The 54,728-nt window shown below is 52.7% G+C and overlaps 1 protein-coding gene across 2 annotated transcripts; it reads right to left on the bottom strand.

The window, feature by feature from the left end:
- Positions 1 to 15,850: 15,850 nt before the first annotated feature.
- On the bottom strand, positions 15,851 to 46,123 carry PRKCD (protein kinase C delta). Of its 2 annotated transcripts, XM_028518342.2 has the most exons (19): positions 45,849 to 46,096; positions 42,419 to 42,534; positions 28,364 to 28,485; positions 27,026 to 27,225; positions 25,696 to 25,756; positions 25,364 to 25,526; positions 25,238 to 25,269; positions 24,006 to 24,091; positions 23,612 to 23,741; positions 22,876 to 22,976; positions 22,169 to 22,262; positions 21,852 to 21,952; positions 21,566 to 21,739; positions 21,275 to 21,366; positions 20,644 to 20,706; positions 19,475 to 19,613; positions 19,111 to 19,299; positions 18,408 to 18,536; positions 15,851 to 16,552 (listed from the first exon to the last, which is right to left on the bottom strand). In XM_028518342.2, the coding sequence occupies exons 3-19, from the start codon at positions 28,476 to 28,478 to the stop codon at positions 16,394 to 16,396; spliced, it is 2,028 nt and encodes a 675-aa protein (XP_028374143.1). In that variant the 5' UTR covers positions 28,479 to 28,485; positions 42,419 to 42,534; positions 45,849 to 46,096; the 3' UTR covers positions 15,851 to 16,393. The 2 variants fall into 2 exon arrangements, with proteins under 2 accessions (XP_028374143.1, XP_028374144.1); XM_028518343.2 differs by lacking the exon at positions 42,419 to 42,534 and having other exon boundaries at positions 45,849 to 46,123.
- Between the last annotated feature and the right edge of the window lie 8,605 nt (positions 46,124 to 54,728).

Raw genomic sequence — 54,728 nt, 5'->3', positions numbered from 1 at the left:
TTGTCTCTTGAGCTCTCCTATCAGGCTGACTCTTAGTGTCCTACATTCTCTGAGTTTAAACAAATGTATAATACCATGTATCCATAATTATATTCCCACTGCATGATACAGAGTTATATATTCTGTATGACACAGAATAAGTTCACTGCCCTAAAAATCCTGTGCTCCAGTTAGTCATCCTCTACTTAACTTTTTTAGAAAAATATATTTTATTAAATATGCTGTTACAGTTGTCCCATTTTTCTCCCCTTTATTTTTTTTCTCCACTCTGCACCCCCACCCCACCAGCATTCCTCCACCTTAGCTCATGTCCATGGTTCATACATACAAGTTCTTTGGTTTCTCCATTTCCTATACTATAACCTCCCCCTGTCTATTTTGTACCTACTATTTATGCTTCTTATGCTCTGTACCTTTTCCCCCATTCTCCCCACACACCCCCTCCCCACTGATAACTCTCCATGTGATTTCCATTTCTGTGATTCTGTTCCTGCTCTAGTTGTTTGCTTAGTTCGTTGTTGTTGTTGTTGTTGCTGTTTTTTAGGTTCAGTAATTGATAGTTGTGAGTTTGTTGTCATTTTACAGTTCAGAGTTTTGATCTTCTTTTTCATAGATAAGTCCCTTTAACATCTCATATAATAAGGGCTTGGTGATGATGAACTCTTTTAACTTGACCTTATCTGAGAAGCACTTTATCTGCCCTTATAATCTAAATGATAGCTTTGCTGGATAGAGTAATCTTAGATGTAGGTCCTTTCCTTTCATTACTTGGAATACTTCTTTCCAGCCCCTTCTTGCCTACAAGATTTCTTTGGAGAAATTAGCTGACAGTCTTATGGGCACTCCTTGGTAGGTAACTGTCTCCTTTTCTCTTCCTGCTTTTAAGATTCTCTCCCTCTCTTTAATCTTGGCTAATGTGATTATGATGTGCCTTGGTGTGTTCCTCCTTGGGGCCAACTTCCTTTTTTTAAAAATATATTTTATTGATTGATTATGCTATTACATTTGTCCCATTTCCCCCTTCACTCCCCGCCACCCTGCACACCCTCTCCCACCCACATTCCCCCACTTTAGTTCATGTCCATGTGTCATACTTGTAAGTTCTTTAGCTTCTACATTTCTCATACTATTCTTACCCTCCCCCCCTGTCTTTTTTCTACATACAATCTATGCTACTTATTCTCTGTACCCTTTCCCCCTCTCTCCTCCTCCCACTCCCCTGTTGCTAACCCTCCACGTGATCTCTATTTCTGTGGTTCTGTTCCTGTTCTAGTTGTTTGCTTAGTTTCTTTTGGTTTTGCTTTAGGTATGGTTGTTAATAATTGTGAGTTTGCTGTCCTTTTACTATACATTTTTTTTATCTTCTTTTCTTAGATAAGTCCCTTTAACATTTCATAAAATAAGGGCTTGTTGATGATGAACTTCTTTAACTTGACCTTATCTGAGAAGTACTTTATCTGCTCTTCCATTCTAAATGAAAGCTTTGCTGGATAGAGTAATCTGGGATATAGGTCCTTGTCTTTCATGACTTGGAATACTTCTTTCCAGCACCTTCTTGCCTGTAAGGTCTCTTTTGAGAAATCAGCTGACAGTCTGATGGGAACTCCTTTGTAGGTTACTGTCCCCTTATCTCTTGCTGCTTCTAGGATTCTCTCCTTCATTTTTACCTTGGGTAATGTAATGATGATGTGCCTTGGTGTGTTTCTTCTTGGGTCCAACTTCTTTGGGACTCTCTGAGCTTCCTGGACTTCCTGGAAGTCTATTTCCTTTGCCAGAATGGGAAAGTTCTCCTTTATTATTTGTTCAAATTCATTTTCAGTCTGTTGTTCTACCTCTTCCCCTTCTGGTACCCCTATAATTCGGATGTTGGAATGTTTAAAAATGTCCTGGAGGTTCCTAAGCTTCTCCTCGTTTTTTTTTTTTTGAATTCTTATTTCTCCATTCTTTCCTGTTTGGTTGTTTCTTTCTTCCTTCTGGTCCACTCTTGTTTTGAGTCCCAGTTTCCTTCCCATCACTATTGGTTCCCTGTGCATTGTCCTTCATTTCTTTTATGGTAACCTGCATTTGTTTATCTAATTTGTAACCAAAATCAACCAATTCTGTGAGCTTCCTGATCACCATTGTTTTGAACTGTGCATCTGATAGGTTAGCTATCTCTTGGTCGCTCAAAAGGATGAGTTCTGGGGCACTGATTTGTTCTTCTGTTTGAGACATCTCTCTCTCTCTCTCTCTCTCTCTCTCTCTCTCTCTCTCTCTCTCTCTCTTTGGTCTGGTTGCTCCTGTTATGGTAAGGGGCAGATCCTTAGGTGTTCACCAGGATTGGGCACCTCAGTCGCTAGATTGTGACATTGTATGTGAGAGCAGGGTTGAGAGGGAACAATGGCGGTAGCTCCGTTCCGTGGGACCTCAGTCCCTTCCCTGGGATCCTGGGTTGCACGCTGTGCCCTGTTCCACAATCGCTGCCTCACTGGGTCTGCCAGCTGCCGCTTGCGTACTCAGGGTCCACCCACTGCGATCTTGCACGCCCCAGATGCCTTACGCGCCCAACTCTCCCTGCTCTCCATGCCGCACCCTGTGCCCTGCTGCTTGTCTCCGCCCCTCCTACCGGTCTGGATGAACAGGTCTATTTCAACTTCTTGGCTAGCTGACTTTCATTCAGATAAATTTTCTGTCAGTTCTGGGTGTTATTCTGCCTCTAAATTGTTGTTGTTCCAATCTTGGTTGTGCATGGAGGTATGGTGCACCCACCTATGCCTCCATCTTGGCCGGAAGCTGGGGTCCAACTTCTTTGGGACTCTCTGAGCTTCCTGGACTTCTTAGAAGTCCATTTCCTTTGCCAGATTGGAGAAGTTCTCCTTCATTATGTTTTCAAATAAGTTTTCAATTTCTTGCTCTTCTTCTTCTCCTTCGGGAACCCCTATGATTCAGATGTTGGAATGTTTAAAGTTGTCCTGGAGGTTCCTGAGCCTGTCCTCATTTTTTTGAATTCTTGTTTCTTCATTCTGTTCTGGTTGAGTGTTTATTTCCTCCTTCTGCTCCAAATCATTGATCTGAGTCCCAGTTTCCTTCCCTTCACTGTTGGTTCCCTGTACATTTTCCTTTACTTCACTTATCATAGCCTTCACTTCTTCCTCTATTTTGAAACCATGCTCAACCATTTCTGTGAGCATTCTGATTACCAATGTTTTGAACTGTGCATCTGATAGGCTGGCTGTCTCCTAATCACTTAGTTCTATTTTTGGAGCTCTGATCTGTTCTTTTATTTGGGCGATATTTTTTGGTCTCACTGCATCTGGTACACAGTAAAGGGCAGAGCCTTAGGTGTTCAGCAGGGTAGGGCAACCCACTTGGCTGCATTGTGGTGCTGTATGTGAGGGAGGGGTCCAAGAAAGAACAGTGTCACTTGCTTGGCTCTTGGCTGGCTTTCAGTCACTTTCTCCACTATCCACAAGCAAATTGGGCCCTTCTGGTGCTGATTCCCAGGTGGGTGGGTTTGTATATGTTCTAGAATCCTGTGGATCTCTCCAACGAACTCTCCTGTGAGGCTGGGTGTTTCTCCTGCTGCCACAACTCCCATAGGTTTTTTCAGTCAGAGGTTTCGAGGCTTTATTTCCACACTGGAACCCTGGGTTTTGCAGTCTGTCTCACTCCCCAGTTGTTCCTCCTGGTTTATCTGTGCCCAAATGTGGGACCACCGGGTCCACCAGCTGCTGCCTCACCTGTTTTGGTCCACCAGCCACCACCTTGCCATGCATCCTCTCTGCCCCGGCTACCCATCTCAGCCCCTCCTACTGGTCTGGATGAATGTTTTTCTTTAACTCCTTGGTTGTCAGACTTCCATACAGTTCAATTTTCTGGAAGTTATGATTGTTTTTTGTTTTTAAATTTGTTGTTGTCCTTCTTTTGGTTGTGTGAAGAGGTAGCATGTGACTTCCAGCCAAGATGGAGGTGTAGGTAGACACACTGTGCCTCCTCACACAACAAAAAATTGAACTGTATGGAAGTCTGATAACCAGGGAGTTAAATAGACACATTCATCCAGACTGGTAGGAGGGGTGGAGTTGGGAGGCTGGGCAGAAAGAGGTCACAGCAAAAAAGCAGTGTCTGGCAGACCCCAGGCATGCAGGAGGCAGCATCGGGCGGACTCAGTGAGGTGGTGGATTGTGAAGGGGCACGGCATGCAAGGTGGCTGGCAGACCAGCAGGTCCCACATTCCAGTGCAGATAAACCAGGTGAAATTGGGGAGTAAGACAGGCTGTGCAATCCAGGGTTCCAGCTCAGGGAAATAAAGCCTCAAAACACCGATTGAAAATACCTGTGGGGGTTGAGGGCCAGAAGAGACTCCCAGCCTCATAGGAGAGTTCATTGGAGAGACTCACAGGGTCCTAGAATGTACACAAACTCACCCACCCAGGAATCAGCACCAGAAGGGCCCACTTTGCTTGGGGGAAGTGGCGGAAGTGAATGAAATCTGGCAGAGAGTGGAGCAAGCGCCATTGTTCCCTCTCTGACCCCTATCCCACATACAGCGTCACAACCTAGCCACTGGGTTGCCCCGCCCTAGTGAACACCTAAGGCTCCACCCCTCATACATAACAGGTGCAACAAGACAAAAAAAAAAAGGCCCAAATGAAAGAACAGATCAAAGCTCCCGAACAAATTAAGCAACAAAGAGATAGCCAACCTATCAAATGCACAGTTCAAAGCACTGGTGATCAGGATGCTCACAGAATTGGTTAAATTTGGTTGCAAGTTAGATGAAAAAATGAAGGCTACACTAAGTTAATAAAGGAAATGTACAGGGAGCTAATAGTGATGGGAAGGAAAATGGGACTCAAATCAATGCAGTAGACCAGAAGGAAGAAAGAAACATCCAATCAGAAACAAATGAAGAAACAAGAATTCAAAAAAATGAGGAGAGGCTTAGGAACCTCCAGGTCATCTTGAAACGTTCCAACATCTGAATTAGGGGAACCAGAAGGGGAAGAGGAAGAGCAACAAGTGGAAAAGTTATTGGAACAAATAGCAAAGGAGAACTTCCCCAATCTGGCAAAGTAAATAGACTTCCAGGAAGCTCAAGGAGTCCCAAAGAAGTTGGACCTAAGGAGGAACACACCAAGGCACATCATAATTGCATTAGCCAAGATTAAAATGAAGAAGAGAATCCTAGAGGCAGCAAGAGACAAGGAGATAGTTACCTACAAAGGAGTTCCCATCAGACTGTCAGCTGATTTCTCAAAAGAGACCTTACAGGCAAGAAGGGGCTGGAAAGAAGTATTCCAAGTCATGAAAGGCAAGGACCTACATCCAAGATTGCTCTATCCAGCAAAGCTATCATTTAGAATGGAAGGGCAGATAAAGTGTTTCCCAGGTAAGGTCAAGTTAAAGGAGTTCATCACCATCAAACCCTTATTATATGAAATGTTAAAGGGACTTATCTAAGAAAAAGATGATCAAAAATATGAACAGTAAAATGACCGCAAACTCAGAATTATTAACAACCACACTTAAACCAAAAACAAAAGCAAACTCAGCAGACAACTAGCACAGGAACAGAACCACAAAATGGAGATCACGTGAAGGGTTAGCAACAGGGAGTAGGAGGAGGAGAGAGGGGGAAAAGGTACAGAGAATAAGTAGCATAGATGGTAGGTAGAAAATAGACAGGGGAGGTTAAGAATAGTATGGGAAATGTAGAACCTAAACAACTTACAAGTATGACACATGGACATGAACTAAAGTGGGGGAATGTGGGTGGGAGAGGGTATGCAGGGTGGAGGGAAGTGAAGGAGGAAAATGGGACAAATGTAATAGCATAATCAATAAAATATATTTTTAAAAAGATTTAAAAATGAATCTATCTATATGCATTCTGTATTGGTTCTCTTTTCCTGCAGAACACTGGCTAATACACTTACTTTATGGGAAACATTAAATAAAATGCTATTTGCAATGTTTATATTCTAAGTTAAATACTTGTTCTCTAACTTTATTAATGATGTAGAAATATAGTTAAAATATACAATTTATGATGGAGTATTTTAAAATTAGAATATGTCAGAATGAACTTAAGAAAATATAACATCTATAGAGTTAATCAATTTATCAATAAATTTAAAAAATAAAATAAAAAGGTAGCATGTATCTACCTACGCGTCCATCTTGGCTGGAAGCTGCCCTCTCCTTAACTGTTTGAACGTATGGGATACAGTGATAATAACTTTTGATGTCCTTGTCTACTAATTTTAGTACGTGTGTTGGTTCTTGGTCAGTTTTAATTGATTGATATTTCTCCAGTTTCTTTTCATGCCTAGTAATTTTTTATTTGATATAAGACATTGTGAATTTTACCTGACTGAGCATGGGATATCTTTTGTCTTTCCATAAATATTCTTGGGCTTTGTTGTAGGATGCCGTACCCTCTGGGTGTTCTTCATGATGACCCTGAATCATGAGGTTTTCCAGTCTGGCTTCTGAGAACAGGCACTGTTCCTAACTCTGTGAGTTCTGAGGATTGTTCCCTCTCATCCATTCAGATGGTTCTTTCCCTTAGCCTTGGACCTCATCACAGGCATGCACTAATGAGTACTCAGCTGAGTACTCAAGGAGGACCCTCTCTTGCTCTACCATCTCCAATGGGCTGCATTGTGAATTCTACCACCCTGGCTTCCTCAAACTCTTACAGCTCCACTGGCTCCACCTCCTTGTGCCTCAGAGTGGAGACTGTCTCCAGGCAGCAAAGCTGGACAGTCAGAGGGCTCACCTCCTTCATTTCCCATCTCTCAGAGAACACTGCCCTTTTATTGCCCGAGGTCCAGCATCTTGAGAACTGTTGTTTTATCAGTTTTCTCCCTCTCTCTCTCTCTCTCTCTCTCTCTCTCTCTCTCTCTTAGTTTCTTTCAGGCAGGAAGGTAAATATAGTCCCTTTTACTCTATCTTGGTTGAAAGCAGGATTCCAGATAATCCATCTGGAAAAATAAATTATGGTAAGTGTATGTGATGGAACATCATACAACCACAAAAAAGAATGCCTTAACCTGTCACAAAAGACTACATATTGTATGATTCTGTTTATATGAAGTGTCCTGAATAGGTAAATCTATACAGTCAGAAACAGAAGCTGCAGGGGAATTGGGGGGGGGTGATAGCTAAAGGGTGTGGGGTTTCATTTTGGGTGATAAACCAGTTCCAAAACTGTGGCAATGGTTGTACAACTCTATGAGCATACTGAAAACCACTGAACTGTACACTTTAAAGGGGTGAAAAAGAAAAGAAATGCACTTGAGCTACAGGGCTTTGCAAAAGTCAATTTCAGAAGCATGCCAGGAGGAAATCTGGTGGCAGAAGGGTTCTCTGAGCACAGCTGTTTACATAAAACTGTAAAACAAGCACAGCATTTCTCTGGGTGTGTTCAGGGATGCCTCCAGCCTGTGGTGCAGAGAAATGCTCCCCACACTGCAAGGTGGAGCTGGTTCTTTCTGGAAGAACATAGACGAAATCAGGGCTGTGTGCTGGGGAGGGGGATAAGAGGGTGGCGATTTTATCTCTAATGTTTTATTTCTTGGTCTGGGGCAGCCTCTGCCTGTACATTTTTCTTTACGTCTACATTTTCTTAATAAGATTCCTTGTCAGATAAATCGCTCAGCCTTTCCGCTGATGCCAGGGTCCCCTCCTTCCCTGTGCCCTCACAGCACCCCATGGAGAATGCCAGCACCATGCTGAGGGGCTGGTTTCCCATTGCTGATGCAGAAAGAACACCTGAGAGTTTTAGGAACAACTTCTTGAAGCATGTTTTTTACTTCCCCCAGAAAAACACAACTTTCCCATCACCCTTGCCCATGCTGCATATCCCCCAATCTTCAAAAGTCCCGAAAAACCTATGGAGCTCATGAACGCAGCTTCCTCTGGGCCTCAGCCCAGGCTCACTCCACTCTCTCCCTCCACCCAGGCTGTGGCCATCACACTGCTGCTGCCCTGATTCCCCCTTTAGCCCAGATGCCCCTGCCACTTCCAGCAACAAATGCCCGGCTCATGGTAGCCCCCATTTGCAAGACGCGCCTGACCCCCAGGTGACAGGATGGAGAGCCTGACCCCACACAGCCCTGTGAGCAGGGCTGCCCCTCAGGGACCACCATCCTTGGGCCCAGCCTCCCAGGTCTGGCACATTCGGGGCTCTGCCCAGCCTCCAGGGCCTTGGCTCCTGCTGGTTCCTCTGCCTAGGGCTGTTTCTCTGACCCCAGACTCTCACCCACTCGCCTTTTAACTTTTGAAAACTGTGAAATGTTACCTGCATAAAGAAAAGCACGTAGAACAAGCAGACAGTATAACAAACCATTTTAAAGGGATACCTGGATACCCCGCAGTCAGGTCAAGAGACAGAACGCCTACCTGTTCTTTAAAAAACCACCTTTTAAAAATTATGAAACATTTTGAACATAAAACAGATGAAAATAAGTATCCCCAGGACTTCCACTAAGCCCCATGGACCGCTAATGGATTTCCTTAGATTCTTCAGATTTTTTCAAAGAGGCAAATCATTCCAGAAGGGGCCCCACGACTCTTCCTCCCACTTCGGCCTCCCCACTCCCCCCCACCCCCCACCCTGAAGAAGCCAGTGCCCTGGCCGGGTGTTCTCACTCCCGAAGTCTGTGCGAGTCACAGAAGTCTGAATCCTGAGCTCCCAGCCTCTCTGCCCTGCCCGGTGTCCTTGCCCGCACACGTCCTTTTGTAGCATGCGGCTTCTGATGTCATGGCCACGGCTTTCCCCAGCAGTAAAAATGTGGGTCTTCAGCACACCCAAAGGGTGACAAATTGTCCTCTGGGGGGAAGGGGGCTGGTGTACATTTCCATCCTTGCTAAGAGGGACCCACAGCTTCGCCTCTCAGCAATACTTGGTATTAGCAGACTCTAAAAACGTCTCGGGTCTGACGATAAGACCTACTCATTTTTGGATCTCAGGATTACATGTCTCCTCTTCCAGGAGGCCTTCCTCAGTCTCTGCTGCTCTCCCAGGAAGAGCCAGCGCCTCCTGTGTGCGCCCACCATGCCCTGCACTGGAATACGTTGTCTGCTCATAGACCCCCATGAGACCATGCATGGGGCCTGCTCCTGGTTTGCAGCAGCTTCCCCCCATTCTGCAGAGTCCCCAGCATGCAGTCAGCACTCACGAAATGCTCACAGAGTGAATTAAGGAGTCCAGCCTTCATTTCCGGGTCATGACCACAAATGTACTAGAAAAGCCTACAGCTCAGGCTCCGACCCTAGTAGCTGATCAAGAAACATCGGCACAAACTGCATATCCCCATCCTGATGCTACCAGCAGGGGCTACGCCCTTGGCCGTTCTCCACTCTGCCTCTGGAACAGGCTGGGGAAGGTCATGAGGGCTGAGGCAGAGGTAGCATGTGGGCCATGGGACCAAACAAGAGGGAACAGAGAGGGAACATGCTCTAGGCATCAGTAGCTCTGTTGCTGCCACAACTGTCAACAGAATTTCATGAATAAATTATTAAAAATTTTTTTCAATCCTCACTCAAGAACATGCTCATTGATCCTAGAGAGAGAGGAAGGGAGGGAGAAAGAAAGGAAGAGAAACATCGATGTGAGAGGGAAACACTGATTGGTTGCCTCCCATATGCACCCTGACCGGGGATCAAACCTGCAACATAGGCATATGCCCTGACCCGGAGTCACACAGGCAGGCTTTTAGTTTACTGGACGATGTTCCAACCAACTGAGCTGCACTAGCCAGGGCTCATGAATAAGTGATTAAAGGCAACTTCCTATTTGTATTTGAAATCCACATCTCTGTTTCTGCCCGTGGAATGAGCCCAAGGTTCTTGTTTCGCTGCCAAAAGTCTGTGTGATGTTAGGCAAATTGCTTGAACTTTCTGAGCCTTGGTGTTCTTATCTATAAAAATGTAGTAATTTTTCTGGCCTTACCTCTCTCACACAATTGTTGCCAAGATAAATAAAATGGCAAATGTTTTTTAAACTGTAAAAAATACAAAGAATTTTATGACAGTGATAATTACTGCTTTTCATATTATTTGATTTTAATTTATGCCAAGAACTGGGACATTTGACATTCAAATGTTCTTTATCATAATTAAAAACCACCTGAGACCCACTCGCCTTTCATATCAGCCTTAGACACTCATTTTCTTGTTGTTGAGCTGGCTGAGGGCCCAAAAGCCCCCACTGAGAGAGGGAGGGACCCTGTGGCCGAGTCTGGAACCTACTCCTGACTCACAATCCAGAGCTCTTCACTCCACTCCTATCCCAGGAGAAAGGGGACACAATTCCCCTTTTTACAGGATTCCCTGATGCTACTAACCTGGGCCCAGCCAAGCCTTACACATACAGCATTGTTAAGGACAACATGCACGAAGACATAGAAAATGTTCATGGAGTCCTGTGGTGTGGCTCAATGGATTGAGAGCCGGCCTGCAAACCAAAATGTCGCTGGTTTGATTCCCAGTCAGGGTTCATATGTAGGTTTCGAGCCTGGTATGGCAGTTGGAGGCACGTGAGAGGCAACTGATTGATGTTTCTCTCACACATTGATGTCTCTCTCCCTCTCTTCCTTCCTTTGCCTCTGCTAAAAGTAAATAAAATCTTGGAAAAAAAAAAAAGAAGATGTTCATGGAGTTAAGAGTGATAGTCTTAGATTTTCTGAGTTCTTGCTATGTGCTGGGCTACACCAACAGTTTTTTTGCTTTGGCCTGACAAACTCTATAAAGCTGGTACTATTATGCACAAGCTACAGGCAAGGAAACAGAGGGCCAGAGGCTGAGCAGCAGCTGGGGAAGGGACAGGCAGCTGCAGACTCAGATCTGTCTTCAAGTCTGTGTCCTGTGGTTTGGCCTGTGACCATGAGCACTGCCACTCTTGGCGCAGAGTGGGCTGAGTACAAGTATGGGTCCAGTATAAACAGGGGCATATGATATCCATCTACAGCAAACCTAGGACAGGGGTTAAAGACAATTTTTTTAAAGATTTTATTTAGTTTTAGAGAGAGGGGAAGGGAAAGAGAGAGGGAGAGAAACATCAATATGTGGTTGCCTCTTGCAGGCCCCCTACTGGAGACCTGGCCCACAACCCAGGCATGTGCCCTGACTAGGAATCAAACTGGCAACGCTTTGGTTCACAGGCTGGCACTCAGTTACTGAGCCACATCAGCCAGGGCAGAGACATTTGTTTTTAACATACCTTATGTCCAAGCAGGACATTCAAGAACAATTAAGCTAACAAGATCCATTTTTAATTCAATGCAAGCATTTTGTAAAGTGTGTTTTTAACTTAATTATTAATACAAAGTGTGTCTAAGTGGCTTAATTGTCTCTGAACTGATGATTTAAAACTCAGGAAGTGGCTCCAAGAGGCCTTGCCAATACAATTGATGGCAGGTTCCTAATGGACTGCAGCCAACTGCATCTGCCTCGCTGTTGAACTGGGTCCCAACCCCCAGCTGGGGCTGTGGGCCTCCACCACCCACCAGCTGGTGGACATCGATTTCTGAGGTCCCTGGCTTTTAGTCACCTGCTGCTGCTAATGCCCTGAGGCAGGACTGGCAGCCTCCCCTTCTTGCCCTTGCCCCTCCCATACCAGAACAGGGGGGAGAGGGCAGAGTGAGAGGCAGGGCTGTGCTGGGAGTGCAGAAAGTGCTCAGTGTACATTTGCAGTTCACTCACCCACCTATGCTCATTCATCAACACTTACTGACTGCTCACGGTGTGCCCAGCTCAGTGCGAGCCTGCAGTGGGCAGCAAGGAGCAGGAGCCAGGCTTCTGCACTGTAGGAGAAAGAAGGTTGTGAACACACCTGGCTACTCTGAGGGTTTTCCTGTATGACCCTTCCCATTTCTAGCCTCAGGTTTCCACTACGGGTCCATGGAGATCTCCACTGAATATCCATGACCTCCAAGGGTCCTTCCAGCTCCAAGTCAGCCTGCCTTTGCCTCATCCCAGCTACCCTCTGCTGTCCCTGCCTGCCACCAGGCTCACCTTCCTTCTTCCTGGTGCTTCCAAGCACCAGGACAAGAGACCCTGTGTTCTCTCTGCTAGCTCCTGAGCAGGTCCAGGAGACTGTGCTCATCTCTGTGGGGAACAACACAACACAGTCCCCAACCCAGAGCTACCGGACAAATTCCTCAACCTCTCAGAGCCTCTGTTGCTGAGGGAGACTAACAGGCATTTCCTCACAGGTTTGTTGTGAGGATTAATTGCTGTCAACAATGCAGAGAGAGCATCAAGCACAGTGCTGGACCCAGAACGTCACTGTCATAAGCTCTTGAGCTGCACACAGTGAGTCTAGCACTAGAACACGCTGTTGAGTGACAGCTCCAAGGGACGCCCATCAGACTGCTGGTGAGGAGCAGGCACTTGTGCCATCTGCGAATGCTTGAAGTCAGGGAGGGAGCCCAACGCTGCTGCCCAACCCACAGCGTGTGTGTCTGCCATCGCAGGTGAAATCAACAGAAAACTAAATTCTCCTCTCCGGAAAAAAAATGGAAAACACCATCTGAGCAGCAAATATGAGGGCCTTCAGAGCATGTGTTTCACAGCAGGGAAAGAGAATTTGGGGGTCTTCTAAGGCCACTGAAGAAGCCTGACTTGGTGGCTGGCATTAACCTTGTTGAGGCTACAGCTAGTGAGAGTTGAATTCAACCATGGGAAAGACCCAGGGAGTGCCTCAGGGTCCCAGATCTCATGGGTCTGGCCTAACCTGGGCCACACTGACTTGGGGACTTGGGCCCGGCTCACACTTTTGGGGGGCTGTCTTTTACCCTTCTTGCCCTTCTTTGCTACTAGGTTCCATGTTTTCAGTTGTGTGAATCTCCTTCCTCCCCAGCCTCAAGGAAATAAAGGGCCTGGGAGAGTGGTCAGGACTCAGAGGAACCAAAACCAGCTCTGCAGACTCTAACCCCACACAGAGCACTCGGGGGTCACATGCAGGGCACAGCCAGCATGGAGAAGGGAGCCAGAGGTCCCAGACAGCTTGAAGGGGGCTGAGGAGGAGGAGGCAGGGGCACGGTGGGCAGCAGAGGTGTGAACCCCCAGCCTGCTGGAATGAGGCCAAAGGCATTAGCTGGAAGTCCTGAGCCCACTACCCCCGCACCCTGGCAAAAGCCGCACACCCCCTTATTTCCTGCTATTAAAACCTGCAGAAAACAGGAACCTCCCAGCTCATATCAGTTACTCACATTTTTTATTTAATCTTTACTGGTTTTTTTCCATTACCATTTAGTCCCTTTCTACCCCCCACCCTCTGTTCACATCTTAAGAATAAATTGAGGAAATGTGACTATAATGTTGGGTGGATGCCAGAGAATGGGGTTAAGACATGAATTATCCCAGAGAGACTTTTAAATTTTAGGAGAACTGTCTAGATGTGTAACCTTCATGTCTCTGAGTCTGCAAAGTGGTCCTCCAGCAATTTCCCTGGAGACACGTGGGTTAAGAACACAGCGGCATACCTATGCAAAGCCGGTCCTACCGGGTCTGCGTCCGAGCACCACCAGAGGGCGCTGAAGCCCGATCGAGGCGGTGGCCTCTCTCCCCCTCGCTAATTTTTGACTAGTGGTTGGTAATCAGGCGGGGGTCGGGGGAGCACAGGGCCTGGACGGTGATTTCGCCTTCCAGGCTGTGGCCTGCTCTGAGCAGGATTTCCTGGTTTCATCTTGATAAGTGGGAAAAATGCAGATTCCCGGATCTCACCCAACCGGCCCCCTATCCTAACGCAGACCGGACCCTCCTCGGAGCTTTAAAAGTACTGGCGCCTGGCCCCCTCCAGAGATCACCATTTGATTAGACCTAGGCAATTTGGCAGCGGCTTCCCAAGAATAGTCGGGGCTGAGACCTGCTGTGAAGAAGCTGGCCTAGTGGACACGTCTGTGTTACTCTGCCCAGCACTGAGCACGAGGCCCCACACACATTTCAGATGGGGTGTGTAGCTCCCACCAACCCTGCAGTGGGCCAAGCTGACTTCTCTGTTCACACACCTACTTGGCAGGTGGGGTGGGGCAGCCTGCCTGTTTCCGGACCCCCAGATCCCAGTGAAAGTGTGGCTCTGGGCCAAGCCACGAGAAGCATTTCCTGAGGCAGCTGGGTCTGGCCTGGCGCCTACCCAACCCTAGGAACAGGCCTGCTTCCCAGGCAATTTGTCTGGGTCTCCGACAGCTGCTTCCCATCCCAGGCTGCTCTAAGTGGGCCCCTCAGTCCCAGCCTCTGTCCTTTCCTGGGCTTTGCCTAGTACCATAACGTGCCCAGCATCAATCCTTACAGGGCTCCCCAGAGCTGAGCACTTCACAAGGAAGCCGTGATTAATGATCCCATTTTACAGGTGAGAAAACCAAGGCCCGATGAAGAAACTCATGGAGGTTCCACAGTGGGTGGGTGTTAGAATGGAACTCAAACCCCAAGCTCCTGATTCTAGGCAACATGATCTTCCTACCACCCTCCACTGTCTCTAGCTGCTCAACTTCTTACTCTCCACTTTCTCATGGGAGGAAACTGGAGGTCTGTGTGCAAAGCTCTGCCTTAGAGCTGCAAGGAGTGGGTGAGAGGCTGTGAATTCAAACACCCACCATATTTCTGTTCTGAACTCACTCCAGACAGCCTCAGTGGGGTTGGCGGGGGGAGGGGGTTTGGGGGCCTGTGTGTGTTGCAGCACAGGAAGAACAGGGGTCCCCAGGCATCTCCTCTTGGCTCCCACAGCCCCAGCACCCCCCAGCACAGCCCATGCCATGCTGTCTGTCTTCGCTGGGGTTTGTACTGCTCTATGCAGAGCAGGGATTCAACTGATGTTTCCTGGGAGGACAGAGGGTGGAGAGGACAGATGGACATTTGGTGTCTGGGTTTGGCTCCCTTAACCCCACCGTCCCCTCCCCTGGCCCGCACCAGCCTCACCTTACCCTGCTTCTCTCCAGCTGTAGAAACTTATACCTCTGTCCAGAAAAGAAGTCAGCTGATTGGCTGCCGGGACCAGCCAATCAGGCTGGGGGCACCTCACCCACCTCTAAGGACAAAGAAAGGGCTAAGGGCTGGACCAGAGAAGGTGGAGGGCAGGCCCTGCCACAAGGCCTGTGCCCCAGAAACAGAAAGAGGGGGCCGAAGGGAGAGAGGTGAAGAGGAAGAAATAGGAAGCAGGAGAGGGGGAGACACTGAAGTGGGGGGAGGGAGGTTTGCACAGCTCAGGGCACACTGGAGCATGGCTGTCAACCTGGACCCTGTCACCTGGCACTTTCTCATCTTTTTCTCCTACTCTGTTCCCCCTCCTCTTCTCCAGGTAGGCAAGGGCTCCTGAGAAGTAGATTCTGGAACTCAGACACAGACTCTCTGTGGCAAGAACAGGGATAAATAGTAATGAGATAGGAGTTACACCTAGCATTAACTTGCCTTCTCCCCAGTTTACAGATGAGGAAATGGACGCTTAACATAATTGACATGAGCATGTTTTTGGCCACTCTGCAATTAGAATCCAGTCTTCCCAAAGCCTGAGCTGTGGTTAACTTTCTCTTCCCTTCCTTCTTTCCAGCCCGGGCCAGCCTCTAGGCCTTAGCTCATGCCTTCTGGCCAGGTCATCGCCGCTCTGCTTTTTCCAGACTGGCCCCTCACTCTGCTGAGACAGACTGTCTGCAGCTGGAACCACCTCCTCTCACCACCCCACAGAGCCTCTGGGCTCTGTAAGTTACCCAGAAAAACCCAGGGCCCCCAAGCCAGAGGAAACCCATAAATACAAACACATTTGCATGAAATCGCAGGGGTCTGTACCTGCAGCTAACAGTTCAGTCAGCTTCCAGGACACAGCTGCCACCAGCTTCCTGGGACAAACACGTCCCAACAGCCAGGTTGGTACCATTTGGCGTTTATTTCGATACACAAATAAAAGAACCTGGTGGTTCACACAGCATGTGCTCCTCTTTTTCCTTGTCATATACACATATTTTAAAAGATCAACATATTACCAGTCCCCCATGTTTTTTCCTCTACTGAGCAATATATACAGCCTGTTACATATGTGTGTGTGTGTGTGTGTGTGTGTATACATATATATGCATATATATAATACATTTTTCAATAGATAACTACATTCAAGTAATGAAACACAGGATTTACAGTTTCCCTCTGAGGGCAGAGGAAAAGCAAATTCACACTCAGTTCACAGAGGAAGTACCATGAAGAGCCCCATCAGACAGGAGCCGAGGCCCCTCCTGGGGGTCACAGGGGTGGGCAGCAGCAGAAATCACGGTAGTCACACTGTTGCTTATCGCAGGGGGCAGGTAGGTGCACATGCAGGCTGGCTGAGCCTGCCCTATCTGGGCTGGGCAGGCACGCCGTGCTGGCCCACCCAGGCTCCTTGGCTGCGATGGGTTGGGGGGCACATCTGGGAACCTCACTTTTCCAGGAGCCTCTCAAAATTGGGATTCACAAAAGAGAAGCCAGCGAATGCTCTCTGGTCCATGGAGTCAATGAGGTTCTTGTCGCTGTAGGAGAGGCGCGCCTTCTCATTCAGGAACTCCTGGTCAAAATTGCTGTAGTCGCCAGAGGACTTCTGCGGGCACAGGTTGGAAATGGGTGAGTAGAACCCAAAGGGCAGCCTCCCAGGCTCCCAAACACCTGGGGAGTCTCTGTCAGGCTGGGCCAGACCAGAGCTGTCCTTAGTAAGACCGGAAAAGGGAGTCTTCCCCACAGCCTGACAGGAGCCCAGCCAGAGGTGCATGCTGTTTTCCCAAGGGGATGAGGGAAGCCAGCAGGGAGCTCTGAGCCTGGATTAGGAAAGGTGAGCAGGCCCGTGGGCCACACCCCACCATCATCTGCTTTTGTTACTCCCATAAGCTAGGAATGGTTTTTACAGTTTTCAATGTTTAGGAAAAAATCAAAAGGAGAATACTATTTCATGACATGAAAATTAAATGAAATTCACATTTCAGCATCCATAAATAAAGTTTTATTAGTACATGACTACACCCAGGGACTGATGTATCATCTATGGCTTCTTTGAGAACCTCTGGCCTGCAAAGCCTAAACCAGTTACTATTATTGGGCTATTCAAAGGAAAGCCTGCAGCTCTGCTTCTGAGGATACAGTGAAATGGTAATGGAGAGCTCAAGCTGGTGGCTCTCAGGCCAAATTGAGCTGGCAAGTACAGAATTTTGACTAGCAGTGGTTTTTAATGGCATACGAGCCCATATTTTAAAACTGAGCAATTTGACATAAAAACCCAGATTTCTGGCTTCTTTTGAAAACAGGTGGAGCAAAGCAGCCTTGGGCTCATTTCCTAGCCCATCCTCTCCTGGTGCTGAAGCGCCCTTGGGCCGCTTGCCATAGGCCCCACGCCTTCCCACTGACAGGCTGGCAATCACCACTCCCGCCTTGTGTTTCTTAGTGCAGAGAAATCAGTTTATCACTCTTTCTATCATAACTGAGACTGAGAGCAGGCTGCATGATTTTCCTGCAGCCGGTCTGGCCTGAGGTGGCATGTGCAGCCCCAAGAGGCATCGAGTTTGAGGTCCCTGGAGCAAGAAAAGTGCTCTATGATTTCTAGGTACACAGGCTGACTAGCAGGAGGAGGGGAAGGAGAGGAGGGAAAAGGAGTAGAAAGGAGGAACTATGAACAGAGAAGAGCCATAAAACTTCCAACTTCTGAGGTGTTTGTGATGCTCCCAATGTTCTGGCCCCAACCTGCCTCTGCTCTCCTGCTGGCCTGTTGGTGGCCTCTCTGAATTCTGGGCCTTCGTGTGAACCATCCCTTCTTTACCTGGACAAACCTCCCAGATGCTCCCAGCCTGGCCTGTGCCCCACTTCCTCTCAGACTCACGGTGTTCTGTGGTTCTGGGTTCCTGCTGATAGACCTGCCTGATGACAAGTGATTGCGTGTGGCCTTGTGACAGCTCTCATACTGTTGTGTTATATCATGAGTGAGGATCTATGTCCAAGTTTCTTATCTCTGTTTAGCTGGGGTTCCTCTAGCTCTGGGACTGGGCTTCCAACTGTGCTGAGCAGCTCAGTACAGTGCTCTGCGCCCAACAGGCACTCAGCATTTCCAATATTTATGGAAAATGGATTCGACGGATAAAGGGAGAGAGGCCTTAAATTCTGATTCCCAATCAGAATTTGGGATGTGTAAAGAGAACATGCAGCATACAGCAGGTGCTAAAAAAATGTAGGTGAAGAGGTGGCTGGATCCACAGTTCCCAGTGTTCATTGAATGACTGAGTGAGGGGAGAGAGGGTGAGACTATCAGGGTAGAGGCTGTGACTGAATGTACTGGGGGGGTCGGGGAGGCAGGTTTGCTGAAAGGAGGGAGAGGAGAAAGCATGTAAATGATGCAGGAGAGAGGTGCCCACCCTGAAGGCAGCAGGGGCAACAACACTGCGCAGGTAGCCCCACTAAGTTGGATCACATACCACTTTGGGCCTGAAGGGCGGCTCCACCAGACGTTTCTCCAGCAGAGTCCAGTTAATGGTCTTGAAGAAGGGGTGGATTTTGATGTTGCCAGTCACTCCCAGTCTCTTGGTTGGGTCCCTTTCAAGCAGCTGCAACCCAGCAGGGGCCCTGGTTAGCACCCAAGGACTGTAGGAAATCAGAGCCTCAGCAAACCCCCAAGCAGACCCAGGGCATCCCAGAGGCCTGGCCCAGCCCAGTGGTGCAGCCCAGGGCTGCTGGGGCTAAGAGATCTTCTCTGTCCGGCTACACTCCCAGGTCCCCAGAGACAGCAGGTTGTGGGTGGGGCCTGCTGGGACTTGAGTAAAAGCCATAGCTGTTTACTGAATGTTTGCTATCTGCCTGACACAAACCTAAGCTTCACACACTTATGTTTTCCCAGCAACTCGGGCTTTCATAGCTTCATTGTGTAGATAAGGAGACAGACTCAGCGTTTAGCCTCAGGTCTATCTCCTGGCCTAAGCTTATAATCAGATCACAGCACCAGGCCAGAGCAGTGGTACAGGGTACTCAGACAGGACCTCCTACCAATGTGGCGAGAGAGCAATACCCCCCATGTTAGGACTGGAGCATCAGCGAAGCTGCCGTCCCAGAGGCTTTTGGCATTCCCGTGACCTCATGTTTACCGCTTCTGGCCCCTAGCCAGCCTAGCCCAGGGCTTCCCACCTTCTCCAGGATATCCTTGGACTCCTTGGTGATCCAGCGGGGATAGTGCGGTGTGTCCACCCGGATGGACTCGAAGAGCTCGTCCTCATCGTCACCATGGAAGGGGGACTGCCCAATGAGCATCTCATAGAGAAGGACTCCGAAGGACCACCAGTCCACAGAAAACGAGTACTTCAGACCCTGCAGGATCTGGGGCAGGAGTGCCAGAGCTGAGAGGGATCCTGGAGCACAAGCCTGGCCAGCCTTCCTCACCCTCCTGGCCTGGTGCAGACATCACTGCCTGGGGGGAAGTGATGCCTTCCTGGCTCCACCCTGTTATGACTTTTGTCTGACTGCGCTGGAGGCAGGGTGGGTGGAAGCTCACCTCAGGGGCAATGTAGTCAGGGGTGCCGCAGAAGGTGCTGGCCTGCTTCTCCCCAAATATGTTCTCTTTGCACATCCCAAAGTCAGCTATCTTGATGTGGCCAGTCCTGTCCAGCATCACGTTGTCCAGCTTCAGATCCCTGAGGGGAAAGGGCAGGAGAGGGGGTCAGCAGGGGCCAAGTCCACCCTGTCCCTCAGCCCCCATGTTCAGCCCTGTAAGCCTATTACTCTTCCCAAGGGGACAAGGGAAGAAGCAAAAGGAAGCAGGAGGGAAGGAGGCTTCAAAACAGGTGCTTCCCGCAAGCCACCCACCGTGTGTCATATGCTGGACACACACCGTCCCACTTTCCAGAACCCAGAATGAGACTGAGAGGTGATGTCACTTGCTCAGAGTCACCTAGTCGGTCAGCAGTGAAAGTGGCCCTCGGTTCAAGTTTGTGTAACTCCACAAGGGTAAGGGGCATGTCTATTTTTATGTAGTTGGTTGTTGGAGTAGGTAATTTGTGCACACAATAACAAGCACCAGAAAAGAGTAAAGAGCATATGCAAAGTGCACCTTCTACTAACCTCAAAGGCCAGGCCTTCCCTAGGGTGATTCTAGGTATGGACAAGCACATTTCAATATGCATTTCACCTCATCTTTTAAAGCGTGCACCTTAATATTTAATATACACTGTCCCATGGGTTGGTTTTCCACTTGACCACCCATCTTGGCATCATCCCGTATCAGGACATAGGACATAGCCTCAGCCTTTTTGACGAGTGCACCGTAATACTGTCAGATGGGACTGTCACTTACTGGGTGGGAGTTTTATGGGACCAGTTCCTACTGGTGGAGGCTGAGAATGTGCAGATGGGGCTTCAGATGGGACTAATTGCACTGAGGAAGGAAGACACCATACCAATCAGTGCTGCGCTCCCACCAATGGCGCTGAGTATGGGCAATGAGTTCCCAGTTCCTGGAGCTGTGCCAGCCTCGGCTGAGGGGCCGCCCGGAATTCTAGCAATGGAGTAGGAGGGTTAGGCAAATACCCAACTAAACACTGACTCTAGGCGGAGATGGGGTGAGAGCCGGGCCGGGCTCCTCTCAGAGCGTTTCAGAGGATATGATGGGGTTGGAGCTTCCCTTCCTGAAATCTCCCCCAAGCCCCAACTCCCCACCACCTGTACCTGTAAATGACCCCTTTGCTGTGTAGAAACTGTAGTCCACAGATTATCTCAGCAGCATAAAACCTGGATGTGAGAGAGAGAGAGAGAAAGTGAAAGTGTTTCTGCTGATAGGCCCTTGCTCCTCCTGGTCCCGCATCCCCACCTCCAGGGGCAGGCAGTGCTGCAAATAACTCCACGCACTACCCGGGCCTGATCAAGTACATCTTGTGTCAGGCTAGGGGAAGCTAGCGGCCAAGGCAGAAAAGAAAATTATGAAGGAAAAGCTCCAAATAAGGCAATTTTCTGTCACAAGAGTATATGCATTTATACTGATACACATATGTATGTACACACACACACAGTTTGGGGGTGCATACTAGTCTGGGGGTCACACACCAGGGTCCTGTGTTCTGCAGATCCCCATGTGCGAGGCTGCCCTGACTGAGGCCCAAGGAGGGGACAGAACCCAGCACGCCTGTGCTGTGCACCCAGCCACAGCTCACCCACCACCCAGGCTTCCCGTACGGTGGGGGCAGCCCCAGATACCCCCACTCCCTTCAACCCCAGCTCCAGCTCAAGGTAGCTTCTCCAGGGAGAGCAAAAATGGAGGGCAGACTGGCAGTGGGCTTCTACCGACAGGGCCCTCACATACATGGCGCGGTACAGCTCGAAGCGGCCTTTGTCCTGGATGTGGTACATCAGGTCGCCACCACTGAGGAACTCCATCACGAAGAACAGGTGATCCTGGGGTGGGGAGGGTGGTGAGCAAAGGGAAAAGGAACAAGAAGGCCACTGCTGCAGCAGCAGGGACAACTCTGCCCTGGGGAGTAGGAGGAGGGGGACACAGCCCTGCCTTAAGTGACCTGAGTGTTAGACACAGTCTGGAGTGGGAGGCGAGGGGACCTGTAGCTCCTGAGGTGACAACAGTGGGAGGGTCGGACACCTTGGTCTGGAAGGTGCAGTAGAGATGGGTGAGAAAGGGATTTTCCCAGGCGAGTGCCAGCACCCGCTTCTCCACCATGGTGCACTCCACATCGTCGTCGATCAGAACCACATCCTTCTTGAGGGCCTTGATAGCGAAGAACAGCTTTTTGCCCTTCAGCTCTGCAAGCAGCACCTGAAGGGTGAGTGGGGTGCTGAGCAGGAGAGGCCCTGGGCCACAGGCCAGGGCACCACAGCCCCACCCAGCCAGGTCCCTTTGGCTGCCTCAGGGCCACGTGGCCCCTCACCTTCCCGAAGCTGCCTTTGCCCAGGACCTTGTGGAAGGTGAAGTTCTCAATGTTGCACCTGCTGCTGCCCTCCCAGATCTTGCCGTAGGTCTCACTGTCGGCTGGAGAGATGGTACTTCAGACTCGGGTCTCTGTCCACAGAGTCCCCTCCCCTGGGGCCTGGGATGAGCTGGGGTGAGCGGCCTCAGAGAGGAAGGGGCTCCTTCTCCATGGTGGTGCCTCCTTTCAGGTCTCACTTGACCATGGAGGGAGGTCAGGCCCCATCCTGGGCCCTGGTGGGAATTAAGGGCTTTCCTGGGGAAATAGGCCCAGCTTACTTGTTTCATCTCCAGAGTCCACTGACTTCTTCTCAAAATCCTGGTAGATCCCAACAGGCTCTGCAGCCTCTGTCTCTGACTTCCGGGTGGGTTTCTGGAGAAGGTGGCCAGATGGTCGGTCAGACCATGGCCAGAACTCCCAGCCCAGAGAGGCGACCGTAACTCAACATTGATACCATGGGAGGGCAGCACAGGCTAGGCCCAGGACCCCCAAGTGCTATGGTACACACACACACACTCTCTTGCATACTCTTCCAGTGGCGCAGGGGTGCCCAGTAGTCTGGAAGGCAGGCATTACAAACAGAAGTTTCATAAATTGGACACTACCTTCCCAACTGCCTCAGATTTTTGTGTTGCCTTCACTTGTGAGTGATTCTAGAGTTTTACCTTAAAATTTTGTGTTATCCCTTGAACCCTACCATACCCAACATATACAAAACCACACACACACACACACAGGCTTTTAGTTCTGAGTGTTTCACCTTGCACCCCCACCTCCATTCCACCTGCAATATGGAACTGTTAGAACAACTCATTTCTAATGGGAATACACTCACCGCCCTCTCCTGCTTAACTCTCAAACTGGATCTTCCAGAAGTGGGGTCTTGGAATATAAAGTCCCCCACTGTGGTCCCCAGAAGTGGGAGTGAGCCCTGACTGCCCCAACCCCACGACCCTCTTTCCTGGGGCCCCACGGTGCTGCCCACCTGGCTGACTTGGTTCAGTGCCTCAGCCAAGAGCTTCTGGTTGATGCCGCAGAGGTTGGCAACCTTCTTCTGGCACTTATGATGCACGTTCATGCCACAGTCTGGGGTGAGGGAGAAGCAGGCCCATGAGGGTCCGTGCCCAGGCAGGATAGCCGGCAGGCCCGACCAAGGGCAGGGAGGGTGGAGGAGAGGATGGGAGCAAGGAGGGCTTTGTGGGGTCTGCTGGGTTTCCTGTCTTCAGAAAAAATGTATCTGAAGTCATCACGAGCACTTCCCATCTTTCATTGCTTAAAGAAGGAAAACAAAAAGCAGAAGACATGGGACCTAACTCTAACCCTTCAAAGGCTGTGTGGGATAACCTAGACGAGTCCCTTTTCCTGTAAGAGGCCCTTGTTTCTCTTCTATCGGTAGAGCGGGACGGGGGAGGCGTGAGGTGCGTGTGGGGAACACCTGCTGCGGTGCAGCAGTGACTCTGGGTCCTGCTCCACGCTGACCCCTGCGTTACTCTGGAGGATGCAGAGCGCAGAGGCACGCCTCCTGTCTGGTGCTCACATAGCGGGTTAATGGCAGAGCTGGTGGGGAGGGCTCTCCAAGGCCTCCCCAAGTGAAACCCCCCAGGGAGAGGGCAAAGGCAGCATCAGTTAGGTGGAGTTTATGAGGTCCGGGTGGGTGGGTACAGCGGGGAGTCCCCCTCCCCAGCACCTCCACCCCAGCCCTGGTGCTGGGTGGCACGCACCTTCGCATTTCAATCCCTGCTTCACCAGCCCCCAGAGCAGGCTGCCACAGTGGTCACAGAAGGTGGGGCTCATGTAGTTGTAAACCTTGAACCGGTGCGGCATGTCAATGTTGAACCGTTCTTTCTGGAACTGGGGTGGGGTGGGGGTGGGGATCACAGGTCAAGGTCACATGGCAGCTCCAGTCCCCTTTTCAACCCCTAGCTCTCCCCCAACCCAATGCATGGCAAGATGCCAACAGGGCTCCACTGGGTACAGGGATATATGCAGATCCAAGAACCAAGAAAAATGGGGAGGAAGGGTGAGCCCCACAGGGAAGGGGGAGGGAAAGCCCAAATCCCTCCCACTTGGCCAAGCCCCCAGATCCCCAGGGCCCTGCCCTGGACCCAGCCTCACTATGGTGTCCCGGCTGTTGGTTGCAGTGCCTGTGCACCGGCCGATGATCTTGTCGATGCATTTCTTATGGATGGCAGCATTGCATTCTTGAGGAGGCGCCGGCCGAGGAGGGGGATGGGAAGGCACGGGAAGGGCAGGGTCTGTGAGCTGGCCCAGTCCGGCCCCCTACACAAAGCCACCGTTCTCCCAACCACCCACACCCTCATCCCACAGAGGCCTGGGGCCCAGAGCTTTATTTTTCTCTCCTCCTGCCAGCCCTCAAAGGAGGGGCCTGAGAAGGATGGGGCAGGGAGGACAGGCTGGTCTGGTGGATCTCAGAGACTAGGCTAGAGGAGTGCTGGTGAGTGCTGGAGAAGGGGGGCAGAAGTGAGGGGGGGCATGGGGTATTGCAGTGAGAGAAGAGGAGGCAAGAGAGCCCGCCTTTTCCCTCTCCTATGTCCTAGTGCAGCAAATAGCTCCCAGGCTCTCTCCCATCACGTGCACACACAGACAGGTGTGCCCTAGCTCAAGGACACACATACACACAGCTGTGTATAACGCAAGGGCTCCTCACACACTGACAGAACGCTTACCATGTGCCAGCCACACTTAACATACAGCTTCACATGTTTCATCCCACTTGATCTCCACAATGACTCTACTGTCCCTACTTTACAGATGAGAAAGTTGAGGCACAGAGGGGTTAGGTAACTTTACCCACAGCCCTATAGCTAGGAAGTGGTAGCGCCAGGATTCAAACCCAGGCAGTCTGGCTCCAGAGCCTGTGCTCATAACTACCAGCCCACAATGCCTAGCGTTTGCCCCTCATGGAGATAGGCGTGTTCATACATGTGCACCCAGATGCACACGTATCTAACAGAAGCACACATGCAGCAGGGGTGTGCCGGCCAAGGACTGACAGTCTCTCTGAGGGAAAAGGCCCTGACGTGCAGCACCGGCTGATTGCCCTGTGAATGCCCCACTGTGACCTGTTTCAGTCTGTCAGTGTGATGTCACTGAACTCAAAGAGTGGGGAGAGGCACGCAGGACTGGCTCCAGCACTTGCTGAGCACAGCTGTCATACACAAAGGCACTCTGGTATGGAAAACCTCACACGCACACGCCAGCACACAGTCTTTGTCCAGGCGTGCAGCCACAACACAGGGACGCGGGCTTTCCCGTGAACACGCCCAGGCACTGCTAGGCACCCATGCACACACACTGCGTACAAGCCGGATTGTGGAGACACTTACGCCTGCATTTGTAGCCTTGTTTGTTGAGACCCCTGAAAGGCAAATCCCCCGGCAGGGTTAGTGGGGGAAGAACTGGGTGCAGCCCTCCCTCAACCCGGCCCGCCAGTGGGTACAGCCAGCCCTCACCAAACAAAATCTTTGCACACAGAACAGAAGGTCGGCTGCCCAAAGAAGGTGGCAATAAACTCGTGGTTCTTGATGTAGTGAATTTTAGCCTGTTTAATGGCTCCACGGCGGTTTATCGTTGGGAACATGGCCTCGTCTTCACCCCGCAGAGATTGCTTGCAATCTGGAGGCCACAGAGGGTGAGGTCAGCCACAGCCACAAAAGGGAGAGCTCCCCTACAGTCCCTCCCAGGGAGGCCCCGACAGACTGCTGATGGGGGCTGCTTCTCTAACCCTCTGTCCTGGCTCTGGCCTCTGAACCTACACCCCCAGCCCAGACAGGGCAGGCCTTACCTCCGTCTTCCAGGAAATACTGCACAGACATCAGCACCTTGGCCTGGGGTTGCAGGTCCAGCTGCAGGGGTGAGGGTGTGGGGTCAATGAGGGCGGGCCCAGGGCTGAGCCAGACTCAGAACCCGCCCCCATGGTTGGTCCCCCAAGGCCAGGGAGTCCTGGCAGCCTAGTGGGGACACCTGTCTGCCTGGTGTGTGTAGGAACAGGCCCTGCCCCTGAGCCCCACCCCCACCCCCCACTCAGGGGTATTATTACATTTGGGGAAGTGAAAGGATCCAGCCCACACCCAGTCTAGCCACATGGCCAGGGAACAGAGTGGGAAGGGAAACTCCCCACCCTCAATACTGCTGCCCCCTTAATGAGGGTATTAGAATAGAGGGACCCGTCCCCTGCACATGCAGAGACAACAGACACATGCATACTGACACACCGGTGCTGGTTCTGTCAGGAGGTCTGCGTGTCCAGTCTCCTCACACAGACTGGCCAGTTCTGAGGGCAGGGCCCTCACCTTCCCAGGCCCCAGGCCTGGAGAGAGACATTATCCCTTGGGGACAGGGAGCTCAGCAAGTGTCTCTGCTCAACTGGCCAAGGGTCAGTGCAGCCCTGAGTCAACTTGTCTCTTGGCCCAATCCCTTCAGCCCTCACTGGAGGCCGACCAGAGTCCCAGATGGTCACAGATCTTTTGCAGTGGGGACATTTTGGCCACAGGAGACCACAGGTAACCCTGGGGGGGCAGGAATGCTATGCCAGCACTGGCATCCTGTGGCCACAAGGCTGTAGAGTCCCTATTTGGCAGGTGAGTGGTGGGCCACCAGCTCTCCCCTTCACCCACATCTTCTCAGTTGAAGGACATACCTGCTGTTCCCTAATGCTGTCCTGGGCCTGGAATAGCTACAGAGATTCCAAACAGAACTGGGAACAATGGTGCCTCTGAGAAGGGGGCCTGGAGCCTGGGGCTAGGGTCAGACACACCCTTACAGTTTGAAATGTTCTGCTATGTGCACATCCTGCCTTTGTAAAATTATAAGGGAAAAAAGTAGTTGCAACAACAAGGATGGCTCTTCTAGCACCTACCCTGTGCCTGGTTCTATAATTAGCCCTTTGCGTCCAGCTGTTCATTTCATCTGAACAACTGACACCAAGGCAGGGTCTTTTAGCAGCTTCTCCTTTTTATAGATTTGGAAACAGGCTCAGAGAGGCCAGGACTTGGTAAATTGCAGAGCTTGGATTTGAACTCAGCTGTTGTGGCTGCCAAGCTGCACCCAGCAGTCATGGTCATTCACCGTGTACACACGCATGCACGCACAACTGCAGCTCGAGGGCCCCTCACCCAGAATTCGGCCTTGCCATTGTTCTTCTTGCAGCGCTCGGCCAGCACCGACACACCCACTGTCACCTCGGACACTGGCTCCTCTGCGGCCCGCATCAGCACAATCTGGATAACACGGCCCTCATAGATGTGGGCATCAAACGTGGACTTCCACTCAGGATACATGGTGGGCTTCTTCTGCACCAGCGTCTTCCCACGCTCTGCAACGGGGCCCAAGCCGGCCACATCAAGCGAGGGCTCCTCTGACCCTCCCTTCCCAGACCTCCCATAGCCTTCAGCCCTGACAGAACCTGCCTGGCTCTCTCCCCAAGGGCCCACCGTGGCTTCCCAGTGTTCTTGGGACTGAGTCTCCACAGCTCAGCCTGCACGACTGTGCTCTGCTCACCTCACCAGCCTCACCTTACTCCCAACACACTCCGGAACACAGAGCTGCTGGCAGCTTGTCGTGGGCACCCTGCCAGGTCCCCTCTCCAAGCCTTTGCTCCTGCTGCTCCTTCTTCCTGTGACCCTCTTCCTCTAGCCCCACTTAGATGCCCCCTTCCCTATGCATTCACTCAGTGAACGTGTGCTGGGAGATCCCACATGCCAGCCACTGTATCAGAGGCAAGGAACATGGTAGAAAGAGAAGTTAAACCTGGTGTCTGCCCTCCTAGAGTCTCAGTCCCAGGCAGAGGCATGAACCAGTTCATGTCTCCAGTGAATGTTAAACCACAGCTGTAATGAAATCAAAGTGGGCAAAGTTGGTGGTTCTAGACCTGCCCGTGTCAGGGGCCCTGCCACAGCTTAAGAGTTGGGAAAGCTTCTGGAAGAAGAGACGGCTTAGCTGACACCTAAAGGATGAGCCAGGGTTCACCAGATGAGGGCAGAAGCAAGAAGGAATAGCCTGAGGTATTCACCTCTTCCAAAAAGAAGATCCTGACCCCAGCAGGAGACAGTGCCTTCTCTCAGCTTCTCTGTCACAGGACTCATTGTCTGGCTCCCTGACCTGACTGTGAGCCTCTCAAGGGCAGGGCCAGGTCAGCCCCGGAGCACAGCAATGTCCTCATTGCCCAGCACAGGACCTGGGACAGATGCACATGTAAAAACTGTTTGCTGAAACAACCAATAAAGGAAGAGCCAGAAGCCCTGTAAGGGCTGCATGCAGCCTGTGCTGGTGCACTCTGCCATCCTGCATCCATCCACACCTGGGCTGGCAGGAAGATGAGGATGAGGAAGAGTAGGATACTTCAGAAGTTCTGGGGGAATAAGGTCCAGACCCTGCCATGGCCTCCCACTGGGCCTAAACTCTCAGCCCTACTGGCTGCTGCCACGTTTCCAGGGTCCAGCCTCCAGCCCTACCTGTGCTGAGTGCTTCCTTCATCTTCACAGCACAGAAGGGCTGGCTGGCCTCGTCTTCGGCCTGCAGAGAGCCCAGCTCATAGGAGTTGAAGGCGATGCGCAGGAACGGTGCCATGTTGGGCCTGCGGCAGGGTTGTACAGATAGAAGGGGTGAGGCCAGGCGGCAGGGCAGGGCCAGTGGGAACAGCCCTGGGAGGTGATCAGGTATCCCCTTCCCCCAAGGCTTTCACGGCATTGAGCTTGGCCCACATGGTGCTTCAAATGCACTAGTCTTAGCTGACAAAGCTAAAGTTGATAAGTTTTATGTAAGCCAAGATTTGTGGCATCCCTGGTAAAACCAGATGATGGCACATCAAGCAAGAGCTGGCTGGCATGGCCCCCTCAGTCAGAACCCCTAGCAGCTCCAGGCTGGGGCGGGACCCTCTTCATGCCTCTCCAAAACCTACCTGGGCCCTGGGGGCATTTGAATCTGTAACCTTCTTGTTGTTCATTTGCAAAGTCATTCAATTACTCGTTTAATACCCAGGTAAATATATCTAATACTACGTGCCTGGTACCCAGCATGTGCTAGCTACAATGTGAAGGACAGTGGCCCCTCCTCCCCACACCCTGCCCCACACAGCCCTCTTGGTTTTCAAAAATTTTTGCTCATACCAGGATGGGCAAGGCAGTGGCTGGCAGACCAGGCGGTGCCACACTTGGGTGCGGATAAACTGGGAGGAACAACTGGGAAGTGAGACAAGCCATGCAACCCACAATTCTAGCATGGGGAAATAAAGCCTCAAAACCTCTGACTGAAAAAACCTGTGGAGGTTGTGATGGTTGGAGAAACACCCAGCCTCACAGGAGAGTTCATTGGAGAGGCCCACAGGGTCCTAGAATGCACACAAACCCACCCACCTGGGACTCAGCATCAGAAGGGCCCAATTTGCTTGAGGGTAGCGGAGGAAGTGACTGAAAGCTGGCCGAGAGCTGAGCAAGTGGCATTGTTCCCTCTTGGACCCCTCCCCCCACAGACAGAACCACAGCACACGGACGTATGTTGCCCCACCCTGGTGAACACCTAAGGCCCTGCCCCTTACTATGTAACAGGCACACAGAAACAAACAAACAAACAAACAAAAAAAGGCCCAAATCAAAGAACAGATCAAAGCTCCAGAAAAAATACAACTAAGCAATGAAGAGATAGCCAACCTATCAGATGCACAGTTCAAAACATTGGTAATCAGGATGCTCACAGAATTGGTTGAGCATGGGCACAAAATAGAGGAAAAAGTGAAGGCTATGAAAAGTAAAATAAAGGAAAATATACAGGGAACCAACAGTGATGGGAAGGAAACTCAAATCAATGGTTTGGAGCAGAAGGAAGAAATAAACATTCATTCAGAACAGAATGAAGAAACAAGAATTCCAAAAAAATGAGGAGAGGCTCAGGAACCTCCAGGGCAACTTTAAATGTTCCAACATCCGAATCATAGAGGTACCAGAAGGAGAAGAAGAAGAGCAAGAAATTGAAAACTTATTTGAAAACATAATGAAGGAGAACTTCCCCAATCTGGCAAAGGAAATAGACTTCCAGGATATCAGCTGACTTCTCAGAAGAAACCTTACAGGCAAGAAGGGGCTGGAAAGAAGTATTTGAAGTCACGAAAGGCGAGGAAGGACCTACATCCAAGATGACTCTATCCAGCAAAGCTATCATTTAGAATGGAAGGGCAGATAAAGTGCTTCCCAGATAAGGTCAAGTTAAAGGAGTTCATCATCATAAAGCCCTTATTATATGAAATGTTAAAGGGACTTATTTAAGAAAAAGATGAGCAAACATACAAACAGTAAAATGACAACAAACTCACAACTATCAACAAACAAACCTGAAAAACTAAAACCAAAAACAAACTAAGCAAACAAGTGGAACAGTAACAGAATCACAGAAATGGAGATCACATGGAGGGTTATCAGTGGGCAGGGGAGGGGAAGAATGGGGGAAAAGGTACAGGGAATAAGAAGCATAAATGTTAGGTACAAAATGGACATGGGAAGGTTAAGAACAGTATAGGAAATGGAGAAGCCAAGGAACTTATATGTATGAACCATGGGCATGAGCTAAGGTGGAGGAATGATGGCGGGAGGTGGAGTATAAGGTGGAGAGGAATAAAGGGGAGAAAAAAATGGGACAACTGTAATAGCATAATCAATAAAATATATTTTAAAAAATTTTTGCTCCTGAATACCCAGGTAAGCAAGCAGAAACAAGGTGACCACCCCCACTTTTCCAATGGGGAAACTGACAGTGAGGCTGAGCCGGAATCTGAAGCTGAGAGTCCACTGATGGAGCACCCACTTTGTTCGGCGGCCGGGGTAGAGGCAGGCCCTGCCCACATCAGTGTCCCGACCCTTCTGAACTTGAACCCCCTGAGGTAAGGGGCCTCTTGCCTTTCCGGAAGATTGCCTGTACTTTCAAACAAATTATTTTCCAAATATAAAACTATTTTAATGTTCCATATAACACTAAATTTGCTTTTTAAACCACACAGGTTGGCCCATGCTCCCCACTCCTCATGTTCCTCAAATCAAGGGTCACTACAGGAATGACCCTGAGCATCTTTCAGGCTGTCATGCATGAAGGATGCTCACATGTGCAAGCCCATACTTGCACACTCATATATTTACTTGGATGAGGGCCCTGGGCCCCATACAGGAGGATATGCCACAGCCCTGGATGAACACTCATGTACACACACATACATGTGTACTCATACTCCATCCTGGGCACAGGCTGGCAGAGGTGGATTCACACGTGCATCCCTATCCATGCACGTGTATATGCGCGCATGCAGTGGCCACCTTGCCCAGGGATAGCTCCTCTGGCTCCTCCACGAGGCAGCCAGAGCAGCCGTGTCTGCTGGGAGCTCCTAGCCCAGATGAGCTCATGGGAAACACTGACCTCAGCCTGCAGCCCAGCCCAGTGGCCTGGCCAGTCTTCTGAGGCTAACAGCCAGAGCAGAGGAAAGGGCCCCGGAGGGGCAGACACCACCATGTCCCCTGCCTGGGCCTGGCTCCTATTCAGAAGTGAAAGTGGGTGTGTGAACTCATATCGAAGCCCAGGCTCCAGAGCCCTCAGCCTGAGCTCAGCCAGGTCAGCTGCCATGACCTCTCTGTAAAGGGAGAGTGAGCCAGCTGTGGGCTGCTGCTGGCTCCTCCCTGGGCCGGACCATGCGTGAGTTGGTGTGCATGAGGATGCATATGGGAATGACTACACAGCTATGGAGAGGTGTGTGCCTGCAAGGACATGGACTGGGTGGCACGTGGTGAGTACTCAGGTGAAGTTAAAGTGAAGGGTGAGCTGCATTGGCCTGGCTGGGAGTAGGTATGAGTCTGGGTGAACGTCCCACACCCCCAAGCAAAAAGGACATGATGCCCCTCCTTCCGCCTTGCCTGGTCCAGAGTCCAGTGCATGGAGCACCCAGGTGAGTGCTCCCTGGGGTTCCAGAATGATCGGCAGGGCCCCTGCACAGCACATACCTGTGTGTGCAGATGTGTACATCTGCATCCACATTCCCTAGACCTGAGCCGAGTAGACACTGCTCAGCCTGAGGTTTCCCAACAAGATAACCTCGAGACCCAGGTGGGCAATGACGGACTTTCTGAGCAATGTCTCAGAGGATCAGGGTTGAGTAGCAAGGTGGGGAGGGACAAAAGAGGAGTAGTTATGCTATAAGGGGCTGGGCTCCGGGGACAGGGGAGATCAGGGCAGCCCCTGGTGGCAAAATAATGGTCAAGATGCCTGGTGGCAACACCCTAACTATACCAATGCTGCCATGGGACTCCGTGCGGGGCGCTTGGCCTGAGCCTCAGCCAGCCCCCAGCCTTCAGATGAGAAATGGTCCCTTGGTGCAGGGCTGTTATGATAAGAATTTGTGAGGGACAAGAGCCAACATCAACCCCACAGGCATCAGGGTAAAGTCCTTTAAATGCTATCACCCTTTCTTGCTTGCAGCAGCCATCTCTTACCTGTGCACCTCCCTTCTCAGTCACGAAGTACTCTCACATCCCCCGCCCACCCAACAGCCTGGGAAGACAGTCCTAATAACTGAGCCCACTCCTCAGGTAGGCCAACCCAGTCTCCAGGAACACAGAGCTGCTCACCCTGAAACAGCGCCTGTGCCCAACACCTGCCGGCAGCTCCTTCTCCCCACTGCCTCTCCTTGGGACCAAAGACAAACAACCCATGCACTCCATAACTTCCCTTGCCTCCATGTGGCCCAGCAGGAGCTGTCCGTGGGGACCACCCAGGTTGTGTGGAGGAGAAGTGAGTGGGGTGGGGGAGGGTATCAGAGAAGCCCTGGGAGGGTAAGGCAGAGCCCAGCCCTGCAGGCTGCCTATCAGGCCTGCCCTCCAGCTCTCTGCAGCACTCAGAGCAGCTGCTGCTCACAGTTAGCTAGAAGCCACCGGGGGAAAACCACAACCACAGTGGGCCCCGGACCCAAACCTGTACCACCAGGCCACAGTGCCACAAGAAGGGAGACCTCCTGGGGATCTTTGGCAGTAGTAACCCTAGGGTCAGGTGGCCTGGCCCAAACTTCCTAGGACTAAAACTAGAGCATGGGTCCTGCCAGGCTCTACCACCTCCTCCACCCCAGTTACATGGCCCAGGCCCCAGGATGGAGAGAGACACCAGGAGCCAGCATCTTCTTCCATCACTATGTGACTTTGAGAGGTCCTGGGTCCCGGCACACCAAATCCCCGACTGCACAGTGGAGCCAGAGTTGCCCACCTACCTCGAAGAGGGTCTGAACACTGGTGGGAAGGCCAGTAGGTAAGGTAACGGCACAAAAGCAAGGTGTGCCAACTATTTATAGCCCCATGCAAATAGGCCCAGGCTCATAGGCCCCAGAGGAAAGCCACTGGCTCAGCCTCACCACCACTCTGCAGTGCCATGGTGGTGGTTGGGCCTGGACCCCACACACGGCTCCATAGAGACAAGCTCTTGGAGCCAGCTGAGGCCAGCCAGGCCTTTCCTGGCCACTGGTGGGCTCCTAGTCTCTAAGACTTTCCTTCTCCAGCCCACAGCGAAGGCAGCCCAATGAAGCAGAGAGCTTTGGACTTGGAGTCAAAAGGTCTGGGTATGAATCTCAGAGTCCCTACTTACAAAAAGGATCCTCCTTTTCTGAGGCCAACAACATACTAGATTAGCCTTGTAATGGCATTAGCATATTTTTTATCCCTGTGCAGGTCCAGCAAATGAGTCTTTTACCAATGAAAAAAAACAAGCTCAGAGGGGCTAAGTGATTTGCCCAAGATCACAAAGCCAGTGAGTGGTGGAAGAAGGACTTGGATCCAGGCCTGCCTGATGTTTTGGCCCATGTTCTTTTCAGTGAGTCATGCCAAGAAGAAGAGATGAAGGGAAAGAGAGGGCAGCATTAGAGAAATAAATGCACCAGGAGTAGCATACACAACACATTCATGAGGATAAAGAAAACAGAGGTGAGGTCACCAGGAGACAGGTACCCTGTGCTTGATCAGAATCTCCCCCCCCAACCCCCCTTCAGGCTGGTCCTAGGCTGACCTTGAGGACCACCCCCTTTTTATATAAAGAGGGTGGGTGATACAGACCTCCGAACTGCTTCCTTTTCTCCTGTTCCTGCTGCTTGGCCAGCCCCCAGTTCTCAAAATCTGGGTAAGGGTTGGCCGTACTGGATTCCAGCCCCAGGGGATAAAGGCTCACCGGCCCTGCTCCCTACCCTGCCCTCGACCAGCAGTGCAGAGGGAAGGAGAGGTGGTGCCTGACCAGGCCAGAGCATGCACGTGTCTCCTCCACAATGGAAGCCTGCTCCCAGCCAGTCCAGGGCAGTAGGCAAGGCTGACATCGAGCTGACCAGAGTGACTACACTGATTGGAGCTCCAGGACACAGAGGACAAGTGTGCATGTTGCACAGCCACATAGGTGCATAGGAGTATGCTCCAGCAAAGAAGGAAGGGTGGGGACATGGCCTGAGGGGTGGCACCACCAGCAATGGGAAAGCATTTTCTAATGTTTCTATAACCATGTGTAAATTGTTTGATAACAATTTTGTTAGAGGGGAGAAATAAAACCTAGCAAGCCAAAATGTCTCCAAGGGACTGGCCCTCAGCAGCTGACGTGCCCCTATAGATTGGGAAACTGAGGACAATGAGGGTCCCCTGGCCTATAGAATTGACCCAGTCCCCTCCACCCCAGCCCTTTCCTAGCATTTGATTCTGCCTCACAGGCCACAGGGTGATGCCCACTGGACAGAGGAGCAAAGGGGGCCTGAAAAGAAAGGCCTTGGCCAGGCTCTTGGAGTGTGTGTGAGCGTGTAGGGGGTAGCCTTCAGAAAGTCTGCCAGCCAAGCAAGAACTGGCAGGCTGAGGTCCGGCACACAAGGGGGAGTAGAGATCAGCTGAGGTCCCTGGTGGGTCTGAGGTCCGCTCCCTTCCATAGGCCCCGGAGGAGCAGAGGTGCCCCTCCAGTGCACCCCACTCCACGCACACCTGCCCAGAATTGGGGCAGCCCCTGCTGACTGCCTGCCCATGGAAGGCACCACCAAAACTGATGGTGGTGGTATGAGACTAGGCCTCCTAGAGATGCAGACCCTGCTTGGGCCTGCAAAGGTCCAGCCCACATAGTCCATGTAGGATGAATGAAGGCGGGAGGAGGCACATGAGACCCAGGCATTGGGAGGGAAGAAGAGTGAGAGGCAGCGCTATCAGCAGGAAGGAGTAGGGCTGGTCCTGGCAGAGTTGCAACAGGGCAGGGGGCCGGGTGTAGAGGAAGCTGCCAGGCTGGGCGGGCAGGCGGGTAACAGATTAGCTGAGAGGATGGCCTCCCCAAGAAGCAAGTCAAAGAGGCCACAGGGGTTTCACAATCCAGGAAATGGGCCCAGCTAGAAGAGCAGGGGTAGGGGAGGGGAAGGGCTAACAAGACCTTTCCAAGGCCCTTACCAGGGCCTGTGCTCTAGCCCTGTCCAGGGTGGTGGACGAGCTATGGTCTCAGGTCCTGGCCAAGTCCTAGAGCAGGAGATGCTCCCCACAGCTGCTCCTCCCTGGGGCAGGTGTCTCATCCCCTGGGGATCCTTCTTGTCCCCTCCTTCATCTGCCACACACCAACCACTGCCTAGACTCTCCTCCCTTTCCCCACGGACCCCTCTCACCTGTCACCACTCCTAGTCCCTTCCCATTCATTCTCCCCAAAGCTTGGAACCTCCAGGCCTCCCAGTGGCCCTGGAGAAAGCCCATGCCTCAGCCTGGCCCTGGCCTGTGCTCCACCTCATATCTCACTTCTGGCTATTCCAAGTACCTGTCCCACGTTCAAGCACCCCACTTTTACATATGCAGTTCCCTCAAGGCAAATGTCCTCCTGAATTCCTAGGTATCCTACCAGATAGTTCTAAAGGTTAGCCACGGGGGATCCTCTCCCACTCCCCAGGTAGCCAGCTGCTTCCTAGCACCATGGCCCCTGCTGGGGTACCCCATGCAGGTGTCTGGGATCCTGCTCCTGCAGAGGGCTTGGGTCTGTTGCCCGGGCAGTGTCCTGCCTCCCGCTCAGCCTTCTCAGCCCTGGTCCAACACCTGACTGTCCTGGGGACATTCAAAAATTCCACTGCTGGGCCTGGCCAGCCTACTGTAATCAGATGGGAGTTGTGGAGAGGCATAGCAATGTGAATGAAACTTTTGCAATTGCAAAAGAGGTGACAATATCTTAAGAACCAATGAAAGGCCTTGGCCCTCTTCCCAGGAAAACACATGAAGTGATGTCTGCACATGACAGGGTGGGGGCTGCAGGTTCCGAAGGCCTGGTCCAGCCCCAGCTCACCTCCGGCACTCAAGCCCAGTCTGCAGGCGCCACCATGACAAGACACACCAGACGCATGAAACGCACAGATTGGCAGGGGCAACACATAAATGTGTGATTACAAAGGAGGACAGAACCACTGCTCATGCAGTGGGCAGGAAGAAGGGAGTGAGACGGGCTGGGGCAGCATGAAGGCTGGAGCTTCTGTTGGCCAGGAGGTCATGGGGGGCTTCAATCTGAGGAAGAAGCAGAGGTGCCACAGGCCCACCCAGCCAGAGGGACCCTGGCTAGCATTAGCTCACGCCTGCTCCTGCAGACATGTGTCTGGGCAGGACCTCCTTAGGGGCAGAGCCCATACCAGGCACAGGTTTTTGAGTTGTTCAGCTAGCCGTAGGACTGGGGAAGCCCTCGGCTTAGCCAGAGGGAGAAACCCCTGAGTACCCCTGAGGGAGGAACAAAGGCCCCTTCATGGCAGGACTGAGGACAAGGGGGCCTCTGTAAGCAGCCAGGGTGGGGGGTTATGTCAGGCCCTCTCCCAGAATAACCACATGCATGTGCATACATGGCACACCCACCAGCCCAAACACAGTTACACAGGGGAGGCCCCGCTTGCAGTCGGACACACACACAGAGACCGCTGTAGCCACAGGCACAGACACACTCCTAGGACAATTCGGTGACACATACACTGAGAAACGTGCCCCGGCTCACTGACTCTCACATGTCGCAGACCACACAGGCCATTAACACCTGCGTGCACTCATCAGCACAGGGGTGCGCACGGGGTGTCACGGCACATAAAGTGCACACGGGCACAGAGACAAACACAGGCCTAGAAGGACCCACACATCCCTGACTAGGATCTGGCCCAAGAAATTGCAAATGTAGCTTTTTCTACTACAGCCCCTGGGGCACAGTGGCTGGGGAGATGAGGGGGTGCAGCTGGGGGTCAGGCGAGCTGGGCTTCCCCAGTGAGGGAGGCTGGAGAGAGTCTGTCCTGGCCCCAAGTGGGCCAGGGAAGGAGGGAGCAGGTCAGGGAAGGAACAGGCAGGTCAGGGCCTAAGGAGTGGATGGGTCAGGCTCACTGCTGGGTACGCCTGCTCCACCCACGCATCAAAGAGGATGAGGCAGTCGCAGGCCTGGCACATAGGAGAGGGGGAGGGCCTGAACCTGTGCAGGTGGGATGGCTACATCAGGTACCCCACACATGATCTCCACTGGGCTCCAGACTCACTGGGCAGAAACAGAGAAAGAGAGGTGGAGCAATTCACCCAAAACCACAAGGCCAACAGGCCAGCCCCCAGGGAAGGCAGAGAGGGACCTTCTGGTTCTAGCCCTGCAACTGCCCACCTGCCCTGCAGTGGGAGACAAGCGCATGTGCACATGGCTGGGGAGGGGACGGCTCCTCCACCAACCCCCACAGAAATGGCCCCAAGCCTGCTCCTCAGCCGTTCTCTCTGTGCACCTGCAGAGCCTCCTCCTGATTCTTGACACTCAACTTTGTGTTTAAGAGAAAGAGAGATGGCCACCCAAGGACTTTGCCATGGATCCCTGCAAGGGGCGTGGTCCCAGATGATGCCTCCCCACTTTAGGGATCAGAAGAAAGCTGGAGAGAGGCGGCACTGTGGTGTGCCACCCACAGCAGGGAGGGAACAGAAGAACTGGAGGTCAGGGCACTGGGTGTGGGCTGGACAGGTCTGGTTCTGATCGGGTCTGCCCTGGGGGCCCCTCAATCCTGGCTAGCGTGCACTGCTGTCGTCTGTAAAAGGGCTATGTTGAGTGCAGCTCCTGGCACCATTTCCAGCTCTGCTTGGTAATTACAGGGGCCTCCAAACTTTCTTGGCTCCATGGGTAAAGGGGCTCTCTCAAGCCACCCAGCCCTGTAGTGACCTGCTTTGGTCCACTGCTCAGGGAAGAGACTGGGCTGGGCAAAGAAAGCCTGAGTTTACTGGGAGACCCCTGTGAGGGCCTGTTTCTCTCTCTTGACAATCAATACATCTAAGCTTTCTCCAGCCCTGATACTATAAGAACTTGCAATCCCATCTTCCCCCTCTAGCCCCCAACACCCACAGTCCGTACCAAGCAGGCATCTGATCCAGCCCCGGGCCTTAGCGACTGGCTGCTCTGCTGCACCTGTTTAGCCAACACAGCCACAGGCATGATCCAAAGCTTCCGGGGCTGTTGTGAAAACAGCGACTCAGCCACCACAAACCTGCCCTCCTGAGCACCTTGGCAAGGACCTTCAAGGGACAGCCATCTGGACCTGTAGCCAGAGCTTCCACCAAAGGCCCGCTGAACACTCCCCTCCACAATCTGGGCTGTACATGTGCTCTCTGGACTTTCAGCCCAGACCCTCCTGAACCCACCTGCCTCCCTGACCTCACCACGATCTTGAGGTGCTTGAACATGTCAAACACGTCCAGAACAGACCCACTGAGTTCCCCCACACAAGTGTCCCCCATCTCCTAGCAGCACCAGTGCTTGCCCAGTTGTTCACGCTGGACACCTGGGGGTCGTTTTCCTCCTCCCCACCCCTCCTCATACAGCAACATTATCGTTTCTGCCACTGTAGTCTATCCTGATGTCCTCCCTTCTCCCCACCCGATGCCCCTATCACCCCCAGGCTCTGCACCTGCCTGCTCACTGCTCGCCATCATCTGCTCTGGCCCCCACTGTCCCTCAGCCCCAGCAACTCGGTGGGTCTTTTAAGACAGAGGGTATTTTAAGATCATGCCCTGCTTAAAGCCCCAGTGTTTCCCATTTCCCCTCTGAGAAGCCCAGACCCCTCTCCATAGCCTGCCCTCACTACCACCCTGACATCCTCAGCCCCTGCCTTCCTTCACTCCCCCACCCCAGCCATAATGACACCTTTCCGTTCCCTGAACAGACAAGTTCCATCCCATTGAGGGGCCTCTGCACTTGCTGTTCCACCTTCTGGCCCCTTCCCCAAAACACACCCTGGCTGCCTCTCATTCATGTCTCAGAGGTGTCCCTCTTTGGTCTTCCCATTTCACAGATGAAGCAACTAAGGTTCAAAGCAGTCCAGTCACTGGCTCAAAAGTACAGACAATAAATATCCAGCAAGAATTTCAACCCGGGTCTGTCAGATACCTGCAGAAGTCTTGCTCCTAAACCTGCAGGATGCCCTCACTCATACTCTTAGCCCAAGTAACTGCCACTTGCCAGCCCTCCAGCCTCCCAGCACCAGACAGCTACCCCACCATTATCACTCCCACACTGGAGGTCCCCAACCTGTTGGCACTGGATAGTGAAGGCCAAAGCTCAGCCCAACCATCACTGAGCTGACCGTCTGCATTTCCGTGCCATTCATTGCCATTTGTCAAGGATGTGTGTATAGGGGCATTTCTAGCTTCCCCTACTCCTCCAGCCTTCATCAGCCCTAGATGTCCACCCCCACCCCCAGCCCAAAGGCTAACTCAAGGGGTGAAGGGTAGGCAGGCTGGCAGGAAAGTTTACCACCTACCCCCTTATTGCCAGCCTCAGTTTCCCCAAGTCCAAGTGTCCTGGGTGGGGAGGCAAGGGATGGGGGGACCCAACGGAAGCCTGAGGGGGCAGCAGGAAGTTGCAGACTGCCTTTCCCTTTTATTTGTCCTGAGATCTATTTCTCTCCCTTTGAAAGAGAGCAAGGGGGTGAAGAGCAGGAGGGGGCTGGGCCACTGAGTGGGCATAGCTGCTCCACCCTGGAGCTCCTCTCCTCAGAGGATGTGGAACTTACTGAACCCATGGAACCCTCCCCACCCAGCAGCACTGCCTCTGAAGGCAGAATTGAGGGGGCATGAGGGAGGCAGACACCTGACTTCTCAGCCAGACTCTACAGCCACCTGGGCCTGTGACACTGCCAGCGCCAGGGCCATCTGACATAGTAACCGCATCATCAGTACCACTTGCTGTTTTTTGAACAGTTACCATGAACCAGGTGCTAAGTGCTTTACATAACTACTGTTTCTACTCCTTAAACACTAAAAATGTGCCAGGCACAGTGCTGGCTACTTTGCATACCTTATCTGTTGTTTCTGGCACAGCCCCACAAAGGTAGATGCCATCATTCTCTTATTCGTCAGAGGCAGAAACTGAGGCACAGGGCATCAGAACCACTTGCCCAGGTTCATTCACACAGCTGCTAGGAGCTGCCTCATCCCAGAGATGCAGCCCAGTGGTGGCCACTCACACACAAGGGGGCCATGCCTGTCAGGCCTAATGCTTTGAGCCTTGCTTTGATTCAAGAGAGGGGCCAGGATTGTGGGAACTGTGGAGGGCTTCATGGTGGAGGGCTCCCTGAGCCTTTGTCGAGGTCTAGCCAGCCTGGGCAGTGGAAAGTCTGGTCAGCTGGCCTAATCCACTTGCCTCCCCTTGCAGGCAAGGCCAGGCAGGGCAAGCCATAGACAGAGGGCTGGTCAGTCCCAGTCTGAAACCACTTCCTGGGCAGCCCAGAGGAAGTGAGCCTCCAGAAACACCTCGGATAGACAGGCCTCTCCTCTGGGCTCAGGCCTTGGAAAGTACATGAATCGTTCCAGAACTACCCTTCTGCCTTCCATTCCTCTGCTTCTGCCTGGCACAGACACTGTGGGGGACTAAAGAGCTGATAGGTCTCCCACCAACCTGTGAGTACCTTAGCCCAATGACCACAGGCGGCCTACTTCCTCCTCAGTGGCCGCAGCTGCAAATGGTGCCAGCACAGTTGACACAGCCCCTCCCGCACACCCTTGCTCCCCAATCTCCTGCGCCTAGCCCTGGTCAGCCTGGAGGACTGGGTGACTGAGCAGCACAGTTAGTGAATGAATGCCTGGGCAGAGCCCACCTCCCACTGTGACCCAGCCCCCTTGAGCACCTGTGGTCACAGGCACACCTCAAACCTCACTCTCAGTGCTAGACCAGACACAAGCTGGGCTATGATCCTGACGAAGGACCCCCCTTCCGGACCCAGAATGAGCCCAGTGTGGTGCGCACGGGCAGGCATCTGAGTGCATGGTGACTGGGTGAGCGCCTGTGTGCATGTGTGAGCATGCCTGTAGGTAGGTGCATGGGAACACCTGCACATATGTATGTGCATGTGTGTGTGCAGGTACTTGTGGGTCTATGGGCAGAGGTGCCAAGTGCAGTCTCAGTTTCTGTATCCCTGTACAAGGATATGTCTGTGCTGGCTAGGTAGGTGGCGTTTGAGAGTTGACAGTGGGCTGGCTTCAAGGCTAATTAATTGAACTTCTTAGGGAATGAGGCTCAGTGTTGGGAGGGGATGGGCCCAGCACAGGCCCCAGGCAGACAGGGACACATCGCCTCCTCCCCACCAGATTTGCAGGTAGGTTGAATAAACAGAACATGCAGTGGAGACCCTGTTTTTTTCAGCTCCCAGTTAGGCCCATTTATCTATTCACCCTCAAGACAGCCAAAGGGATGGGAGTATGGGAATGATCAGGAAGGACTCCTGGAGAAAAGTCCACCTTTGCCACCCCTGCCCACTGTCACCACTTAGGTTCTGTGCCCTCGGCACCTCCTGTCATGCACCCCAGAGACCTGCTCACTAGTCTCTGGACATGCAATGGGTAACTCACAGACTGTCTTCATTACAACAGGGACCAAAGGAGGCAAAGCTGGACCCAAAGAAAAGAATTTTTAGCTTTGTGAGGAGCCTCAGAGACTGCAGCCTTCCCCAACATTCCTTAACAACTCTGCACAGCTCACCCTGAATCTGAAGGCTGGGGTGGGAGATTTAGAATACCTCCTCTGGCCCCAGAGAGTCTAGGGAAATGTAGAAATGGGTGTAGAAGAGAGCTCAGTTGCACCAGGAGCTGGAAGTCTTTATTGCATTGTCAGTTTAGTGTCCAACCCACTTACTGTAGGACCCAGGGCAAACCTCGGTTTCCCTGTGTGATGATGAGGATAGCCTGAAGCAGAGATAAGGGGCCATGGAAAAGCTGATACATCCACCTTCAGCCCTTGGTTCACATACCACCTTCTCTCTAACTGACCAGCAAAGCATCACCACTCCTCACCCCAAACCGCTGCTGGGCCACAGGCCTCTGAGCTCCAAGGTCAAAGTCTTTGCTGGGCCAGAAGCCAGTTCCAGGCAGAGAGTACTCATTCACAGGGCCAACTGCTGCCCCTCTGGGCACCCAGGCCCCACACCCAGACCAAGAACTCTGTGCTGCCTCCTCCACCCTCAACTGAGCCCAAAGAGGAAGTCTACCCTGTCCACTGCCCACCTGTTTAAGATGATCTAGTCTTACCTGGGGCTCCCGGCTCCCCTTGCCCTTAGTCCTGGCTCCTGCTGCCACCACCACCACACAACAACCACTAGGAGAAGTAGGCCTGTTGCCCTCACCTGGGCCTGTTCCTGGCAGACCTGCAGGAACAAGAGAAAAGAGCTGAGCTGGGAGGCGTCACTAGACAGGCTCTCCCCAGCATGACTGACACAAGCCTGGCTCAGCCTTGCCTGACTCTAAAACTTCAGTTCTCTTTGAACTTGACATTCTCTTCTGTGAAGGAAGGTGTTGGGTCCAACTTTTCCAGGTCACTGGTTATATATTCACTCCATGCTAGGGGTTGGAACGCTCTCTCAGCCTTCGGAGTTCTTCCAAGCTACACACAGAAACAGCAAGAAATCTGTTCCTAATCCTCCTGTCTGCAAGAGGTTGCCCTGTGAGCCTGGAAGAACTAGGGTGCAATTAGATACCACTGTTTGTGGCCTGGGGCAACCCCTCCTAGCCTCAGTTTGTCTCATCCTTAAGATGGGAAGAATAGATCTCCCCAGGTGGTTCTGAGGCTCCAATGATGTGGCATGCCAGCTCCTGTGCTGGACTCAAATTGGGAGTACCAAATGAATTGTGACATCTTTTCTTCCTTGTTTTGCACATTCTAGTTCAGGTGATTCTCATATCACTGCTATGCCCAATATACAGCTAAAAAACAAAAAACAAAACCCAAGGCCCAGAGAAATCCTTAAAGGAAGGAACAGCAAAGGCAGCAAGGTATCCTGGTGCCCTGAGTACTTTTTCAGTAGGCCAGGCCTCCACAAAAGATTCCCCTCCCCAGATGTGAGCCCCTTTTCTAGCTGAAGACCCCCATCACCATTCCCTGGGGGCTTAGATATCCTTAGGCTTTATCTTTTTGTCTGTACTTTCTTTCTAATTTTAATTTAAATTCCAATTAGCTGTGCCCGCTAAACGGTGTCAGTGCCCTACAGTCACAGCTCCAAATCACCCCCCCACACACACACAGAGCTCTCTCCTCCACCACTACAGCTGAGACTAGAGGGTGGGAGGGAGTTGTCATGTGGGATGAACAGGGCTGGGTGCCAGTGGGGTCTCAGTCAGCTGTCTTGCTTCCCACAAGGAGTCTAGTCAAGGGGATGGGAAGGGGCGGGGGTGCAACAGATATATTGCCAGCAAGAAACTGGGTTGGGGAACTAGCTAGGCTTTTACTAGCCCCAGCTCCCAGGAGAATGGAGACCATATTGTCGGGGGAAAGTAAGCGGTCATCAAATAAGACTTAGTATGTGCTGAATTCTCACTATGGGTGAGTGCTAAAGAACTTTTGGCACAGACCTCTAGTTCTCACAACTTTCTCCCTTCTGCAGATAAAGAAACAGCCTTAGAGAGGCCTAGCTCCGATCTCTTGCTCTTAACAGGCACAGGGATTTTTGTGCCCAAGTCTTTCCTGGGTACAAAGTCCAAGGTCTTGGTCACACTACAAATCCCAAGCCTTGCCCTCTGGTGTTTGTCAACTTGGGGGAGTAGAGAAAGATGAGAGATAAAAGCCTCTCTCCCACCCTCCCCAGGAGCTGCATGCACACCCAAACCTCCCAGCCTCCCACCTGGGGCTCTCACCTTCCCTCCCAGCACTGTCACCCCAGGGCACAGGCACAACACACCTTGCTTTATCCCCTCCTGCTCCTGACACCCACGCCCAAGCACTCTCAGTTCCCCACAGTCAGTCACCCCCCTAGCACACACACTCACAGCCTCACACAGTCAGACTGTGAGTCTCCCACCAGTCATAGGCCCACACTGCCAGTCTCGCCCCAGCCCCAGTCCTGTCACACACCAAATCCCTCCACCACCCTACAGCCAGATACAGCTGTCCAAACACCTCCACATCTCTCTCTCTATCTTTCTCTCTCACTCACACACACACACACACACACACACCACTGCCCTCTGCTGGCCTGTCCACCACACCCCAGCTCTGTGCACAGCAGGAAGGAGGAAACCCAAGGGACCAGTCCCCTCCGTTGGTGACCAGGTCAGCCTGATCACAGTGACTCAGTGGCAGAGGGAGAGAAAGAACATGAGAGTGCACACACACGCTTGTACATACACACTCACACATGAACCCGATGGGCTGGCACCCTAACACCATGGGCTCCCATAATTAACAGCCTGAATATATTCGTGGCTACTGGATCACCATGTGATACACCCTGTGTGCAACATAGGAGCCTCCAGACACACGGGGATTGCACACAGGGGCACACAAAGACACACATCAACACCTAGCAGGGAGTCTGGTGATAAAGGGCACACCAAGACAGCACACACAGTGCAGAGAGCCTCAGACAACCTCAAAAGACATATATATACACACACAGGCAAATCACACATGTGAAAAGACACACAGGGGCAGTTCCAGACAGTGACAAAGAACACCCAAGCAGACAGACACACAATGTACCCACAAGCCCAGCTACAGAGGAATCAGCTCAAGGAGACATGATCCATGCATTCAAGGCAGGGGCCAGAGAAGGGGACAACCCTCCACTCTCAGTAAATCTTTTTAATCAGGTTTAAGCGGGGGGCTCAGTGTGGGATTCGGGGAAGTGGAGCAAGTTCTGACCATACCCACCTCCTGCCTCTTCACCCTGGCTCTCCCCACCTGCTCCCCTCACCTGACTGGACCCCCCACAGGCGTGGCGTCTGGATTGGGGAGAGGCCTGGGGCAGACGGGTCCTGGAAGGGGTTACCAGGGTAAGGGGCTCAGAGGAGCAGAAGGGCAGGGCAGGAAGGTAGGGTGGGAACTGGAGCCACGCCCAACTCGGAGACAGACGGAGAGACCGAGAGACACCGAGACTGAAAGGAGATATAGCGAGGAGGAGGCGCCGCACGGGCCAGGCAGGGACTTCGGGACGGGGGCGAGGCCCGGCGGGCGGCCTAGCCTGGGCCCTGCAGTAGAAAAAGAGAGGAGGGGGGACAGGCTGGGGGCGGCGGCCGGGGGCGCCACTCAAGGAGAACAGAATCTAGGGGGCGGTGGGAGATGGTTTGGGCCGGGGCGATGGGGCAAGCGGAGGGCGAAGAACCGACAGATAGGGACTAAGAACCCGCGGACCGGGGAACACAGAGGGGTGGGGACAGATGGACGGGGAAAGGGCCCCTGAAATTCGGGAGGGACGGGCGGACGCTCGGAGGAGCTGGGACACAGGCGGGTAGGGGGTCCTGGAGCAGACGGCCGAGAGGGTTTCGGCTTCTACGATTGAACGGAGGCACAGACAGACAAGACAGACGGCGGCACGGAGGCACCCGCGGGTCCCGGCGGGACTATCTGGCCGCGGCTCAGTTTCTCAGTTTCGAAAACGGGAACCGGAGCGGGGAGGGCGGGGGAAGGGAAGGGCTGCGCGCCCTCGGGCTACCCCGGATCCCAGGTCGGGGCCCAGCCCTCACTCACCTCCAGGCGCAGGGCCAGGCACCAGGGGTCGCGGCTGCTGGGGTCTGGCTCCCGGGGCGGCTCCTGGGCGTGCGCGCCGATGGGAGTCTGGAGCACCCCGACCAGGATGGGCCCGGAGGCCGGTGAAGTATCTTCCGGGCCTAGGCGCAGCGGGCGGGTGCTGGTGGTCGCTCGGGGGATCCCGGGGTAGCCACCTCCCGCTCCCGCGCCGCGGCACACGGAAGTGCAAAGGGGCGGGGCGGCGCAACCTCACCCAGGTGCCGGCCCCGGCCCCGCCCCCGCTCAGGGCCTGCCCCTCGAAAACCCCGCCTCCGCCCTCCCGGAGCTGGGGGTCGAGTGTCTCCTCCTCTGCGAGCGGGTCATTGAGTGTCTGGGCCTCCCTGCTCTCCCGGGCACCTCGCATCCCACTCCCTGCCCCATCAGTGCGTGCACCAACCCTTGGAAGGGGCCCCATTTTACAGAGAACGCTGAGGCCGGAGGACGGGGGCCACTGCCCCCACCCTCAGCCTCACGCACCCAAGCCGGGAGGCGCCGGCTGGGGTTCCCCAGATCCCGGCGCCTACGCCTGGGACTCCCCACCCGCCAGCTGGCCCGCCTCGCCTGGTCTCTCTCTTTCTCTTCCTGTTGGCTGGAGTGTGGACACAGCCGGGCTCGGTGCCCGCCGCCAAGCCGACTAGTCTCAGCCTTGCCGGTAGACGAGCTGGGAAGACTCCAGGGCGGGAGCTGGTCTGCCGCTGCTGGTCAGAAAACTCGAGAGCAGCTTCTAGCCGAATCCCAGTGTCTTCCGCTTTCCTGGCCGGGCTTCCAGAGCGCTCCTTCGCCCCTGCCAGATGCATTAAATTAAGCGTCCTTTCCAGACTTGGAATTTGGCTGTCCGGCATAATTCACTCACTCACTCACTCACTCATTCATTCATTCATTCATTCACTGAGTATTCCCTGGGCTGAAGTCGGAGTTCGGAGTGGGGCCCAGGGAGTCCATTCCTCTGTTCCCAGAATTCAGAAAGCCAAGACGTTAGCTTCATATTCCAAAGAAATGTCACTTTCCAGAGACAAAGAAGAGGGTTCCAGGTCCCAGGCCTCCTACGGGATGAAAAGAGCCTACACAGCTCTTCTTAGTTGAAGCCTAAGTGATGAAAATGGGGGACAATCCTGAGGACACATGAACTGATGAAGACAGGCCATGGCTAGGACTCTGGTCTTCTCAGCGAACAGGTTGTGGCAGCGGTTTCAGCGGAATGGGTGCATGGTCGAGGCAGAGGATCAGGAGAAGGGAGAGACTGGGTAAGGGCAGAAAGACTGTCACATTGTTTAAGTGGGAGGACCCTAGGTTGGTAAGAAGGGTAGATTACAGGACTGTGGGGGGGGGGGCGGGTTAGGGATGTCCAGTGTGACCCCCAGGGATGGAGAACCCTGGCAGAGATGTGGATCCCTAAATTCTGGTTTAAGTGTGTGAGTGTGTGTGTGAGTGTGTGCGCGCATGCTTGGCAGGCAGTATCTGGACTGCAAAGAGAAAAACTGCAATGGTTCTTCCTATCACAGACAGAGGGTGATGCTGGTGACCTGAGAAGCAGGTACACCTGGGAAGGAGGACCTAGTTTGAAAGTGGTTAATGCCCAGGTTGCCAGCCCTGATGCCTGTTCCCCACGCCATCAGGTTAAGCTCTTTTTAGCAAACTGGACCCCTCTGACCACAGTGGACTATCATTTGGGAAATAGGTCCTACACCTTACTCCTTACAACCAGACCTTTGAACATGCTGTTTCCAGGGCTAGGATGCCATTCCTCCCTCCTGACATCTCTTCCTGTTGGGGTTGTGCTCACTAAAATGCCACTCCTCCCTGAGCCCAGCTGTGAATCCATGGAACTTCCCTGAGTTAAGGGATCTTACTCTGTGTGTATTCACTAGTGTGTTTTTTGTCCTGGTCCCACCCCCTGCCCCTGCCCCCACCCCATGGCATCCCTGGAAAGGGTGAGCAAGGTGAGCTTCAAGTGACCTTTGCCCGCCTTGAATCACTTTTCCTTTCTGGCTGCTCCCTCCAGGTCCACAGTGGCCAACCCAAGCCTCTCCCAGGATCAACAATAGGCTCAGCACTGGAGGGAGGGCTGACTGGTGGAGAGCTCCAGGTCCAGCCACCAGACCTTTGCTCCCATACCCTCGGTCTACCTTGGAAAATGGAAAATAAGATTAATGGCTATCACTGACAGAATTTCCCCAGTGCCAGGCCCTATGCTAGATACTGAATGTGTGCAATCTATTTAGTCCTCCAGTCCCCTTAAGATGAGGGTCACTATTAGCACACCACCTTGGGGGATAGCAAATTGACTGTCACCAAGGAAGGTGAAGACACTTGGCAAAGGGCACACAGCTAGTAAATGGCAGAGGCAGGATTGAAACCAAGGTTTGTCTGGCTCCAAAGCCCATGTTTTATTTCAGGGTTTCTCAATCTCAGCCCTGTGGCCTTTGGGCCAGATAATTCTTTGTTGTGGGAGCTGTCCTGTGCATTGTAGGATGTTTAGCAGCACCTCTGGCCTCTACCCACTACACTAGATGCCAGTAGCACTCCCCTCCCTCAAGCTGTGACAGATAAAAATGTCTCCAGACACTGCCAAATGTCCCCTGGGACCAACATTCACCCCTTATTGAGAACCACTGCTTTAGAGTGGGGCTGGTGTTTCAGGAGCAAGAACTTAGATTACACACCAGGAAGCACTTTCCTGTCCTTCAGGATTATGCAAGCCACAATGTGGCCAGGGAAGAGAAGCGATCTGCATGGGCTTTCCTCCAGAGGCAGGCCCTGGACCAGGGGCCCCAGGGAGAACAGGTTTTGTGGGGTCCAAGGAGTCTAGGCCAAGCTCGGCTTGGGCCCCTCTGCATTCTAGAGCTGCTCCTGTGTACCACACTGGGTGGATAAGTGCAGGGTCCAGATAACCTTGCCTCTGTGCCTCCATAACCTGCCTGGGCCCACTCTTAGAAGGGCCTGCTAAGGCCTAGAAGCAAGCTTTGGCTGTGTCACATGCTAATTGTATGACCTGAGCAGGTGACCACATGTCTCTGATCCTAAGTCCTCACTCATGAAAGGGGCTGACAACAGACCCATGCTAAGAGTTGAATAAGGGTTAGGTGAGACAATGTTCTCCCAGGGTGAACACCTGGTGAGGGCTCAGCTCACATTGGTCAGGGATATAGGTATGGTCACTTTGCTGAATCACAGGCTGTCAACCCTAGAAGAGCCCTTGATAGCCTTTTGTGACATGGGACATACATTTCCGAGCAGGACTGTACTCATAGCAGCCACCGAGAAGTGGGACTTTCCCTTTCTCCTCCTCCAGGTTTGCAGCCAAGGAAACGAGCCCCTTAGGGGTAGCACGGGACAGTGTCCAGACTCCTAGTCCTAGCATCTGGCCAGGGCTGTTCCTCTTCAGGCTCTCTGGAGGGCTTTTCAGAATAGAGCCAACCTGACCTCTACAACCCCTACCCCACCCAAAAACCATGAACCTGGGGGCCCCCAGACTCCTCCAAAGGACAGCCAAACAGACTGGACAAGGCCTAGACCTCCCTCTGTCCCTGGAATCCACCCAGTTACAGGCAGGAGGGGGTTTCCCACTTGATGTCTGTGAAGAGTTGATCCTTGTCCTAGCCTCTCTCCTCTCACTCCCTTTCTGTTTCTGTTTCTCTATATCACCATCCCTGTCTCAGAAAGCTTCAGCTGCCAGCATCATCCCCATAACACCCAGAGGAATGTCCTGGCCCAGGGGGATCTCGTAGGCTCATGTTGCAGGAGTGGGAGGCCCAGGCCAGCAGTGATAGTGTGCCTGGGCAACTGCTGGTGGGTGGCAGGGCCTTGGAGGGTCTATCAAGGGATAGCCCAGGTAAGATGGGCACTTGGGACACAGTCCAACCTGCTGCCATGCCTCAGGCCCCCAAGGTGGTCAGGAGCAGGGATTTCAGCCTCAGGGACTGGGTCAGGGGCAAGTAAGGGCAGTGGTGTTGGGGACAGTGCCACATGGTAGGGAAGTGTCAGGCCAGGGGGCTGCAGGGTCCAGGTTTACATCCCGATTCTGCCCTGGACCTGTGGCTTAACTGTGTTTCATCTTCCTCATCTGTGAAATAGAGATGATAACTGTAATACTGGCTTGGTGAGTTGTTGAAGGGATGGAAGAGATCAGGCTCATGAAGCATTGGATGAAAGGCTCAAACTATGTTGGTGTTAACCGCCAAACAAAGAGTTAGTGAAATCCAGCTAATAGTCCGCAAGTTCTGTCCTCAGTACATTTGTGTTTGGGTGAAACTTGTGAAATACTTGGAATACACAAGGGGAAGGTGTTTTCTGGGAGTGTAGGGCACAGGGGTTTGCTGGGGCTCTCACACAGGTATGCAGCCCCTGTACTGCCCCAGTCCTACAGTGTGAGTTCATGTCAGTCCCCTCTTCTGGCTCCCCTACTTCTCTGCCTCCCCAGCCCACTGCCCCCAAAAGGGTGTGTGTGGGGGGTCAGTTTGGGGGCTCGGTATTGTCAGGGTCAGTCACTTAGTGACAGCTATTCCCTCACACACAGACCCAGAGGAGCACGGAGCAACAGCACTCTCTCCATTCTGATTGACCTACCAGTTCCCACACTACATCTGGCAGCTGGGAACCGAGGGGCTCAGTCACTCACAGGGCCGGGAGGGCCGCGGGCCTCTCGCCTGTGCAAGCCTCAGTCTTCCTCCAGAGCCAGCAGCTCAAGATCCCAGCTTGGCCCGTGGGAAACAGGGGGGTAGGGGTGGGCCTGAGCTGGACGGTGGCTCCTTCTGGAGTGGAGAGCTCGGGAGAACCACAGGCACTCTAGCAGCCAAGGCGCCTCTCACACACCCCCATCCCCGCCCCCGCAGTCCCACGTCCAGCGCTCGGGTACTGGCCCAGGACCTCGCCCGGCCCCGCCCACCTCGACCGGGGGCGGAGGCCCCGCCCAGCCCGGTGACGAAGGCCTGACTATAAAACACCCAGCTCTATTCCGGGGTTGGGCAGCCACCTGGAGGGCAAACCGGCTCCAATACCTGGGCTGAGGCTCCTCGCGGGGCGTTATCGTCGCCCTTCCCAGCGGTGGGCTTGGTTCAAATAAGTCAGGGAGACGTGCGCACGCCCATTTCTTGAATGGCGCCACCGAGGTCCAGGGTGTGAGTGTCTTCCGAGACACCGCAGCCTGTCCCGGTAGCTGGGAACCTCTGAGAAAACCCTGAGGACACTGGGGCTGGATGGGGGATGATGGGGAGAGCTACAGAAGCCTAAAAGAGTAGTGACACACGTTGACTGTTCTCAGGAAAAACAGCAAATAAGGAAAACAAAGACAAGTTTACAAAGTAGAAATCTCCCATAATTGCACAACTAATTTTATGCCCCAGACAGACCTACCCTCCACACTCGATGTATCTTAGAAATTGTTCTGTTGGAGGGACACAATCAGGGTGGGCTTTCTGAAGGAGATGGCAGCGCAATCTGGAACTCAGGACCCTGTAATCATTTTTCCCCAGGGAACTGGAATGGGGGGATTGTAGGCTCCTGATTAAGACTTCACCCAGGGTTTGCCAACAACTCTTGGCAGAGCTGTGAGCAGGGGCTGTGGGCAGTGCCTGGAGAGAAGTGGTTTGGCCAGTTGGACCAGCAGAGCCTGCGCATAGCCTGCACGCTCCATCCCAGGTTATCCAGAGATATGAGAGGCCCTCAGGCACCAGGATACCCCTGCCAACCCACCTCCCATCCTCCCATTCACGCTCATCAAGTTCCTGCCTCTGCTCAGGCTGAGCTTTGCTCCTGGAATGGATTTCTATCAAGTTCTTAGCCATCTAACAAGGCCCCTCCTCCAGGTAGCCTTCCAGATGCCTCCCCCTAAACAAGGGGGCTTCTATTTCCTATAAGCCCACCTGCCCCTCAACTCAACCCCACCCCTACTCACACTGTCCAGGGTCTCACCCGAGGCACCAGTTACATGGTACAGAGGCTCCAGAATAGGAAGAACTTCCACATTAACTGGCTGTGTGACCCTGAGCAAGAGCCAGTCCTTTCTGAGCCTCAGTTTTCCTCATCTGTAAAATCCCCACTCCTTGGGACTGCTCTGAGGGTGGATTGAAATATTAGGTGCAGTGGGCCCAGCCCCATGTTCAGCACTACAAACAGACAGCTGGGCTGCTGGTGTCCATCTCTCCCAGACTGTGAGCTCCCTTGGCTGAGACATGCTTCCTCCCCAGTGCCCAGCAGCCTGCGGTGGGCAAAGGCAGAGGTTGACAGGAGAGGAGCCTCCCCAGGGAGCTGAGTCTCACCCTCAGCTACTGCCCACCCCACCACCTTCACACGCCTGGGCCCTGCCTCTGCCCACAGGCTTCTGCGGCCACAGTCTGTGGCCAAGATGGCCACAGCAGCTAGGCAGGCAGCCAGGCTGCTGGGCAGGGCTAGAGAGCAAGAATGGTGAGCCCTTGGGGCCAGAAGCACAGCCAGTTCTCAGGCCAGCCCCTCAGGGCCTGTGGGCATGGGGCAGTCATCCCAAGGCAGTGGGGGGAGGGGAGGAAGAAGGCTGGAATTTCTGGATTGGGTGTAGCATTTGGGTCAAGGACTGGGTACACAACCTAAGCCCTCCATGGGGCCTCTTTTATATTTTTCCATCCCTACTCTATGCCAGTGGGGTGAGGACTCAGGCCAGCTGCATAGGCTTCCCCCACACGGGCAAGCCTGAAACTGAGGCCTCAGCTTTAGATATTGTGCCCAGGATCATAGGAGCTGCCAAGTGCAGGGCAGATTTGGAATCCTGCTTGGGGGCCTTGTAAAGAAAATGAACTGGACTTTCAAATGGTCCTTGGGTTTCACAGCCTGGAAGCCTGGGATATTCATGCCATGTCTGCTTTAGTTCCATCATGTTGCAGCACAACCGTGCTCTTCCTTCCTCTGGGATAGGAGGGTAGCTCCCTGTGTGTGTGCCATTCCTAGCCTTGGGGGTACCTCTCTGGAGGGAAGCCTGGAAGGTTGGAGAGGAAACTTGGGGGAAGTGGGAATGAGTTTGAGCACTGGGCCATAGGGGTTGCAGTGGGAGTTTCCTGTGGAATCTGACTTTGGATTCCCATGTTTGCACCTAGGTACCAGCTGGTGGACACGCACGTGCGTGTATATAGGAGGGAGTGCCAGGAGGGAAGGGGGCGGCAGAAATGCCCAGTCACGCTAAGTCCTCCCTGCTGTTCCTCAAGCCTCCTCCTTCTACACCACCCATATGGAACCACTGGAATCTAGAGGAGAAGGCTCCAAGGAAGCCTCCATGCCCCCCCAGGCTTTCAAACCTCCACCATCCCCAACCACAGCCACCGTTGGAGGTGCTATGGGGGCATAGTCATGGTACAAAGGAAGAAAAATGGACTTTTTTTCCCCTCAGGAAGAAGCTTTGCTCCAAGGCTGGGTGGAGGATTCCCAGCCACTGGGCTGGTCCAAGCAGACCCACACTGGGCAGCGTTCTGTCCTGTCCCTCATGTTCAACTTCTCATACCTGAGCAAGACCCCAGTTCACTGTGGAAGCTTGTACAGTTATTTGTCCCCCTCGGTGCCCCAGTCCCCCCATTCTGGCTTTATTATTTGTCCCCACTGCCACCACTAGTGTTTCTTGTCTGGCCATCTGCAGTCTCCTCTGCTGAGGACCTCACCTCCTCACTCCTAATAATTCTTTCTTTTCATGGCAGCAACACAGTCCTTTCAGGGTTGTCCAACCTGTGGCCTGCAGGCTACATGTGGCTTGGAGTGGCTATGAATGTGGCCCAACACAAAATCATAAATTTACTTAAAACCTTTTTTTGCTCATCAATTTTCATCAGCGTTTATATACTTAGTGAGTGGGCCAAGACAACTCTTCTTCCACTGCAGCCTAGAGATGCTAAAGGGTTGGATACCTCACTGGTTTACCTCACTCTCAGCCCTGAAGCCAACCATCGGCTTCTCAGGATAAAGGATGAAGTCTGTACACAGCCACCATGCCCAGTGTGACTTGGCCTCTGCCCTGGCCAGTCCTCCAGCTCCAGAGAGAAGAACTTCTTTCAGTTCTTACCAGACCACATCCTGCAATTTCTCACCTCTGGGCCTTTGCCCACGCTATTCCCTTTTCTTGGAACATCACACCTGGCTAACTCCTTAGTCTTCAGGTAGGTCCTAGTTTAGTAACTACCTCTTCTCAGAAGTAAGGCTTCCCTCTGCCCTTGTGCCAGGTTAGGTAGACCTCAGAGCAGAGTGGGCCCTCTGTCCTGGGGAACAATACCACCTGGGCCCAGGGCTTGGGAAATAATCCTTCTGCCTCCTCACCTGTCCCTGTCCAGCCCAGTGCCCTACCTCAGCCTTCAGGTCTCTGAACAGGGTGATCAGGAAGAAGCAAGGGCAGAGGACAACCAGGGGGCCTCAGGATGCCTCCTGTAGCCCTGTTGCACCTTTCTGTAGGTCCTCACCTAGGAGCTGGCACCACCAGCTGTCCCCCACATCTACCTCCCCTGGGGCTTCCAGGGCTTGGGTTCCTGGACCCTCAGGCTCCCTCACTGCTCCAGGTCCCCTGGCTGAGCCCCAGCTTGGAGGGAAGCCTAGCAGCTAGGTTTGGCCTGGCATCCAGGGTCTTGTCTGATGAGAGGTAGGCATGAGGTGAAACTTCTAGAGAAGTTCTAAACACTGGGCTGGGGTGTGCCTGAGTGCACACAAGTGAGTGAGTTTATGTCCGGGGTGGGGGTTGTGGCAGAGTCAAGGCTTAACAGGTCCCCTGTGGACATGCCTGAGAAGATACCTGGGTAAGTACCATGAGGCTAGAGTTTTAGCCTGCCATGCCTCTTATTTGCTGCAAGATCCTGGCAGGCCCCTGCCCCTCCAGGCTTCCTGGAGCCGCCTAATGTT

The sequence above is a fragment of the Phyllostomus discolor genome, chromosome 7 (genome assembly GCF_004126475.2).
Source record: "Phyllostomus discolor isolate MPI-MPIP mPhyDis1 chromosome 7, mPhyDis1.pri.v3, whole genome shotgun sequence".
NCBI classification, from domain to species: domain Eukaryota; kingdom Metazoa; phylum Chordata; class Mammalia; order Chiroptera; family Phyllostomidae; genus Phyllostomus; species Phyllostomus discolor.
The sequence above is the reverse complement of the archived record's forward strand: the minus strand, read 5'-3'. Positions and strand labels throughout refer to the sequence as shown.

Excerpts from the sequence above, each read along its gene's own strand:
- PRKCD (XM_028518343.2), bottom strand. The coding sequence starts at position 28,478 with ATGGCACCGTTCCTGCGCATCGCCTTCAACTCCTATGAGCTGGGCTCT. Across the intron at positions 21,740-21,851 it reads GCAAAGGCAGCTTCGGGAAG|GTGCTGCTTGCAGAGCTGAA; the intron begins GTGAGGGGCCAC and ends CTCACCCTTCAG. Across the intron at positions 19,300-19,474 it reads CTGACTACATTGCCCCTGAG|ATCCTGCAGGGTCTGAAGTA; the intron begins GTGAGCTTCCAC and ends CTCCTGCCCCAG.